Source organism: Pseudorasbora parva, chromosome 21 (assembly GCF_024679245.1).
Source record: "Pseudorasbora parva isolate DD20220531a chromosome 21, ASM2467924v1, whole genome shotgun sequence".
Taxonomy (NCBI): domain Eukaryota; kingdom Metazoa; phylum Chordata; class Actinopteri; order Cypriniformes; family Gobionidae; genus Pseudorasbora; species Pseudorasbora parva.
This window is the reverse complement of record NC_090192.1, coordinates 5,735,318-5,807,406: the sequence shown is the minus strand read 5'-3', so window position 1 is coordinate 5,807,406 and position 72,089 is coordinate 5,735,318. Positions and strand designations below refer to the sequence as shown.

At 39.7% G+C, this 72,089-nt stretch overlaps 3 protein-coding genes across 3 annotated transcripts; 2 read left to right on the top strand and 1 right to left on the bottom strand.

Annotated features, from left to right (window-relative positions):
• The first annotated feature begins 938 nt into the window (after nucleotides 1-938).
• LOC137056039 (carbonic anhydrase 4-like) lies at nucleotides 939-7,568 on the top strand. The gene is made up of 9 exons (XM_067429988.1): nucleotides 939-992; nucleotides 1,123-1,195; nucleotides 1,339-1,365; nucleotides 1,469-1,639; nucleotides 2,246-2,397; nucleotides 2,471-2,572; nucleotides 2,673-2,745; nucleotides 6,673-6,839; nucleotides 6,958-7,568. The coding sequence occupies exons 2-9, from the start codon at nucleotides 1,123-1,125 to the stop codon at nucleotides 7,147-7,149; spliced, it is 957 nt and encodes a 318-aa protein (XP_067286089.1). The 5' UTR covers nucleotides 939-992; the 3' UTR covers nucleotides 7,150-7,568.
• Nucleotides 7,569-21,752: 14,184 nt separating this feature from the next.
• On the top strand, nucleotides 21,753-26,196 carry LOC137056037 (carbonic anhydrase 4-like). Its single transcript, XM_067429987.1, has 9 exons — nucleotides 21,753-21,888; nucleotides 22,052-22,121; nucleotides 22,229-22,255; nucleotides 22,376-22,546; nucleotides 23,394-23,545; nucleotides 23,615-23,695; nucleotides 23,764-23,836; nucleotides 23,916-24,079; nucleotides 25,038-26,196. Exons 1-9 carry the CDS (start codon nucleotides 21,886-21,888, stop codon nucleotides 25,437-25,439), a joined length of 1,143 nt encoding a protein of 380 aa, XP_067286088.1. The 5' UTR covers nucleotides 21,753-21,885; the 3' UTR covers nucleotides 25,440-26,196.
• An 18,328-nt stretch (nucleotides 26,197-44,524) lies between these two features.
• Nucleotides 44,525-67,278, bottom strand: mmp25b (matrix metallopeptidase 25b). Its single transcript, XM_067429842.1, has 10 exons — nucleotides 66,971-67,278; nucleotides 65,898-66,030; nucleotides 65,228-65,372; nucleotides 64,156-64,445; nucleotides 55,659-55,838; nucleotides 54,076-54,169; nucleotides 53,756-53,838; nucleotides 53,444-53,596; nucleotides 48,422-48,709; nucleotides 44,525-46,146 (listed from the first exon to the last, which is right to left on the bottom strand). The coding sequence occupies exons 1-10, from the start codon at nucleotides 67,076-67,078 to the stop codon at nucleotides 45,896-45,898; spliced, it is 1,725 nt and encodes a 574-aa protein (XP_067285943.1). The 5' UTR covers nucleotides 67,079-67,278; the 3' UTR covers nucleotides 44,525-45,895.
• Between the last annotated feature and the right edge of the window lie 4,811 nt (nucleotides 67,279-72,089).

The window sequence follows — 72,089 nt, the reverse complement described above, 5'->3', positions numbered from 1 at the left end:
CCTCTAAAAAATTTCTGGTTTGCATTCTGGTCCTATAACTCCGGAGAACTCCCATATCTTTCACCATTGACATCTATTTAAAAGTGTAGGCTATTGTGATGATGTAGGCTATGTATTTATTTATTCATTTATTTACAATTGGCTAAACATAGAAATATGACAGGAAAGCAAATATTTCATTTTTTATACATATATTTTTTAATGTGATCTTTAATCTCTAAAATGCGAAATCGCATTTTAAAATAATGATGTTGGTTTTCGGGATGGATATTGATTGCTATGGTCAAAAACGAATGTCAATTATGTGTTGAAAGGAGAAGCATAATATAAACATTTAAAAGAGTTTAAATGAAAATTAAACCGACAAGGATATAAATCAACCATGTCGTTCAACTGACAAGTCGTGAGACGCCCTTTACGATAATGAAGAATGATGACAGCTTTAGGTAAAAAAAGTTTGGAATGATATGAAGTAAGTATTTTGCGCAAACTCAATTCCATATAGCCTATGAATATATAAAGACGACGTTTAAATGTAGTATAATTATAAATACATTAGTCGTTACACAAGTAGCCTATGAAGGGGTTACCTGGTGATTTAAATAGCTTAAATAAACTTAAGCTGGGTTTTTGTCCAACCATGTATTTGAGTCGACGGTTAACAAACTCATTTTTATTCAGTCTGGAAAGGAAAGGCGCACGAGAGAACTGCTTCCCCCTCCATCACGAGAGGGTTAGAGAATGTGACTGAAGTGATGCCGAGAGAGAAGAACTCGATAAGATAACTCAAGTAGCCTCCAAAGTAATCTCCAAAGATAGATGATAATGGAATCACATGCGTTTGATCGGAATGTAGTTTTTTTTTTTCCAGACAAACAGACGAACGGATGAAAGTGACACACCCCCCACTGCAGGTGAGCTGAGGAGAGTATTAAAGGCGGGAATGAAGCCGTTCGTTTTCCACATACCGACAGGTGAATCAAGTCGAAGAGGTACTATAACACCTAAACTAACTTTCCTTGATCTATTTCATTCCTCATATCAAATTCTGTTCACTTATAATAAGGTTCGATTCTGTTAGCAGCATTGATGTCTATTGCAATAATTTATTATTTGATTTAGATGATTGTCTTGCTGGTAACTTGCCTTGCTGCCCTTCTTTGGCCATCCGTCCACAGCGCGGACTCTACAGTGGGTGAGTGTGACTCAATTTCAACTTCATTTACTCAAAGAATATACAGTTTTATTTTTTATGACTTGTCTTAAAGGTTCTGGAATTTTTTTGGATGGAAATTTAATTGGTTATATTTATTAATGCTTTCATGTACTCCTAAACAGCATGGTGTTATCACAAGCCAACATGCAGTAAGTGTGATTTATTTGTTATATTATAAAATATTCCACTGCATAAAAGTTAATAGAAATGTTATAAGATTTTCAATATTTAAAACTTGTTTTGTGACCCCAGATTTTACCACCTGGCCCCAACTTACTCCAACATTCTGCAATGGATCCAGGCAATCTCCAATTAATATTGTGACTGCAAGTGTTCAGGAAAATCCAAACCTGACCTCATTTAACTTCACTGGTTTTGATGACAACTCCACCTTCATGTCAATCTCTAACTCGGGCGACTCTGGTAAGGAGCACTGCACACTGAGAACCTTCATTGTTTTAATATAGGATTTGTTTGTCTTTACAAAATATAGTTGCTAAATTTATTTAGAAGATTTATGCAAAGTGGCTTACAGATGAGGAATTGGCTACCTACTAACAAAAGCGATCAATCCTTAAGAGATGGTAACATGAGGAGTTTTAAATTTTAAAGCTAAAGAAAGGTGTACAAAACAGAGATATAAGTGACATCAGACAACAGAAGGATACCTTTGTGTTCATGAAATTCACTTACTATAGAGGCACCTTAAATTTGCAAAAAGGTATCAACCTACTGAAGTGTTTTCTGTCAATGTGGGAGACTTCCGATTCTGAGAAGGACATATCAAAGTGCAGTAAACTGTAGTGCGTACTACAAACCAGCATGTTTATAATTAAGACCGTAAAATGGTAAAAAATACCAGTTTGCATAGTTAACATAATTAACTCTAAATTATACTAAAATTACAAATGGCCATGCCTGCTATTTCCAGACAAATAAGGTGGATAGGGTGCAGATCAAGCATCAGTGATGCAAACTGTCAATGTATTGCATGTCCTAGACCCTATCTAATATCCACTGTCTTTACAGTTGTGGTCAACCTGAATGATGATAAAATGGCAGTGCAAGGAGGTGATCTTCCAGGTCTGTACAACACTACACAATTCCATCTCCACTGGGGTAACGGCAGCTCCTCACCTGGCTCCGAACACACTGTGGATGGCAAACAATACCCAATTGAGGTATGAGTTAATGGATTTTCCCTGCAAATGTACTGAATTATGTACTGAATTAACGTCTAGTTCTGTCTCTCAGCTGCACATTGTGAATGTCCATTCAAAATACAACGGGAGTGTGGGAGCTGCTCTAGCTGCTAATGACAGCACAGGATTGGCTGTTCTTGGTTTCTTTATTGAGGTGAGCAAGACCTCATTTATTAAACCCAGAGAGAAGTGCAAACCTAAATGTATATTTGTGGATTGGTTGTGTGCTCATATACATTTTATTTCACCAACAGGCAACCAGTGAACCAAACAAGACAAAAAGTTGGGATATCCTAACATCCTTTTTGACACTCATCTCTAAATCAGGTAAAGAAATTAATTTACTCATCAACTTCATGTCATTCCATCCCCATTGGAACACAATATAAGATATTTTGAAGAATGTTTTGTCCATATTGACAGTCACTGGGGTCCAACATTGACATTTAAACACAAATCACAGAGAAATATCTTCTTTTGTTTTCCACAGTAGAGGTTTTAAAGGGCTTAAAGGTTTTGGAAAAACAATGGTGACACAATTTTTTCATTTTTGAGTAGTAAGCCCGATCTACGTCAGACGTCACTCAATTCTGTGACAGTGTTGAATGTCTCTTAATGTGTTTTCCAAGTGATCTTAGACTTTTATTAACGATATGTACTGCACTATTCACTCCATTTGATAGTGTATAATAAAGTGAAAATCAGACAATATCAGAGCCCAGATTCTGTAATAACACCGAAGGTGCAGAGCCCCATTTGGAAATCGTTTGCGTTCTTACTATATTCTTCTTCTTCTTCTTCTTCTTCTTCTTCTTCTTCTTCTTCTTCTTCTTCTTCTTCTTCTTCTTCTTCTTCCGCTCTTGAGTCTAAGGCAGCCCATAGAACCGCTTGCGGGAAAGTTATGAAATTTGGTACACTGATAGAGGTCAGTAACCATAGTAACCACACCAAATTTGGAGTCTCTAAACCATTCCCTCTAGCACCACCAACTGTCCAAAATTTCACTAATGTTTATGCTAATAACTTTTGAACCTTAAGGGCTAGAAACTAATTTTTTCTTTGCTCTGACTCCTTGGTGATTGCACCCTATGACGTCATTTTCTCTTATGTAAATTTTCCCGACATTTTTAATTAACCGAAAACCAACTTTTTCAAACTCCCCCTACGCCGTTGCTCCGATTTTCACGAAAATTGAACTAGATCATCTTCAGAAAGTTATGGAATTCAAGTTGATTTGTCAAATCATTTTCGATAAACGTGCAAACTAATTTTACGTAGCGCTTGCAAAAACACACTAAAGGCAATATCTCCGCAACACTTTATCACTTTATCACTTTGAATTGAATATCACTTTATTCAAACCAAACTTAGTATGCATCATCACAAGCATGACTTGAGGCAACATGCAGCGTTTCGGCGCAGCGCCACCTACTGGTCCTGAGATGCAAAATAATTGCTATTTTGGCTTAGAACTTCTGAACCGTTTATCCAAAAATCATGGTCTCATTAGATTCAGAGCGTCATGCTGAGTCGACTGATATCCAATTTTACCATGTCGGCCATTTTGTCTGTCGGCCATTTTGAATGCGCTAAAATGGTGTATTTTACAAATGCATGAACGGATCGTTACGAAACTTGGTATGGGTCATCACCGCGATGCCCTGAAGTAGCCTGCGAAGTTGCGAAACAGAGCATCAGCAAAAAAAAATTCTACAGACGCTTATAACTTTGGGTGTGGTTGACATATTTTGATGGGAGTAACTTTTTTGACTCCTGAATCCTTGCAGAGTCCAACGATATCAGATTTGCCAGGTTTCGATGTATGGTTTGTGCAGCGCGTTAAGCGCTTTTAAAACATTAGCTGATATCTTTGAAACTGCTAGTCCGATCGAGACGAAACCAGCGTCAGAAAAACGGAAACATAGGTTGATAGCTATATGTTAAAGCCCACATCTCAAAATATTGATAGTAAAGGGTAGTAAAATCCAATCAAAGTCATGTGTCAGTCATTTTTTATGTGTTTTTTCACATAAATGTCTATAACTCCAAAACGAAATAAGATATTTTCACCAAAATTGATACACACATCTATGGGATCACTCCAAGGACACACAAAAAATGTTGTATGATTGTGCCTCTTGGTGGTGGTATAATTATACAAAATATGTAATTGAGTCAATACAACTCAATGTATTAATGTGGGGTTTCAACATTTTTGCTTAAAAATGGTCTTTAAATGTCTTTACTCATTTGTGCAGTTGTTCTGCTGTTAGCTTCTTTGTTTGCTTCTGTTGCGCTTGGCCCCTATAATGGCTGCTTGCAGCTATTTTTTACTATTTGTTGCCGCTTTGTACCACTTTCCAATTTCTTTTGATTGGTGTTCTTAATGCAATTTTCTAACACGAGCAGATAGTATCTTCATTGTTAGTTGGGTTAGGAGTGCTGTCAATCGATTAAACAAATTAACTAATAATTGCAACAACAAAAAAATCTGTAATTAATCGCGCTTAAAAAACATAATTTTTTTATATTGTAATAACTTTAAAAAAAACTCTCTAGAAATGAATGTGGAACAACTTAAAGACAATATATTTTAAATATAATATGTTTTAAAAAATGAATTTTATTGAATTGTAGTTTTTGTTTTAGTTAGTTAGTGCATATCATATCTATAAACTATTGTATTACATTGCTTTGTAACTTGGTTAGACTGCGTTTTTCTTCTTCTTCTAAAAAATTGTACTCATTGGTGCACATGCTGTAAAAGTTATATCTTACTTAAAGATACAGTATGTAAGTTCTGCCGCTAAAGGTTGCTTATTCAAAACAAAGGCATAGCGTGTTGGTGGCACGAATGAGAGCACATTCATGGGAATTGTAGTCTTCAACTCGTCACCTTCACAGCCGATGGAAATGAAGCCGTTGGTATGAAGCAGGACACGCCGAGAGCCCTTGTGAGTGAATGCTATGAGAGAGTCCTGCTTGAAACCCCAGACTCTGAGCTTTTATTCTGCTGATGCTGCAGTTGCAGCTTCCGCTCGTCGTTGTGTTTGTGGGGTAACACGGTGCTGTTTTACATGCTTAAAAAATACATTTGAGTGTGTTGAAAGTTGTAATACCGTTACTCTGTGCGTTCGGTCGATGAGAGATGTGCTGCACTTTGCAGTACTCTAGAGTAATATTAGAATATCATATTAATAAAAACAGGAGGTAACACCCACAAGTTATGAGTCATCCAAAAATATTTTTAATGATATTTGGTTCGCAGTTGGTCAGGTTGTTTGAAAAAAAGATGCCAATTAAACCTGATGCGTGGGTCAATGAATAAACAACCTGCTACCAACCGTTGTTTTCAACTAACCCGCCCGCAACCCGGACCGCAAAAAAAGAAGAAAATATTGTACCTGACCCGCTTCCTGACCCGCATTTTTTTAAGAGTAGTAAATGCCCGTCAATTTAGTCAATTTATTCATTTGATTTTGTTTCATTTTTTTAACAATTAATGTTTATCCAGTATAATCGAAGTGTGTGTCTCTCCCCCAACTTTCCCAACAAAAATCCCGTCCCCTCTCAGAAAATATAAAGCTGACATTACTGAGCTCTATGCGTTTAAAAGTAGCCTAATAAAATGATACAATGACATTGCTCAGTTCAACGTGTTGGGAAATCGCCAATCTGGCATTTTGTCCTGTGTCAGAAAAGGGGTTAAAAGGGCTGTAAGGTGCCGTTGGTGATCTAAAACAAGATTAGCCTACTTATTTCCAGCACAAGTGGGCACTTCTCTTTTTTTGCAATCCGAGTTGCGGGCTGGTTAGTCGAAACCGTCGGTCAGGTGCGGGTTGTTTATACATTGACCCATGCATCACTGGTTTCTATGGAAATCTAGAGAGATTACATCACTGATAGGCGGCGCAAAGACGGTAACGCTGGAAAAATAGCTGATTTCGTTGAAAAAATGTTTGGGATAATATTGTGCCCAGGTAAACAAAATAAATAACATTGTTCTAGTGTTTTATGGATATTTTAATCTAAAAATCGTACATTTTGTGCCTTAAAATGTTATGAAATCTTCCTTCTATAACATCAACGTGACAGAATATTTAAACATGAATGCTTTTGCAGTTCATTCCAATAAAAAATGGTCTATTTTGTCTCTCTTAATCAATTTGATTTAACAACAAATTAGCACATAACTGAAGACAGGTAGTTGCCAAGTAGTTTCCTCACACCCTCTTGTCTTTTTTATATATTTAGGGGATACAACCACAGACATCATGAATCAAATCACACTGGACAGTCTGCTTGAAGGGGTGGACAGGACTAAATATTATCGTTACCAAGGCTCCCTAACCACACCCACCTGCAATGAAGCTGTGATTTGGACTGTGTTCAAAGATCCTATCAAAGTCAGCCAGGAATTTGTAAGTCAAGGCAACTTTATAGTAGAGTAATTAATTCGTTTATCACATGATGATAACATTTTTCATGTTCTGAGTTTAAACCTACAAGTCACTCAGTTGAATTTATCCTTCCGAACAGATCAACCGCTTCAGCACAACTACCTATTTCAAAGCTAGCGCTTCAGTTCCGGTGACCAACAACTTCAGAGGAGTTCAGCCCTTGAATGGCAGAGTTGTGACATCACAGGTGAAAAATTCCTCAGCCACTTCATCTGCAGCCACATCCACTTTATCCATCATCGTAATTTTTCTCTTATCAACTTTGTTTTAGCTGTAAAAAAAAAGAAGAAGTTCTTTTTGCACATATAAAAGCAATATAAGTTTGATTTAATTGATTTCTCTTGCACATTGTGTGTCAGCGTTACTGATTGTTTAATCATTGTTGACTTATGTTAATTTTGTCACATGTATCATCTTATCTTGATGATACTTGGCTGTTTTTAATTCTACCCATTGTATTTTTGAACGCACAATTTGCTATCTATGACAATGTCATGAAGCATAGAGTTGGAATATCTATTTTTTATTATATTCAAAACACAGTTGAAATCATATAGATTGCTAATGATTTATATGAAGCTTATGTTATCTGTGATGATGATTCTTTACTATTTAAGATTTTAAAATGTATGTTTTAAATCATTTAAAGTTATATGACAGACCTCAGTTATTAAAATGAAAACAATAAATGTTTGCTGTTTCATAACAAAATTTCTCCCAGTCAAAATTATTTTGTGTGTGTGGGTGTGTGGGTGTGTGTGTGTACACATCCCATTAGCGGGGTTAGTATATCCAAAAATAAAAATTCTGTCATTCACCCACCCTCATGTCGTTCCAACCCCATACGACTTTCGTTCATCCGCGGAACACAAATTAAGATATTCATGATATCTGAGCAATTTCTGTCCCTCCATTGACAGATACACCATGCCACTTTAATGTTTCAAAAAGTTAACAAAAAGATTGTAAAACTAATCAATATGAGTGGTGTTGTCCAAAGATTCGGAAGAGACAGAATTGCTTTATATGATAAACAGATTTAATTTAGGCTTTTATGTTGTTTTTTTTTACCTCATATCCCGACGAGTCTCATCAAGTTTTCCCATCAGCTGTAACTTCCGTCTGATGAGGTCAAACGGACGCGATCATAAATATATACCATGTAGATTCCTCATTCGACCGATCTGCGCAGGCACTAACGAGGATTCTAAATAATATCTATGATTACGCCAGCTTGACCTCACAGGCGGACGTTACAGCCGATGGGAAAACTTGATGAGACTCGTCGGGATATGAGGTAAAAAAAATAACATAAATACTGTTGTGTTTCTCACAGAAACCGATCGGTGTGTGTCTTAAGAAATCAATGTGTCTTGAGGAGCAGCAGAGTTTTTGTGCGCGTTGTCTAAGCATGTATTTTTATTATTTTTTATTTTTTTGCTCTCATAGACTTGTTACTCATTCACATGATTATATGACTGGCACACAGCAGAAGAAACAAACACACCTACATGTTGAATGCACTGGGGTCAAGCAGATGAACATCTAATTTTCATTTTTGAGTGAAATAACCCTTTAAACCTTTTTTGTGAAACCGTTTATGTGAGTTCAATTATCCTTTAAATTCAATTTAAAGACTCAATTGTATCAAGTTAGGCAATGTATTTTTTTATTATGAATGCTTTATTAATTTTAGAACATTTCGGATGTATAATAAAGTTTTTTTAATAACAAAGTTCGAGAGGAGCACATCAGTTAATCAACTCAATAAGAGGTAGAGTATATTTACATCAGACTTACCTATTTATGTTCATATAGTTATCACCATAACTCTACACTGTAAAAAAATATTGTTGTTTTTTGTTGGTTTAACTTAAAAAAGTAAGTAACCTGGTTGCCTTAAAATTTTGAGTTTATTGAAATTAAAAATTTGAGTTGATACAATGAAGGAACTTAGTTTAATAAACAGAAACTCAAAATATTTTTGTATCCGAACCACATAAAACATTTGATAAATCATGAAAATAGCACTATTTGGCATGTTTCACTGCGTCATCAGAAATAAAACACACACAATTACCCAATATGCCTACAAAATCTTTTAATAATATTTTAATAAAGGTTGTCGAATCTCAAAAAATGTTCATTGTATTAACTCAAAATTTTAATTTCAATGAACTCAAAATTTTAAGGCAACCAGGTAACTTTTTTTCTAAATAATTTTTTACAGTGTACTACCCCATATCCTCACTTCTAGTCCTAACTATAGATTCTAGTTCTAAGTCTATTTAAATATCAACCGGGGAGAGTACTCTGAGTTCGGGCAAAAATACTGAGCTCGGAGCTCTACCTCCTTTAATTATATGTAAGTGAAAAAGTGAAGTATTAATCTTATAAAAGTTCAAGAAAGAAGATATCCAAGCCAAGACAATATTGATATTATTATGGTGAGAATTTGAAGTTGAGCCAAAAGGAAAGGGAGGGTAACACCCGTAAATGAGATCATTGGTTAAGAACTGATGTTCAGCTGGCACATCGGCTTTGTTAACTGAAACAAAAACATACCTAACCTGCATATGCTATTTTTTTTTTCAAAAGGGCAGTTACATAAAATGGTATTTCAGTTAGAAAAGTAAGACTGATTATATCTTGTCTAACTGCTTTAGTCTAATTACCGTGAAAACTAATTAAAAAAATAGGACATGAACATCCTCACAAGTCAGGATGAGTGCATTGAATGCACGAAGTGTCTCAATCAGATCTCAAGTTCAGTAGTCAGGGCACTGATCAGGGACTCTCATTCCTGTGTAATAATCTAGGAACTTTGCTGCCGTACCATGGGTGCAGGCGCAATGATATTACTCAGTCCCGGAAAATAGTCCCCAACGCTCTCTGTGCAAGTAGGTTGGCACGTTGGTTATGATGGCTGAAGTTATTTGCAGGAATGAGAGAATAGTTCCAAGGCATTTCAGTCTAGAAAAGCAACTTTTCATTTTTCGTCGGTCTTAGTACATGATGTAACTTTATGCATTATAATACACATCAGCTGTGGATTAACCAGCTTTTACCATTGTCAGTTGCCAGCAGTGACAGCTTAAAGCTGTTATTGATGTCTTCAGCACAGTTGAATCAGACAGAAATAAAGTAGTGCATAACTTACATTTATTAATTAATTATAGCATTTATTTGTGTAGTGTAGCAAGTATAAAACTGACTACGCTACCCCATTTGAGGCAGGAGGAGCCTCCATAAATAATTTGATCATAAACAGCTAAATGTAGTTTGTCAATAAATCACAGTTTTATTGTTACAACACAGCCATATCAAAAGGTTAAAACCCATTAAAATGAGTCTAATAAAATCCATAGAATCAGGATAATATCTCTCCTCAAGAAAGCAAGAAAGGTCGGGCCTGCTCTTACCTTTAAAAATCACCATTACTGTGCCAACACACACCACACAGAAGTGCTACACACACAACCCAGATCAGCCACATCAAGGGAGGTTAGGTGTCAATACACACCACACAGCAGTGCCACACACACCACCCAGATCAGCCACATCAAGGGAGGTTAGGTGTCAAAGCAGGCCCGGCTCTGCACAAAGCCACTAGCACTGTAACACCGAAGAAAAGAAGAGCAATACCACACAAACAAAAGCAAATAACAAAAACAATCAATATAATCATTTTACACATCTATTGAATCAAGATCAAATATAACCCCGCCCAAAAAGAAAAAGAAAACTTAAATACAGTGGCTGGTCTGCCCCTTTTAATAGAAAAGAATACATGGTAATATAAATGAATACAAAGCCATAATAATGATAATAATAATAATAATAATAATAAAATAAAATAAAAACATACTTTAGTGAAATTACAACTGCAGCTGAGGTATCCTAGCCTGGCATGTTCTTACTCAATTCTAGTTAGAATATGAGTCTGAAACTGCTCCATTGGGCTGTGATTATGGGGTGTCTTTCAACCGAACTAGGAAAGACATCAATTGGATAGACCTACAACCAATCAGAGCAACGAAGCAACGCATAACGTTAGTTATCAAATATCAACAGACTCAACTGCACTGTTTCCAAGTCCGCATTTTTCCCCCGCGGGTTGTTTTCTATGTCCGCGGGTTGAAGCGACTATTATGTGATATATAGACCCATGAGTGCGAATTTTAGCAGGCAACCTTGCCAAAATAACACACATTTACCCCCCAAATGCCATTTTTTTTCCGGAGAGCCCCCCAAGAAGCTATTGTTTAGGGCTAGTAGTTGGCTGGTTTTATTGTATAAACTTGGCAACCCTGTCTGCACGCGCGGTGGAATAAACGATCTTTGCCGGTGTTGTAAAAAAATAAAAGAATTTATTGATACACAGAGTACTTACCCAACTTAGATACTTTTTTGTATTTATTGTATTTGATTGTATAAAGGCCCTTCTAGGGACAAGTGTTGCAAATTAGCCTTTGGCTATATACACTGTGATACAGACATCAGATTGTTTAGTGTAAATGATCTATGTTGGTGGTATCTGTCCCTATCAAATAAATTATTAAATAAATAAATAAATAAATAAACATGATCATCATTTTTGAGAGAAATTGTGAAAGTGAATGCAGATACAAACAAGCTCTCCGTTTAGGATTCGAACAAATATAATCCAAGCCCCTTTGATGACGTGCATGATTGCGTTACTGTTGATCATCTGTCCGTCATCGTCTAAAGCCCGCCCTGATGATTTCATTGGTCCGAACAGTTTCTGTTCGGGCATAATTACTCCTCTATGGAACGAGGCAAGACCGAACCGCCCGACCTAAAAATGTTGTGGGCGGGGCTAAGTTCGGCTGGCATCCAGGCTAGAGGTATCCAGCCTCAGCGATCTATCACTAAACATGGTACCATAAACAAGGAGCACATATTAAGAAACTCTTGTATTAATTGCATCAACTCATAACTGATCAGCTTCAATAAACATACTGCATTTACCAGTTATTCAATGTTCCAAAACAGCAATTAGCCTATTGAAAGTACTGCAGCAATAAATGTTTGACCCGCTTCCCAGACAGAGTGCAACATTTCGCAAGTCAGCCTAAAAGAAGAAGGGGATCATTTAATAATGAAAGAGCGCAACCAAAATGCAAGCATTCAACACAAACTAGTAAAAAAAATAAATAATACAAAATAGCGGTGTAACTCCCCCGTTGCAAAGAAATACAATTAACCGATTTAGTAGCAAATCAATTTTATAGCAAAAAGTCACGGGGCAGCATTGATACATCTCTGTGCTCATAAATGTGTTTTGTGTTCGCAACACAACCTCTGCTCTCTGTGTGCGAAAATCACACAATTTGTAGGTCTTGTTCAATTCAAATTCAAAAAGTGTTAAATTAGCTCTAACAAGCTCAAAAACAACTGTCTGGAAGTTTCTGGTAATGCTAAAGACCTTGATCAGCTGGTTCAGGTGTGCTTTACTAGGGTTGGGAGTTGAACTCGGCAGGAATTTCACACCTCTGACCTAAAGGGCAACACCTGTCAATATCTGGTGTTGGAGGTCACCGTAAGCTTTTGAGGGCTTTACATTTTTAAAACACTTTTGTCTGTTTTTAGCAATTAAAATAGTTCCCAACAAAGCCGCTGGGCATCTCTGCGCGACAGTGGGGTTTTCTTTCGTGAATAAATCAGCATAATATAGGCAAACCATATCGGCTGACCTGACTTGCACAGAGATTCTGAAGTGCATGTGAGATGGACACTTCTTTTTTTTGTATTTATGAAAGGCAGTAGCCGCGTTTCCATTCCAGATTTCAGTGTTTCCATAGCCATAGTTATGCGACTAAAACCTATTATTTTCCTCTCGCGATAAATCATTTCAAAATGATGACACTTGGTAGGTTTGTATATCCCATCCACCGCACTAGCCATTATTTTTATTGGAAGGAGATGTCCGTGTTATCCAAGCATTAATGGCAAGGAAAGCCCATTAGGTTACTTAAGCTGCACGGATATTAGGTGTGTGTGTGTGTGTGTGTGTGTGTGTGTGTGTGTGTGTGTGTGTGTGTGTGTGTGTGTGTGTGTGTGTGTGTGTGTGTGTGTGTGTGTGTGTGTGTGTGTGTGTGTGTCAGATCTGCTTCAAGGTCTTCATGATAATATGGCATTTCTGTGTTTAGTATTCAATATTCCTGTAATTCTATTGTCTTTTATGAGTTTAATAAAGAACTCTGTCTCGTCTTCTCTCCAAACAAACCGTCATCTGAATGATCGACTTTTACGCACGGCAGGTTGATACATAGCTACAGAGAAGAGTGAAATCTTTGAGTTTGCATGGTGGAAAGTTTTTTTTTTTAACACCACTTCGTTATTTTGGCTAGAAATTTTGTTTGTTAGAAATATGAACTGAATTTAGAAATGCGTTTGAAATGAAAAATTTGCCGTTTAATAAACAAAATACATTTTTTAAATGAAGACAGCATTTGAAGTGAGAGCATGCAAAATAATCCATTCCCTGAGTCCACAAATAAAAGTAGACATTTTTTAGTTTATAATTATGTCTTGAACTTATATGTATAGCTAAAAATGAAGAAGTATTGCAAGTGGTTTCCTCTGCCTTAAAGGAAGAAATAAAGAAGAAAAAACGCTGCCGTATTCATTTGCCGTGGGATAAAGTAAATATTATTAAGTAAATATTATTATTTTAATTTATACATTAATTATGAAAAGTGAGCAGCATGAGTAAGATATAAGACTCACAATATGTTTGAGACTTGGGGTCACACATGATTCTGACCACTTTGAGTTTTATTTTATAGAAAGTCTTTCATAAAAATGTATTTAGTTTTTTATAAATTGTATTTGTAATTTTGTTTGACGTTTCATTAATTAATTGCCTGTATATTAAAAAAGAAGCAAACCAAGATCGTCAGGAATGGATTGACGTGCGTAACTGGCCTCGTTTCCTCTGCCTTTGAGTAAGGCTATAGCTCTTTCTGTTTTAATACATTTCTGTAATATATCTCGATTACAATAGTAATTGATGTCTTAATTACAGTAGGCCTATATAGTTATGATATTACTTGTGGCTGCATCGGGGTCCATAGGTTAAAGTACTGCCACTGTCCTTATTAGGAGAAAATATTTGTCATTTTAATGACAAGATCTCGTTACTACGAGTAAAAAATGTTGTTAAAAGACATGATTGAGTGGAAAAATAATATATAGGCCTTATGTGGCAGCAATGCATCACCCCACCAGGTGAGGAGTAAATGCGAAAAAAATCGTTTTGAGAGAGGCATGGTTTTTGCTGCCAGGCAGGCTAGTCTGAGTATTTCACAATCTGCTCAGTTACTGGGATTTTCACGCACAACCATTTCTAGGGTTTACAAAGAATGGCGTGAAAAGGGAAAAACATCCAGTATGCAGCAGTCCTGTGGGCAAACATGCCTTGTTGATGCTAGAGGTCAGAGGAGAATGGGCCGACTGATTCAAGCTGATAGAAGAGCAACTTTGACTGAAATAACCACTCGTTACAACCAAACCGAGGTATGCAGCAAAGCATTTATGAAGCCACAACACGCAGAACCTTGAGGCGGATGGGCTACAGCAGCAGAAGACCCCGCGGGTACCACTCATCTCCACTACAAATAGGAAAAAGAGGCTACAATTTGCACGAGCTCACCAAAATTGGTCAGTTGAAAACTGGAAAAATGTTGCCTGGTCTGATGAGTCTCGATTTCTGTTGAGACATTCAGTTTGATCTGTTCAGTTGATCTGTTTTCCTGTTTTATCTATTGTTTTGCTGTTGTTATTTAGCTGTTAAATGTATATATTTTTTAATATTTTTATTGTGTCATTGTTTTATTTTAAGTAGATAGTCTTACAGATAAGGATAAACCCTTGTTTGTCATGAAAATAAAATTCTATCACATTCTTTTGGCACATGCATGTTATGGGCTGGTTTTGGAGATATTTTGGGTTGGAAATCCTCAACCCAATCAAGGCTGTGAGGAATAGACATACAGCTTTTCAGTGGGCTGCACTGTTGTTCAGTGTGTTTTTGGATTGTTCTGCTGAAGATGAAGAAAGCAAATATATTTCCAAGACATTTCATGTCTCACATTTCATCTCTTGAAATCACTGTGTTGTGAATAACAATTTAGTCAATTTCATTACACCTGCAGAATAAGCAACTTAAATGAAAAGTTTGCTTGCTTGATGCGTGGAGATTCTCAAAAAAAAAAAAAAAAAAAAAAAAAATACAAACACCTAAAACTTATGATTTACAGTTCAATTTGGATATGTGCTTTAAAGTGACCCAATCAAGGTAAGATAACGGCTATTTTATTATCATATGGTCGAATGATGTCTAAGTTGATATGTGCACATAGGCTACTGTAAACCAAAACCGATAGTTGTTTGTAGGCCATCAAAACGCGAGCTGTGACATTAAGGTCATGCAGCTTTGGGGTGTCTTTTAAGAGCTTTCCCCCAAGGTCCCCACCCCACATTTATGCCATTGAATTATAATTTAAGATATCATGTGCAATAAATAATTTAGTGTTAAATGTCCAGATGTACAGAAGCTATAGGCTAATTTACCAGATGCTTTTCATTATCAAGTTGCCAAGTTAAGTTCCGCCATACAGGGAAAACGAGCTGAGCAGCATTCACTGCTTGTTTTTCACTGCTGTTAAATTAACCACAATTAAAATATCTGTATAAAGCCAGCCCTTTAGAGTAACAACAAGCAAGAAAGAAAGAAAGAAAGAAAGAAAGAAAGAAAGAAAGAAAGAAAGAAAGAAAGAAACCCGTTGTTATAGCCAAAGTTAATACAAATTCCCACAAATGTCACGATATGAATGGTCCCTATGAGATTGTGTTTTTTATCTTTATAGATAAACTGTAGGCCATCACACGAGCAAAAGTGCTATTTCCCCCATTATCAACTTGATTGCAACCTAATAGTCTGGTTATTAATTGTAATACAACCGTTTAATTAACAATAAATGTATTAAATATAATATTTAAACAGAATGCCACCGAAAATAGTTTGTTCATGAAAGAATCAGCTGGTTTGAATGAATCACTGAATAAATTATTATTTTGCTCTCTTATTAAGATTTGCCGCCACCTAATGGAGGTTTTAATTCATCTCTCTCTCTCTCTCTCTCTCTCTCTCTCTCTCTCTCTCTCTCTCTCTCTCTCTCCAATGTTGACTGCATCATCCACAGACCTGTTTGCTCTGTAGGCAAATTGAAGAGGATCCAGCAAGTGTCCAGTGATGTCCTTTAGGTGGGCCAACAGCAGTCTTTCAAATGACTTCATGACAACAGACGTGAGAGCGTCAGGTCTGTAGTCATTTAGTCCAGTGATTTTAATTTTTTGGGGGGACAGGAATGATAGAGGAGCGTTTGAAGCAGCTGGGAACTTCACACTGCTCCAATGATCTGTTGAAGATCTGCGTGAAGACTGGGGCCAGTTGGTCACCGCAGGCTTTCAAACAAGCAGATGAGATGCCGTCTGGGCCTGAAGCTTTCTTGGCCTTCTGTTTTTTGAAGACTCGGCTCACGTCCTCCACACAGACCTTAAGCTCAGGTTGGATGGCAGGAGGGGGGAGGAGAGGGGGTGATGGTGAGAGTGTGAAGTGCGGATCCGTGCGGGTGTGAGGTGTGAGACTGGGCTTTTCAAACCTGCAGTAGAATGCATTCAGATCGTCAGCCGGTTGTGGATTCTCTACAGATCGGGGGGCTGGTGATTTGTAGTTGGTGATGTTCCTCAGGCCTAGATATCCCTACTTCTGTAAGCATCCTCTTTGGCATGATGAATCTGTTTGAGTTTCCCAGTAAACCATGGTTTATCATTTGTGAATGATAAGAATGACCGGGCAGGAATGCATGTCTCCTCACAGAAACTGATGTATGATGTTACAGTATATGTGAGCTCACCCAGATCGGTGGTAGCAGCTTCACAAACAGTCCAATCAGTGCAATCGAAGCTGGCTTAAGTCCTGCTCTGCTTCATTAGTCCATCTTTTTACAGTCCTTATTACAGGTTTAGCTGATTTCAGTTTCTGCCTGTAGGTTGGTATAAGATTAACCACACACTGTCAAAAAAAAAAAAAAAAGAGTACAAAATTGTACCTTTTAAGGCACAAGCTGCCGTCACTGGGGTGGTACATTAAGGGTACATTTTTGTAACTCTGAGTAAGGGGATAGGCAAGTTCAGTCCTAGATTGGATGTCCTCCAGAGTTTATCTCCAACTCTTCTAAGCCACCACAGTATAAAACTTGTGACTCCCAGCATGCATTGCAGCATTAAGTATGTCACCATTGTTGAGATACATGAGATACAGAAGGTTTTTAAAAATCAATATTTAAAACGTCTGATCTGTGACAAACAAGTATTGTTGGTGAATATTATTTAGTGATGAGTTTAGTCAAACGTTATTCTTCCTGACAGTGTTTGTTTTGCTTCTTTTGTCTTGATTACACTTTAACAAAAAACACAAACTTACTTAAAATTCAAGGTCAAACTCCCCATACTGATCACCATAATGGTGACCAAACTTTTTCAACAAAATATTAAAATCTAAACCTGTTAATTCTCAATAAGAACTTCTATAGATGTCTTTCAGGGTTGGAACCAAACTCTGCTGGACAGCGGCTCACTAGGACCGAACTGAGGAAAACAATGTTATAATTGTAGCCTGACGTGGTCAAACTCAATTCTAGTCAGAATATGAGTCTGAAACTGCTCCATTGGGCTGTGATTATGGGTGTTTCAACCGAACCAGGAAAGACCTCAATTGGATAGACCTACAACCAATCAGAGCAACGAAGCGACGCATTGTCAAATGTCAACAGAGTTCAATTGCACTGTGTTGCCAAGTCCACGTTTTTTCCGCTTTTTAAGCGACTGTTATGTGATAATTAGACCCATAAGTGCGAATTTTAGCAGGCAACCATGCCAAAATAGCACACATTTTACCCACAAACACCATTTTTACCGGATAATTCATTGGTCCGAACAGTTTCTGTTCGGAGATAATTACTAGACCGAACCGCCCGACCTAAAAAATTTGTGGGCGGGGCTAAGTTCGGCTGGCATCCAGGCTAGTATAATTGTACCCTAAGGACCAATTGTGTACCTTTAAAGGTACAGTTATATGTTTTGTTCCCTAAGGAACAAAATTGTACCTCCACTGTACACTGTAAAAAAAAAGTCCGTAAAAATAGGGCACAATTTACTGTATAAATATGAAGGAACTTTCCATATTGGTTTTTTACAGGTGCTTTACCTGTATTTTGAATTACACATTGCATTGCAGTTTGTGTTTTAAGGGTTAACGGAAATTTCTGTAAAATTACTGGATAATGTACTGGCAGATAATCACCAGTACATTTTCCGTTTTTATTTTTTACAGTGTACCTTTTTTTTTCTGAGTGCACAGTGATCAGACAGCCCCAAAGCTGCCAGTGGGACGGAGTGATATGCATCTTTTATTGTTGTATAACAGTAGTCCAGTATATAACTGATGTTTGGTGGGACATGTAACGTGCTGTCTGTATTTTGGCAGTTCACAGGAGAGATTTGCTTTGTTAAAATCTTCAAGAATGATTAAAAGAGAGCCTGGGTACCTTTGTTTCTGTTATATATATATATATATATATATATATATATATATATATATATATATATATATATATATATATATATATATATATATATATATATTATACGAGATACAACAAGATATATATTTATATATATATATATATATATATATATATATATATATATATATATATATAAATATATATATATATATATATATATATATATATATATATATATATATATATATATATATATATATATATATATATATATATAAATCCGTTAATTCATACTGTAATTGTAGAGTAAATGCAGCTAAATGATAATAATAAATGTAGTAATTTCTATCAAAACTTATTTTTACAATACCAAATCTGTTGAGTCTTAAACATCTGCATGAGTATATATGGTAAACAAATAAATAAATATGTAAGTAATTTAAAGATATTCTATCAACATGTTACTAACTTTGCCTTGCTTTTGTGTTACAGTGCAGCACCAAACTATACAGGCAAAATAAACACAAGCCCACAAGTTCATCTGATCTAAATAAGTGACAAGGCACTGCAAAGGCTAAACTGGTCAGGCTGAAAGGGACTGGGTTGGGATCTAATAATGGAATTACAAGACGAGTTGGGGTAAAGTGAGCCGTTTACCTTAACTTTGTGATTCTCTGTCTGACCTTCCTTGCACAAAAGCATAAGATAAGATGGTGTTACAAATTGCATTCAATATTTATTTATTTTCATAACAGATCACACGATAAGCTTAATTTGACAGCTTTATCTTGCTATATTGGTGACAGTGTCAGTCCAAGACCACTGTCCTGCATATGGTGCAGACCTGTGTCGATTTAAGTATTTAAGAATATGACGATTGATGAAGAAGGTGAACTCTTTTGACATGTGGTATCACACATTAAATAATGCACAAAAAAGAGAAGATTTCAAAACCCTGAAATTACACTTTGAAAATTAAAGCCAGAGATCCAGAGTATTAATTGCCATCTGCCATTGCCAAAGATGAATTTGATTTTCAGCGGTATATTTTGGGATATATTTTATAAACTTTTTAAATATGTATGTCATCTTTAATGTTAAATTCTTAAATTTAGTCAGCTAAATTAAAATCATATGCCACTGTAGGCTGTTACTTAGTTAATCAGTATCAACGAAAGTCATCTTTATACAGAAGTGGCACAGAAGCTGCATCTGAAGATGTTGCTCAGAGAGCAGTAAATGCATTAACACTGCAATATTGCATTATATAATGAGATTCATGTTTTAAAGGTGCACTATGCAACTTTCCATCCACTAGAGGGCGCCTATTCAAAACAAATGCGTAGTTTGATGACGCAAAGTTTGAGCGCAGCATCTTCGTCTTCACCTCACAGCTGGTGGAAAATAGGACTCGGGCAGAAATCATGTTCATGGATATGGTTATTAATGTTACTGTAGTGTGAAGCAGAGCAGGACAGAGTGATGTGGAGCTGAGCGCGGCCACTGGAGAGAGTGTTACACAAATACCCGCCTCGCGAGCACTGGGGCTTTTATTATGACGGGACGGGACTCATTCGCTGGGCGCCTGCAGTATTTACGTTCTTCCGGTCATGATTATGAGGTAATGCAGCTCTGATTATCATATTAGATACATTTAAGTGTGTTGAAAAGGATTTAATGACGTTACTCCGTGCGTTCACTTGTTCACACTGCTAAGAGTAAAGCGCTTCTGCTAAATAAAACCTGAAACCGAGGGTAGAGCAGATATGACGCAATTGACAGGCGACTTCCTCAGACGCTATGCTGAAACGTTCCGGTTCTTAGTTAAAATAGCAATTTTCCCACAATTTACAAATTGTTGGAAACATTTGGGATATTGTAGGTACTCAACTGAACAAAATATGTAACACTGGCCTAGTGGTTTTTGGATATTTTACTGCAAAAATACTACATAGTGCACCTTTAAACAACAAATTGACTACAGAAATATGAAATTAATGACAATAAGAAACAATACTTTGATTATGAAAGAAACCAGTAGGAGGCAGCAAGTCATTAACAGTGTACTTTGTTTGGGCCTGGCCCGCTTGGACGAGGTGGGCCAGCTGTGTGCAACTGTCATCATTATGGCAGCAAACACCAAATGATTACTACTTGGATACATTTTTCAATTAAATCAAGTATATTTATGTTTATGACAGTCCTGGTACTCACCATCAAAGTCAGCTACATTTAGTGCAATGTGAGTGCAGGCCAGCGGGGGAGAGGGGAAATTAGAACAGCCTTATCTGTACCACTTTGACTTTGCTCACTGTTTCAGACGTGGAAAATATTGGTAAAAAAACATACATTTACATACAAACTGACCAGCAAACGCAACTTTCAGATGCCATCTTTTCCCCCTAGCTCAACTGTCACTGAATGGAAAGCACAGGATTGTGGGATACCAAAGGCAACGAAGGATACATTTATGCTGCCTTCAAAACTCGATAAGATAAAGGAATCTCAGGAGACAGGAAGTGAAGCAAACATTAGATTGGGACGTTGCCTGATGCCTTCCTGCCTTCAAACGTGTCCTCCGAAGGAAGCATTTTCCAGGTTTTGGATGCAGCCTCAGACTCGTTTGCTAACCTGAAGAGCCAATCAGGGTTCTTTCTCTCACCCGACGTCCGGACGCTTATTCTACATGTTGAATCGGCCCAAAGGTGTCCAACTAAAGCCAACGCTGCTGAACACCAGAAAAACTAAGTTGGCCAATGCTCAAAACCAGCCAGACATTGCCTGAGGGTCGATCATCAGCTTGGTGTGTCCCTGGCTTTACATGTTTGGATTTATAATTTTTATTTTATTTTTTTAATCCATGTGAATTTGACTTTATTTGAGTCCGTATCCATAAAAGTACATTTACTTATGCTTAAATATGAAGATTGAATAAATAATACAGCATACATCTCTTTAATATTTCTTTCCCTAATAAAATTAATACTTAGTGTGTTTTATCTGATGTGTAAAAGAAACCCAAACTACCTTCTTCTTTTGTTTTTATTGGTAGTTGGCAAACAACTTTCGGGTGCATTACCGCCACCCACTGATCTGGAGTGTGAACTAATGCTGTCTGGGGGTGGAGTATAATGGCTGCCGTCATCAGACACCTGAACCAAATGGGCCTTAATCTCACCTGGTACCACTTGTCTCAATTAAATCATTGCCGCCTGTCCATATCACATTTCAGGACTTTAAAAGCATTTGAGAATAAAGCTTTCATACACAGTGGTGTTCCAACAGGGTTCTGCAGATTTAATACAGGCACCAAGTTTGGGCTTTTGATCAGACGACGCAGCCAAGTGAAATATTTAAGGATTGGTCAAGTGTCATTATTTAAATTGACTAAAATGGTAAGCTAGTCCATTCACAAAAATGTTGTCTATAAACACCATCATGTCTGTGTAATGCTTACGTTATTGTTTTATCCTGGCAAATAATTTATGGTTGCTTAATCTGTTAAACTGAAAATAACGTACTAGAACTGAGTGTTTGCACTTCTTGTATTGTGTTTAGATGAATGCTTTCGTGGCCTGCCTTACAGCTTGCCTGTGGCTGGGGGTGAGCACTGACCCAACCTCTGAGCGTAAGTGCTTGTTTGTCATTTGGTTGCATTGTCTCTTCTCTGATTACTGTCACTGTGTTTGTTTCAATCATTTAATGTCCATTTTCATGTGCCCTTTTTTTTGTTAGCGTGGTGCTATAACAGGCCATCCTGTAGTAAGTCCCCCCCCCCCCATACTTTAACCTTTATGAAACCATAACAGATGTAGTGTAAAATGTAAGTTACAACAAAGATAGTCAATGCAGTCCTTTTAATGTGTGACTTTCTCATCTCAGGTGATGTCACTTGGCCCACAATTGCAAGTAAAGACTGTAATGGCACTCAACAGTCTCCAATAGACATTGTAATCGCCAATGTCCAACCTGACGCTAATCTGACCTCTTTCAAATTCACTGGCTACGATGACCAAACTGTCTTGACTGAGATTAAAAACACTGGCACGACAAGTGAGTAGATCTTGTAATTCTGTGCAAGATGCACTTTTTTTTTTTTAAATGTGAGAACCAACTTTCCCAGTGTTTGTTACCAACACAATTGAATGGAACTTGAAGGCCATACTTGGCTAATGATGCTTTTAAGAAATTCGCCCCAGAGTAGTGGAAAAACTACTAAAGCTGTTAAGTTGACTTTTTTTTTTTTTTTTCTTTTTTTTTTTTTTTTTAAAGAACGTGTCCTGCATTAGATGTGAGCACAATGGTCAAGCAAGCCCTGTAGAGCTTATTACAAATGAAACCCAATTGAATAGCTGCACTGTGGAATGGTGTCTTGTTCTGTGAACTATTCACACTGTGCATTTTAGCAGGAAAACACTATAGGTGTGGTTCAGTGTAGTGAAATGCCTACAGACTTCTAAAAAGTAAATGAAAAGACGCTTAATGCATGCTACAAATCAGACGATGCACTGTTCAAATGTGTCCGTCTAGGTTTTTTTTTTTTTGTTGTTTTTTTTTAAAGTAGAGCAGTAAAATGGAAAACCGTATTAAATGGGCCCCTTAGTTCACAATGTTTTGTTTGTTATTCCTGTTAAAAAAAATGAGTTACTGGACCAAGGAACGCACAAGTTCTAGAGAAGCATTTGACTTGAGTGCCTTTTTCTACAACATGGTGCAAGGCTCTGCAAAAGATGTGAGCTGCAAGCACAGTGGTTAAACGTTTGTGTTGAAAAACAATGGAAAAGTAGAACAGTGGAATTGAGAACTCGTTCTGTGTTCATGGCCACTTACTGAATGTTTTAATGGGAAACGTCTCAAAAGAATCTTGCCATGTTCTTTTTGTCTTGGTTGTACTCTTCAGTTGACATTCGTCTTGATCACACGAGAGTGAATGTGGAAGGAGGTGATCTGCCAGGCTTGTTTGTCAGTAGACAGATTCATTTCCACTGGGGTAACAGCAGTGCCTTCCCTGGATCTGAGCACACGGTGGATGGCAAACGATACCCAATGGAGGTATGAGGATTGTAATTTAATGAGTCTTATATTTTTATTACTTGTCTTCTATAAGGTCTTGTGTTTCAGTTGCATGTCGTAAATGAGGCTGTGCGTGATGGCAGTATGTCTGGTAATCCAGCGTTGGCGGTTCTTGGTGTCTTCATTGAGGTACGTTGCCTTTTTTCTCATATTTAGAGAAACTCTTAATTTAACTATTTTAATTATGCCACCCGCAGGCCTCTAATGACACTGGGAAACCAACTAGCTGGAAGCGCTTAACGTCTTATCTTAAGAAAATCACCAATGCAGGTTTGGTCATGATCTTTGAGTATGAGGAAAGGGCTTGTGTAAAATGTTAATGTTCATAAAGGTTTAATTTTTATCTAAGGTGATAAAGCGCTCATTTCCCACAATATCTCCATGGACGATCTGCTTTCTGGAGTGGACAGGACAAAATATTACCGTTATCTCGGCTCTTTGACCACACCAAACTGCACCGAAGGGGTGTTGTGGACTATCTTTAAAGAGCCTGTCAAAGTCAGCCAGGATTTGGTAAGTCTTGACTAAATTTAAGTCTTGTCTTGATTTGCACTGTTTCCATCCCTTTAACTAATTTTCTCCTCCATTTCACATCACCTCATATCTCAGTCTGAACGCTGTTCAAAGATTCAGGCTGTTTCTCAATATGCATTCTTGTCTGTACTTGTATTCTTGAGGACTTGTGAAATGACGTCATTCATCGCTGCCCAAGTACTGTCCCAATTCAAAGTTCACATCTAGCCAAGCAGGCTACAGTTCAAATCCCTGGATATTTCCTTGAGCCGCCCCTTTTATCGCTGATGCATCGAGAGGAGACTTGTGGCCTTTAGACAGACTTGTATCCAAGACTGCATCTTGCACTGACCAGCAAAGCGTCCATACAGATAAACCCAGTGTCATTTAAAAATACCACTGTCAATGTGTCACAATGTAGTTAAGACTTAAATCGTGATTAATTACAAGGCTTTTTGTTTTTCTTAGTTAGTTGCAATAAAAGTGGATGTTAGCTAATTGTTCAGATGACATTCATAGTTTCAAACCATAGCATCCGACTCCAAATGACACTCCACACCAGCGCGACTGACTGGCGAACATTCTCAAAACCTTGGGTTCCTCTGCGCTGTGGCGAGGCACAATGTGTTTGCATAAAGTTGATAATTCTGGGAATAACTGCAACTACAGATTTTGAACGGATGGTGAAAGAGGGAAAAACTACAGACTGCAGCTTTAAGGAGATCACTTTGTCATGCACGCACCTCTTCAAGTCTTTGTAGAGCTTCTTTATTCAGAAATTTATAACTACATGGAAGCGAGTACTGTGAAAAAGCAGTAACCAGGTTTTTCTTCCTTCTTTTTTTCCCCTCTCGGGTGGAAGTGCAGCTTATGTTGGAAATCTCATGGGTTTAAACTTTTTAATCCTTAATTTGAGTTTCAATTATTGCTTGTAATTTCTCATCCTTTGCTTCTCTAGCTTGACCTCTTCACTACAACTGTGTACATCAACCAGACCAACTCTCCTCTAATGACCAACACTTTCCGAGGTGTTCAGCCCATCAATGGCAGGGTTGTGAGGTCCCAGGTAGCAGGTACCAGTAGATCTACTGGCCCTCTCACACTGACATCAACTGCTAAACCGACTACACTGACAGCGACTGCAAAGTTAACTACACCAAAATCAGCCGTGAAACCAACTACATTGACCTCAAAACCAACTACAACGACATCAACTGCAAAACCTACAACACCAACTTCCCCAAAATCAAATGCAGCAAAACCAACTACACCACATTCAAATGCTACAAACCTATCACAGGCTCTCATGTGCCCACTTCTAAGTCTCGCCCTCCTGTTCTGCATCCTACCTTTCTTCTAAAACTGGTCCGCAAAATAAATGAGGCTTTGAACTGATGGCTTTAGTCCTGATTGTATAATCTATTTAAAAAATGTTTACAGATGTAAAAAAAATTGCACATTTGTTAGCCATATCAAGTAATGTACAGTTTTATCCGGTTAAGTGTGTAGTTATTGTCAATGTTTAAAAGCTGTGGAAAGCTTTCAGTGTATCAGTTAACTTCCTTGCTCTCCCCTTTTTCTTGCACCGGTTTCATTTGGAAGTGGCGGTCTCTGAGCTCTAAGGGTCTTAAACCTTTTGGTTGCAGTGACGTTTTCTAGGTGTTTTGATTTGGTGCACAGTTCTGAAAAACATTTGCTCTACATGTTTGGACTTTTAGTATAAATGCACTTATTTTAATATTTGACTTCAGTGTCTGCTTTGCCATTTGAAACTGAACAGTACATGTAGACAACAAGCTGAGAGTGAAGAACACTGATTTAAACATTTAGCTTTGGGGGGAAAAACAATCCTTTTTTTCCTCCCTAGTAAATGTGTAACTGTATCTGATTTGTTTTGCCTTCCCCACACCTGGTTTTGTATGTTTTCACTGTAAAGATTGTCTTTGTTTGTAGAACACACCAGCTGTTTTTGTTCCCCACTCCCTCATACAAGGGTGTCATTGTCTAATGTGACTCAATGCTTCAGTGCATTTTTTTTTTTTTCCATGTTGATTTAATGCTTGCTGTTTTTAATTCAACTTATCATGAAAATAATTAAAGTTACTAAATCTATCAAATTAAGTTTCAGTCATTTAATTTTACCTTCAGCTATATGTTTGGCTAAATTCTACATCAGTATTGCAATTTTTGCATTTACAAGATGTCTGTCCAGACAACCTGATCTCTAGACTAAAACGAGGCCATTTGGGCAGCCAGAAAACATTTAAGATGTTTTGCCATAGTCCGGGATTTTGCTTGCAAGATGGAACAATCTTGCATTTTGGCTAGAAGTGCGTTACTCATACCCAGGCTCTATCGGGTCTATGGTTAACTGAGACATGATTGCTGGAATCCTAGCATAGCAGGACCCCCCCCCCCCCCCCCCTTTCTGCTTCGACTCTCATCTACCTTATTTTACTTTGTCTCAGTTTTTAAATGTAAATTGAGCCGGTGGTTAAGATGAGGTGTATGCTGTCCTTGCAACTGCGTCACTTTGAAGAAGCTAGACAGCTAGCTAACAAATACACATGAAGCAGTTTATCCTTTTCAGAATGTTTACTTATGTGATCCTTTTTCTTTTGTAAAACTGAAATACAATAAACAAGAAATTAAATTACAACGTGTACATTAATGAGTTGGATATAATATAAACATGTGCGCTACAATCTGCACGTGAGTACCGTTATACATATGCGTACATGTAATAGAAAACTTCCCGACACAAACTTATTTTCAATAGGAAATATTAGCTATGTACCTACATAACACTTTAAAAGATCTTAACAAATAGCAAATAAACTTACAGGCATATCTTTCTCCAAGGTGAAGACTGTTATGCTGTATTGAAATCGCTGCTGCAAGTTGAACCGCTGCCGAACCACTAAATCAACACTGCGACTGCGTATGTGCAGAAAATAACAAACTGCAACATCGAAAATGTCCACTAGGTGGAGCTCATACACCATGACCAGATAATAGGCAGAACACTCCTCGCCTGGTATACATTGTTATACCATTAATAGTTTTGCCCAATCACATTTTGTATGTTTACCAATTTATCAAGTTATTTCTCACACGACAGAAGAACAATTACACTTGAGATTGGTCTAAGATATACTTTAGCAGTCCCCTGTTTAATTATTTTCACTTCGACTTTGCGAATTTTCCCATCAGCACTTGGAATTGCCTTTGTAACAAGTCCCATTGGCCATTCGTTGCGTTTTACTTGAGAGTCCTTCAACAACACAACATCTCCTTCTTGTACATTTGGTTTCTCGTCCATCCATTTCCTTCGAGTCTGAAGTGTGGGCAAGTATTCTTGTTTCCAAAATGTATCTGCAAGATTCTGAACTTGCTTCCATTGACTCTTGTACATATCCTTTATGCTGAACTCTCCAGGAGGTGCTGATACTGTGCAAGCCTTTTGAGTTAACAACATCGCTGGAGTAAGAATCTCTGTTTTTTCACAGTCTGTTGAAATAGGAACCAAGGGTCGTGCATTCATTATAGCTGCTACTTCCGCCATCAATGTGGTAAGAACCTCATTTGTAAGTCGAGTGTTTGTTAACAGCATTGCGTCTAGAATGCGCCTGGCTATTCCTATCATTCGTTCCCACACTCCTCCCATATGAGATGAATGGGGTGCATTGAATGCCCAGGTACATCCATTATCCAGAAGGTAATTCTGGATCTCAGGATCATCTGAGTTGATTCTGAGTTCCTTACAAGCTCCTATGAAGTTTGTGCCTCTGTCTGACCTGAATTGCTTGACAGGGCCACGCAGACACAGAAACCTTCTCAAAGCATTTATGAAGCTTGAAGAGGACATGGATTCAAGTATCTCCAGGTGGACTGCCCTTGTACATAAACAAGTGAACATGACTGCCCACCTCTTACTTTCGGCACTGCCTCCCCGAGTGCGTCGTGACACCACATTCCAGGGTCCGAAAACATCAAGTCCCACGTATGTGAATGGAGGGGCTACGATTAGTCTGTCTTTGGGAAGATCTGACATTTTCTGCACTTGTAGCAGTCCTCTGAGTTTTTTACAGATGATACACTCGTTGATGATATTAGAGACAAGTTTTTTAGCTCTGATGATCCATAAGCCAGCTGTACGCAGTGCGCCTTCCGTAAAGTGACGACCTTGGTGGACTACCTTTTGATGGTAGTGTTTGACCAAGAGAGTGCTTATGTGATGATTAGCTGGAATGATCAGAGGGTGTTTCTCACCTTTTGTAATGTTTGCATTTGACAAGCGTCCACCCACTCTAATCAGTCCTTCTTCATCAAGAATGGGACTCAGATTCTTAATAGTACTTTGATTAGAGATCTTTTCGCCATTGTTCAAAGACTTCAACTCTTCCTGGAAGATCTCCTGTTGGACACATTTGATTATAGTTGTTTCTGCGCGTGCAAAATTCACTGTACGATCCATTTTGCAGCAATGCCAGCCTGTACATGAATCTTTTTGTGTGCTACTGGAGTATGTTTTAGCAATGTGAGTAAGAATAGCCACTCCTCTCACAAGAGATTTCCAACTGGAAAATCTACTGAATCTGTGGGACCCCAGCTGACATTTATTCACCTTCGTGGCCAAGGTGGTTATTTCAGGCCTGATTTCACTGTCAGATTCTGGATCAATTAGACTGAAATGTTCAGCTTGTTCACTTACATGAGTTTGCCGCAGAAACGCTGGACCTGAGAGCCAGTTTGTGTTTTGTAGTTCAGCCACTGAAACTGGTCTTGTAGCATTGTCTGCTGGATTCTGACTAGTAGCAATGTGATGCCACTGCTCTGGGTTGGTCGATTTTCGGATTCGTACAACCCTGTTAGCCACATAAACATAGAATCTTCTAGAAGCATTGTTAATGTATCCCAGTACAATTTTGCTATCAGTGTAGTATTTCACTGAATGTAGACCAATGTCCATTTCACTTGTTATCAATTCTGCAAGTTCAACTGCTAAAACGGCTGCACATAACTCCAGGCGTGGCACTGTATGGGCAGGTTTTGGAGCCAGCTTTGATTTGCCCATAATAAAGCCTACATGACACTGGCCATTATCCTCTACAATCTTGAGGTATGCTACAGCAGCTATTGCCATAGTAGAAGCATCAGAAAACACACATACCTCTTTCTGGACAGTAGAAGTCAGTGACACTGGTACGTAAGGTCTGCGAACACTAAGTGTTTCAAGGTGAAGTAAATCATCAGTCCACACTCTCCACTGAACTTCTCTGTCTTCTGAGAGTGGCATGTCCCAATCACATTGGTCCACCGAAAGTTCTCGCACTAATGCCTTTCCTTGTATGGTTATAGGGGCTGCAAATCCTAGAGGATCATACAGACTGTTCACAGTTGCTAAGATACCTCTTCGTGTGAACGGCTTCACTTCTTTTGACACTTGAAATGTGAAACTGTCTGACTGTAAATTCCAACTTACTCCTAGACTGCGCTGGAGAGGTAAAGGGTCAACACCTAGTACTAGATCCTTCAGGTCGTTAGCTCTGTCATTTGCAGGAAATGCCTCCATAACTGAACTTCTGTTAGATGCTAATTTATGCAGTCTGAGGTTTGATTCTGCTAACATCTCTCTAGTTCTCTGCAAGAGACTGACTGCTTCATCTTCAGAAGCCACTGAGGCGAGTCCATCATCCACATAGAAGTTTCTCACGACAAACTGTTTTGAATCTTCTCCATACTCTTTCTCACCTTGATCAGCTGTTCGTTTTAGACCGTAGATAGCAATTGCTGGAGATGGACTGTTTCCGAAAACGTGCACTTTCATTCTGAACTCCACAATTTCCTTGCTGGTGTCATTATCTTTGTACCATAAAAATCTTAAGTAGTTTCGGTGGTCCTCTCTAACTACAAAAGAATAAAACATCTGTTGTATATCAACTGTAATCGCCACTTGTTCTTTGCGAAAACGCAGTAACACACCCAAAAGTGTGTTATTCAGATCAGGGCCACTAAGCAGTACATCATTCAATGAGACGCCTTGATACTGGGCACTTGAATCAAAGACCACTCTGATTTGCCCTGGCTTTTGGGGATGGTAAACACCAAAGGTTGGTAGATACCAACACTCCTCACCTTGGTTTAATGGAGGTGCTGGTTCTGCTTGATCATTGTCGAAAATCTTTTGCATGAAATTAACAAAGTGATTTTTCATCTCGGCATTCTTCAGAAAGGAGCGTTGTAAAGAAAGGAGACGTTTTCGTGCCAGCTCTCTGTTATTTGGTAATCTACGATGGGGTGAACGAAATGGCAGTGGTGCAACCCAGTGGTTTGTATCATCAACATACATTTCCTTTTCCATTATTTGAAGGAATTCACCATCTTCGATAGACAGAGCAGGTTTGTCATCATTAGGAGTTCTGGCGAACACATTATCATCTAAACTCTCAGTTTTACGCGTGGGAGTGCCTAGATAACACAGTGAATGCGTATAATCTTCTTGCTTAGGAGTACTGAAAGTCTCTTTTACCTTCATGTAGTTTGTGCAAGGGTTGAACAGGGATGGTCGTCCATTTGGTAGCACATTTGTTTTGAAAGTGTTCACATTAGTCGGCTTATGAGCTCCCCCTAAGCAGACTTCTCCGACGATAACCCAACCTAAATCTAATCTCTGGGCATAAGGCATGTTAAGAGGTCCATTGATTTGCTCACGTGCTTTATGGACACTCAAGATATCTCTTCCCAACAGCAGAAGGATAGGTGCATTAGGATCATGTTCTGGAATCTTATCGGCTACCGATTTCAGATGAGGGAAGTACTGTGTGACATCAGGTGTTGGAATTTCAGATCGGTCATCAGGCATCATATCACATTCAATGAGTGACGGAAGTTCTACCTGAGTTTTCCCATCGATGGATTGAATTGTAAAGCCAGATGCTCTGCGTCCTTTTTTCTCCATAGTTCCTGAGCATGTTTTTAGGGTATATGAAAATGATTCCCCTGTGATGCCGAAAACATCAAAAAACTTTGATTTGGCTAATGATCGATTGCTTTGATCATCCAGTACTGCATACATCCTCACAACATTTTCAGGTTTGTTACAAGGATATACTGTCACCAAGCAGATTTTCGAACATGACCTGGGCTTTGTCATGGTGCCACAGATTTCTGTACACTTGGACACAATTTCTGTTGAAGTAAACTCTTCTTTCTCCCCGCCATGCTGGCTCTCTCCCCCATGCTGTTCTGTAAGCCAGGGAGATGGACCTGGATGTAGTGCTGTGGTGTGCGTCTCACTGTTGCATTCTTTGCACTTTATGTTGACTTTACAATCTTTGGCAAAATGCTGCGTAGATAAACAACATCTAAAACAAACGTTGTTTTCTTTCAGGTACTTTTTGCGCTCATCTATGTGTCTACTTCTAAACTCACGACACTTTGTTAATGGATGAGGTTTATTGTGGATTGGACACTGACTGTCTGGTTCAATCAATTTCCTTTCAGGGTTTTTCCTTTGAAAGGGTGTATGCACAGTTGACACGTCAGTCTTTCTGACTGATACAGATGATCGGTTACCGTACTTTGCTGCAGACGGCTCTGTTTTTGCTGAAATTTGGTTACTGCTCGTTGAGAATGAAAAACTTGGATCGTTCTTGATCTTTGCTTGATTAACAATGAATCTGGTGAAGAAACTGAATGGTGGAAAGGAAACACTGTAATCTTCTTTGTACTTGGAGCCTTGTGCAATCCATTTATCTTGCAAACTGTACGGCAGCTTTTCGATGATTGATTTAACTCCACGAGCAGTGTCTAGATAAGCCAGTCCTGGTAAATGTCCTCCTGACTTTGCTGCATCCATTTCTAACAAAAGGTCTCCAAGTTCTCTCAACTTGACATTGTCTTTAATAGAGATTTTAGGAAAATTCTCCAGTCTCCTTAGCAGAGCATCCTCAATAACTTCAGTGCTACCATAGCATTCCTCTATTCTCTGCCATGCCATCTTAACACCTTGTGCTGCATTATGGACATGTACTGACCTGATTCTTTTGACCTGTTGTGATGATTCTGGCCCGAGCCACTTTACGAGCAGGTCTAACTCCTCTCTGTCGGTTACATTGAGGTCTCTTATCACACTCCGGAATGATGTCTTCCATGCCCAATAATTTTCTGGGCAGTCATCGAATGTCACCAACCCCGTACTCACTAACTCTCGTCGTATCAGATGTTTCGTTAGGTCAGTGGTCTCCAAAGGTCTCATTGGATAGTCTCTGCAAGAGGATTCACGAGAGTTTGCATAGCATGTGGGATGCTGTGGAGCAATGTAGCCTCCACGGTCTCTTATGCTTACTTTTGGTGTTGAGACATCGACTGTGGTACTCTGGGGGAGAGGAACAAACCTAGGAGCTGTTGTAGTGAACTGTGGATGTGTAGAATCTGGAAACTGTTGTGATGCATGAGACATAGATTGCATGTGAACCTGTTCCAACTTGTCTTCAGTCAGAGAATGATTTGCCACATAGTCACTGGTTCTTTGTGCTGAATCTTGAATAGCTAATTCTGAGAAATCCTGCAGCGGATCCTCCGGTTCGACTGCAGCTTCATAAACTGCTGCTTCGGCTGAGGCTGCAACTGCTGCCCTTTGTTTTTGTAGCACATGCAAATTAGCTTCTAATTCTGCTTTGCGTCTTGCTGCTTCCGCTTCCAATTCTGCTTTCTCTTTCATCATTTTTGCCTCTTTTTCAGCATAAGACACCTCTGCGCGTGCCGCTTCGGCTTTTGCTCTAGCACGAATAGCTGCTGAACTGGCAGATGATCTACTCGAGCGTGAGGAATATCTGGAGCCGGATACTTGAGATTGCCTCTCTGAAGCTTGCTGGGCCTTTTCTGCACTCTTATCCATCTTGCTTCTATGCAATGTGCAATTCTTCACTTTTGATCACAGGATTGTGCAGCGTATGACTGTAAATACAGCTCTTGTTAATCTTTCCTGATGCGTCGATGCCTTTTTACTATGCTGTCCTTGCAACTGCGTCACTTTGAAGAAGCTAGACAGCTAGCTAACAAATACACATGAAGCAGTTTATCCTTTTCAGAATGTTTACTTATGTGATCCTTTTTCTTTTGTAAAACTGAAATACAATAAACAAGAAATTAAATTACAACGTGTACATTAATAAGTTGGATATAATATAAACATGTGCGCTACAATCTGCACGTGAGTACCGTTATACATATGCGTACATGTAATAGAAAACTTCCCGACACAAACTTATTTTCAATAGGAAATATTAGCTATGTACCTACATAACACTTTAAAAGATCTTAACAAATAGCAAATAAACTTACAGGCATATCTTTCTCCAAGGTGAAGACTGTTATGCTGTATTGAAATCGCTGCTGCAAGTTGAACCGCTGCCGAACCACTAAATCAACACTGCGACTGCGTATGTGCAGAAAATAACAAACTGCAACATCGAAAATGTCCACTAGGTGGAGCTCATACACCATGACCAGATAATAGGCAGAACAAGGTGAGTGGTAAAATGTGTATAAAAATTGTCATAAGGTATGACCTAATCACGAGCAGTTCATCTTTGTTAACATTAGTTAAAGGTGAAATGCTGTTTCATGCATACTGAGCTTTTAATACTGTAAAAGACTTCGATTCCCATCCTAAACATAGACAAAGTTTCAAAAACTAATGTTGGACGTTTGGAGTATTTGTGTTAAAAATCCCCCCCGAGTATGGCTCGGCTTGACATTAATAGATCGGAAGGTCCTTGTATGGGCTCTACTCCCGGTAGGGTGCACGTGACTAGAGCAAGAGAGGAAATGCACGCCCATAAACACTGCTTTCAAGCTGCAAATCCAGTCATCCGTAAACATATGTGTTATAGTCCACGCCGCGCTCCACTTCATTCCTCCACTTTGACATTAAGCGACTTCAACGCTTCAGCACAGCATTCCGGGAAGGCAGCGCTGCATTTGAACGCAGAAATGACTGGAAGCTTCTCAACATCGCTTCAGTTGCACCGCAAAGTGGATCTCCACACTCCAAGAAGTGTTTTTGATGGAGCGGTCCCAGCGATAAAAGGTTCGGTCCTGCTTTGGAAGCAGGCGGTGAGTAAAACTGCTTCAAATGTCTGTGCTGTTGGTTATCGTCGCGTGAGTAAACATCAGTAAACGACACGATCGCGTGCTTCGTCATTCAAATGCGGTAACGGTTACTCTGTTCTATATATAACGTTACACTAGTCTGATGTGCAAAACCGCTTTGCTTGCTAATGTTTAGTCCCATACAATAGACACGAATCATGTCCTCATAAACTGCGAGTAAACACACAAAAATGTTGACAGGCCTCTAAATACAGTACATACCACAGAGACGGACGTCTTGCTGTTGCTGTTTCTATTTCAGCCTCCGAATTAGATTCTGGATCATATCTATTAGCTGAGATAGCCATGGGTATCTCCACGCTTGAGGATGTCACCGCTTTGCGCATTTGTCATTCTTTAGCTCCGCCCACACGATACGCCTCCAGGCGCTCGTTTTTTTCCGGAAAGACTCGGTACAGCCCATATTTCTTTTATAAATATAATAAAACTAAAGACTTTTCGGAGATATGAAGGATGCAATACTACTCTATAGGTACTCAAGATTGACATGAGATTGACTGAAACTGAGTGTTTCACCCCCCCCCCCCCCCTTTAATAAAAATACAGCTCTTCACATTAGTTCACAGTGCATTAACGAGTTTTTAATCTATTAGCAATTGTTGAAATTAACATTAATGAAGATAAATGCTTTAAGCACAGTTCATTATTAGTTCATGTTAACTAATGTAGTTAATGACCATTATTCTAGTTGTCAAATATTAGTCATAAATTAACTGCAACCAGTTTAGAACAAATGTTAAATCTGCAGTAGGTAACTTTTGTAAAAATGTATATTTTACATGTTTGTTAAACCTGTCATTGTCCTGACTGTAGAATATGAGACCGATAATCTGTGGAAAAATCAGGGTCCTCTGACTCCTCCCAGTGGTCATATTGCCATTTGCAGAAATACACTGCTCCCGGTAAGAAACAACCAATCAGAGCCAGGAGGTGCCGCTGTGCCGCAGCTTTGCTTACGGTGGAGGAAACAATCCAAACTGCCAATTCCTCAAGTGGCACCTGCTCATAAAGACGGGTAAACGGAAAAAGAAAGATGTCGATGAGACATTTAGACAGAGCCCCAAATAAAACAAGGGTAAATATCGGAGGGCCTTAACGTTACGTGTCCAGAAAGGATTAAAAACCGATGCAGAGTTAGCCACATTTTTGCTTGACGAGTAATTATCCCTGCTTGATTTGTTTCATTCCGCAAAGCCGCTGTGGGTGTGAATTCCTCGTCGGAGCCCATTGACTCAACTATTGAAACCTACTAATTCACTGGCTTTTCATGTTGCTGAAATAATGTAGGCCTACTAGTAAACCTTATTTAGCATTACATATCAATAGAATAATTACTTGCTGTAACGTTAGTTACTGTTATATTATCCTACTAGCTATTTGTTATATCGACATGAAATTTCAATTCAAAATCACCTAAAGGCATTATAGCTGCATATTTATACTTGAAAACGCTTTTACACGCTGCCTTTGCTTGATGCCCAAGGGAATGTCTGCCAATTCAACCATGCAGTTTGAAACGTAATTTGTATGAATTAAAATTACTTTTAACATTTAAAAACAAACATGTTAAAAACCCACAGCTTTTTTTTGTATTCCTAAAAAACTGACTCAATGCATAACATTGGAATCTGAACATTTAAACAAAACAAAAAAGTAATTTTAATTAATTATACGTTTCAACCACTTGGTAGAATTGGCAGACGTTCCCTTGGGCATCAAGCGCTGTGATCGCGAGTAAAAACGTTTTTGAGTATAAATATGCAGCTATAATGCATGTAGGTGATTTTGAGATGATATTTCATGTCGATATACAATGGTTACACACTTAAAACTGATCGTAGCTTTTATATCTTTGTAAGACTCATAGACAGTAAAAGAAATGGACACAGCGACCCCATTGACGTCAACGGCGAAATAATGAAGTCAACCTAGGGGCACTCACTTCCTGATGGCTGAGCGAACTGCGCAGGCTCAGACTGGAGCTTGACGACGTAGATGTGACGTGAGCCTCCTGTCGGACAGCTGTAGGTCTTCTAGTAGTTTGTGGAAAGTGAAATCTGAATCACGTTGTTTAAATATTTTCTCCATTGCTTTTGGCTCACTATGGGCTTCTCCCCATTCTTCCCCCTTGACTTTATCAGACTTATGTCTCCACGTCCCCCCGACTGTTTCATAGACAGTAAAAGATTGCCTGCGAGCGTCTCCTCAGGTCTATACGGTAATTTCTAACCTGTGCGACAGAGTCGCGTTGGTTATGACGCAATTGTTAGCCTATTTTTACAAAAACAGCTTCTGCGGGGCGATAGTGTAAGATACAAGGTAACGGAGCCTTTTATGCATTGTCTTGTTTCTTTAGAAATAAACAATGGACAAATGGAGTCTTTAAACGTCTCAGATGTAAAGTTATTCACTGTCAAAGTGACTCAAAAATGAATGGGAGTCAATGGGATGCTAACAGCAGGTGATGGCTTGGTTAGCAATGGCAGCCCCTAGGGGTGGAACGCTTTCCGAGCGCTAGATTACCCCCTTGGTAAGACTGGCCATCTATAGAGCAATTGCAAGGAATACTAACTTTATTGCACTCCGAGAGCCCCCTCGTGGTCGGGAGCATTTCCATCGTGCAGTGGTGATTTCGTTGTGTTGTGGCTCGTTTCCGTTGTGTTGTGGTGATTTTGTTGTGTTGTGTTGTGCCTTGTTTCCATTGTGTTTTGGCAAATTCATTGTGTTGTGGTTTCATTTAATACAGCTGCACTACTAGGCCACTGTAGATCCAAGATGTAGGTGTTTGTTTCTTCAGTAGAACACAAATTAAGATTTTAACTCCAACGGATGCTCATATAAAGACACATTAATGCCTTAAGACCCGAAACGATTGGTTTCTGTGAGAAACCGAATAGTATTTGTGTTATTTTTTTACCTCACATCAGACGAATCTCATCCAGTATTACCAATGCCATTACATCCACTGAAGATGGTCAAAATAACGGCATAATCATAGATGACTCATTTGACTTATCCGCACAGGCACTTAAGGAATATCTCTCTCTCTCTCTCTCTCTCTCTCTCTCTCTCTCTCTCTCTCTCTCTCTCTCTCTCTCTCTCTCTCTCTCTCTCTCTCTCTCTCTCTCTCTCTCTCTCTCTCTCTCTCTCTCTCTCTCTCTCTCTCTCTCTCTATATATATATATATATATATATATAGGTCCTTCTAAAAAAATATGCTTTCATATATTTTAGATTCATTGCACACCAACTGAAATATTTCAGGTCTTTTATTTTATCTAAAAAAAAAATGCATATTTCATCCGACCAATAAAAGAAAAGTGTTTCTAATACAAAACAAGTCAACCTTCACGTTTTGGCACTCTGAGCAGGTGCCAGGTCGTGCTGAAAAACCAAATCTTCATCTCCATTAAGCTTTTCAGCAGATGGAAGCATGAAGTGCTCCAAAATCTCCTGATAGCGAGCTGCATTGACCTTGTCCTTGATAAAACACAGTGGACCAACACCAGCAGCTGACATGGCACCCCAGACAATCACTGACTGTGGGTACTTGACACTGGACTTCAGGCATTTTGGCATTTCCTTCTCCCCAGTCTTCCTCCAGACTCTGGCACCTTGATTTTCGAATGACATGCAAAATTTGCTTTCATCCGAAAAAAGTACTTTGGACCACTGAGCAACAGTCCAGTGCTGCTTCTCTGTAGCCCAAAAGTGTCTTGACCTGGGGAATGCGGCACCTGTAGCCCATTTCCTGCTCACGCCTGTGCACGGTGGCTCTGGATGTTTCTACTCCAGACTCAGTCCACTGCTTCCGCAGGTCCCCCAAGGTCTGGAATCGGTCCTTCTCCACAATCTTCCTCAGGGTCCAGTCACCTCTTCTCGTTGTGCAGCGTTTTTTTTCCACACTTTTTCCCTCCCACAGACTTCCCACTGAGGTGCCTTGATACAGCACTCTGGGAACAGCCTATTCGTTCAGAAATTTCTTTCTGTGTCTTACCCTCTCGCTTGAGGGTGTCAATGATGGTCTTCTGGACAGCAGTCAGGTCGGCAGTCTTACCCATGATTGCGGTTTTGAGTAATGAACCAGGCTGGGAGTTTTTAAAAGCCTCAGGAATCTTTTGCAGGTGTTTAGAGTTAATTAGTTGATTCAGATGATTAGGTTAATAGCTCGTTTAGAGAACCTTTTCATGATATGTTAATTTTTTGAGATAGGAATTTTGGGTTTTCATGAGCTGTATGCCAAAATCATCAGTATTAAAACAATAAAAAGACCTGAAATATTTCAGTTGGAGTGCAATGAATCTAAAATATATGAAAGTTAAATTTGTATCATTACATTATGGAAAATAATGAACTTTATCACAATATGCTAATTTTTTGAGAAGGAACTGTATATGATCGTGCCGGGTTTTTGGCCTTCTTTTGCGGAAGTATGGTGTTGGGAATATTAGATGAGATTAATCTGTTATGAGGTAAAAAACAACAACAACAACAACATAAAGACTGTTGGGTTTCTTGCAGAAATTGTTTGTTTCGTGTCTTAAGCGACAATGTGTCTCATAGTGACTCTCATAGAAAAACACCCCATTCACAAGCATTATACAGGCAACGGTTGGAGTTAAAAATCTTCATTTGTGTTCTACTGAAAAAAAACCACACCTACATCTTGGATGACCTGGGGGTCAGCAGACATACATTTTTTACTTTTAGGTGAACTATCCCTTTAAGGCTGAAAATGGTTTTACAGGTGCAGTATACAACACTGCTGCATTACAAAACAGCTTGTTATACAATTTTCACAATGGATTTCTTTGTGTGAAGTTTCATCCAAATACATCCTTATTTGAATCATGTAAAATTTAAGCTAATTTCCACAACCGTGGCCCATTAATTAAACTGTAAAGGTGTCAATTTAAGAACAAATATGGGATTTACTGCAAGTATTTATTAGTCGTTCAAACGTTTAATTAAGAAGTGAGTGTTTTCAAAGTTAAATCAAGTGTATTGTAGTCCATTCTTTATCTTAAACATATCTGAAATGTATTCCGGGAGGTGTGAATTTCAGGTTTGCTGATTGTTGAACCTAGACCACTAAAGGATTCCATTACAAAGTGGGAGAAAAGGACAAAATGTTCTGTTACGCTTTTGGGTGGCATAAATGTGGGTGTTAACTTCTGTCACACCTGACCTTTTGTAGCAAGTTCTTTGTTCAGTAGATCGTGTTCAATGTAAAAAACAAACAAAAGTCTTAATCTGCTTAATCAAACCGCTCTTTTATTTTGAGCAGAGGGGTATGTGATTATGTGAAAGCCTTTGGAATGTGCTAGAGAAGGGGTCTTCAACTAAAATAGCTTGGGGTCCAGAAAAAAACCTTCCTCACCGGCCGAGGTCCGGACAATTATATACCTAAAAACATGAATTGATGTCTTTTTGCCAGACTAAAGAAATTATTATTGAAGAAAATATAATATGTTCTCATATAAATACATATGTCTTTTCATATTTTTAAAGCAAACATAGGTAATCCTTCACAAAATGTATTTCATTTCATAAGTTGCTTTGGTACAAATATCTAATTCAACCAGTAGCCTGTCTGACAAAAATATGACGAATGAAAAAATGCCTTCATCTCTAAATCTGCACTGAAAATACATTATTTTCAACATTACTAGCAACTAAAGTGCTTTTTCTGCTGAACTGAGATAAACAGTAATGTATATTTAATGTATATTTATAACCTATTTAGTCAGAAACAACGTAATTCATTTGATGAATCCTCAAGTCCGATTTTATATATCCTTGAGACTCGAGTCCAAGTACGAGTCATCAGTCCGCAAGTCCAAATAAGGACTCGAGTTGGACTCGAGTCCGAGTCCAGGACTCGAGTACTCCATCACTGGCTAGAATCCATGATGCCATGTATCTGAACTAGATGTCCAGGACCTCCAGTAAAAAAATAGACCTACAACATTAAAGATCCAGCTGTATTTTTAATCATGGACATGGGGTACTTTTTATCCATGTTTTCACACCCATCTGGTGGGTTTGCTGTCAAAAAGCTCTTTTTTTAGTTTTATCTGACCACAGAACCAGACCCGTCTGTAGTTCCAGTCGTGTCTGTCAACTAAATATGTTGGAGTTTGTTTTTGGATGAGAAAGGAAGATTTTTCTTGAAATCCTCCCAAACAGCATGTGGGAAGGAAGATTTTTCTTGAAATCCTCCCAAACAGCATGTGGTGATGTAGTTTTTTTTTTTTTTTTTAAGGCTTTCTGAGCCCAAGACTCAACTAATCTCTGTGATTCTCCATCTGTGATCCTTGGAGAGTCTTTGTCCACTCAAACTCTCCTCCTCACAGTCCTTTTTCAGGCAGATTTGTAACATCTTTAGTTAATTGGAACTTCGTAAGTATTGCCCTGATGGTGAAAATTAGTATTTTCATTGCTTTAGCTATTTCTATTATTATCTTACAGCCACTTTCTATTTTGTGAAGCTCAACAATCTTTTGCTGCACATCAGAAATATATTCTGTGGTTTGAATCATTGTGATGAATGATGGTGTTTGGGGGAATTTGGCCTTTGTGATTCCTCATATTTACACTCCTGTAAAATAGACGTCCTAGTTAGACAATTTCATGCTCAGTCATCCTGGTGTGCTACTTTTTTAATATTAGTAGGAATATACTTCTGAGATATTTTACTTATAAAATATTGGGGTGCCAGTAATTGTGGTCAACATTTTTTTGGAGAAAAACATTTATTTAATGTGTGTCTCCCCACCCCCCACAACTTTCCATTCTTTTACTTCAATGAAAGGTTTGATTTCTGGGAATTTTTAGTAGTATTTTTTTTTTTAGTATCTATACTTCTACCTGAGTAATGAATGTGAATACTTTTGACACCTCAGTCATTTGAATACTGGCTGGTTATGTACTTTAATTTGTCCATGCTATTTTAACAGCTACGGAATGCAGATTTAATGATACTAAACATTGGGTCTGAGGTCATGTGGAATGAAAAATGCTTACATAAATGAAAAAGTATACATTTAAGTTACAGAATACCAGACCCAAAATATAAGAAGAATGGATCTCGCATCAATCCACATTGCCCCGATGAGAGGCAACCAACTTTTGAAGGGAGTGACAGCATTTGTGTTTTAGCGTGGCAGAGACCTGGAATGCTACATGGAGGAGTTCCTCGACCTCTGCCATCAAGCCATTCAAGCAGAGGGTGACAACACCCTTGTTCAGCCAGACCCCACCAATACCCTGCACCACAATGCTTGAGCCTCCCACAGACTAAGAGCATCCGCCCGCCACTGACATGGAGCCTGTGACGACAGCACCCACTGCAGCCCCGGAGCTGAAGATCCCAAGTGAGTCTGACCAGGGGTGTGAGCCGGCAACAGCCGTCGTGGAGGGAATTTTGGTGGAGCTTGACATTGGGGAAGATTGGCTGATTGACTGGGACACTGAAATACTGCCTCCCACCCTGACCCACCCTGATTTATGTGAACTAACTCCTGTGATCCCTCTTCCTTCTATGCCATTTGAAAGTGCTGGTCCTCCAGCCCTGTATCCGCTGTCTTCGTGTTGTCCTTCACCTTCCCCTGTGTCTCCTGACAGCGCAGTCAAGCCTCAGGTCCAACTCTCATCAGCCTCATCCAGTCGAGGGGATCCGTGGGCTCTGCCTCCGGTCCTCGGATCCTCACGTGTCACCTCGGCCCTGGGATCTTTTAGCTACACTGTGGCTCCTCCCATCCTCAGAACCACCAAAATGCCTCACCCCTGCAAGTTCACCAGGTTCCCTTATACCTCCGACTCCCCCTTGGTCAATCGGCACCCCATTTCCGCTTCAGACCTATGATCCTCCCGCTGCACCCCTAGGGCTGCAGTAGGATCCTCCCTTCCCTCGGACTCACACCGGTTCTGACTCTGGCCTCAGCAGTTCTGGTGTCCCCTCGGAGGCTAGTCGCTATGGCTCCGCACAGGTCTCCAGTGCCAGCAGCACCACTCTGAACCTGAGGCTTGCCGTCTTCGTCTAAGGATTCCCAAACATCGGTCTCGTCTTCGTCAGTCGTCCCACAGGGGGTTGTCGGCCACGCCCACTCCATGGCTCCTCCCTCTGTCGACACCACCGTGGGCTGTGGTCAATCCTGTGCTCTGGGTCCAATATATCTGGCCACTCCAGCCATCAGTGCTTCCAAGGACACTCCCTCCAGTTCCTCCATGAAAGCTCTGCCCGCCTGCGAAATTTGCCTACCTGGCCTCTGCCTGCTTCTCCTCTCCAACCCTTCTTGGGAGACGAACAAGACAGACGTCAGTGACGCAGGCCCAGATGAAAGCAAAACGCCATCGTGAGCCCCTGGCTAGTAAATACTTTGGCTATAGAAAAAAATATCATGGTTGTCCTGGAGGATATCAAATTTGCACAAAATGTGGATGCAAATGAAGAAACACATAGAACATGTTCGGGAACACAGCCCTTTGTGCAGATAAAGGTATGTTTATAACTTAAGCCGAATGATTTCTGTGACGCAGAGGGAATCCCGGGATCCAGTCATGAACGTTAACTTTACATTATAACGTAGAATTCACGTAAAACACACAACTGATGGATAAACGAATAACTCGAAAGTAGAGCTGTAGGCCTAGAATAAATCAAATCGCGACATGGTCTGTGAATATTAAAGCACAAAACATTGCTATATGAATATATGATCTGCTTGTTCTGTCTCTGTGAATGAGCGGCTCCGACTACTACATACAGGACTTTATTATTTTTAAACATTTTAATGAATTAATGAGACAAATAAGTTAATCTAATTCATAATCATTTATTGAATTTAGTTTATTAGACATGTTTTATTGAAATTTTAATAGACAAAACAAACAAATGGTTTTAAGTTTGTTATAATAAAGCCTTTGTTAAACCAAAAAAAAAAAAGACCAATCATCTTCATTCATTTAACATCATTTTAAGTAAGGGATAATGTACACCCAGCCGGTTGTTATCGACGTGAAGCGGAGGGGTCTTGCATCACTCTGAAGAGGTTTATCCCGCTTATTACACAGCTACTAGTCTCAAATAAATAATCATTAGACACCAAATATTGTCTCGAGATTAAATATTGTATTAGCTCTTTACGCAAAGCTTCCGTGAAGGAAAACAGTTCCAACCTGCTTTAAGCCTTTATCTATTGCTGAAGATTTGCCATATGCCCTTGCTAAATGTTAAAATGAATGCTGAAAGGGTTAGTTCACCCAAAAATGAAACCAAGCCTATGATTTACTCACCCTCAAGTTATCATAGGTGTATATGACATTCTTCTTTCAGACAAATACAATCGGAGTTATATTTAAAAAGTCCAGGCTAACGTTAATCCAAGCAGTTGTTGTAGTTGTGTTTGAAGTCCATAAAAAATGCAGCTGTCCGTCAAATAACGTGCTCCACACGACTCCGATGGGTTAATAGAGCCTTCTGATTCGAATTGATGCGTTAGTGTAAGAAAAATATCTATATTAAAAACTTTATAAAGGAAACCTGCCTTGAAGTCTTCCATTGTAACCCACGGCTGCTTAAGCCACAAGATGGCGCCAGCGTTAAGCAAAGAAGAAGTACCGGTCAAGATAACTCGTAGTACCCGTATGAGCGGCTGTTATCTGGAAATAACATACCGCTGGAATGCGCGATTGACCAATCAGAATCAAGTATTTCACAGAGCCGTGTAATAACTAGTGATAATAACCATATTTTAATAATAGGTACAGTTTATTTATTAAATAACTGTTTAATACTGTGATGTTTTCTGAGATAGTTGTGAAAATCTCATTCTATCACAACCCTACATCATGGGAGAGTCCCCCCCCCCCATGTTAAAAAAAGTAACTAAGTAACTTTTACTCTGAGTACATTTTAAATAAGCTACTTTTTACTTTTACTTGAGTACATTTTTAGACCAGTAATTTTACTTGTACTTAAGTAAAATTTCATTGAAGTAACAGTGTAGAATATTTTGTTACTCTTTCCACCTCTGGTGTATTTAGTTCATGTCCGTCTTTGTTCATTGTCTGCTGCCTGTGCAACAGGGCACACTCTTTCGCACCCTGCCTTCTTCGTGTTAAATAAACGTAGTATTTACTTACCAGCTCTTCATCATCTTCCTCAGCCTTGGACCGAGCGTTACACTGATAATTTAAGAAATGTAACTGTCCATGACACATTTTATTGTTTTTCAAATAAGCAGTGAATAAATTTCGCTGTTCATAAAAAAAATACAATATTGCTTTATTTTCATGACTTTTATTCTTAATTTATGAGACTTTTCTTCTTCAGTGTAATATCGGGACAGTTGCATTGCTTTTATGAATTGCATTTGTAGGAATGTTTTAATAAAAATTTATATTCAGTCAAAGCGTCATGCCTCCGACCCATATACCTTTATAAAAATGTCCCAGCAAACTAGGTTCCAGGCCCTAAATGAGGGGCCTCATTTATAAAATGTTGCTTAGAAACAAATCATCTTACTATCATTTCTCAAATGTGCACACATGTAATTCAGAGAACGAACATTCCAGATGTGAAATATGTATATCGCAATGATCCTGAAATTGTCCTTAGCCAAATGGTTCTCCACCTAATTAATGTCATTAACATGTAAAATAGCACCAGTCAACGTCCAAATCCTTTACTTGAGAACTCCGTGTGGCAGGAATTGCTTAGATTTCTAAATACCTGCAGTACAAATCTGCTTACAGACAATGACATGGTGCTAAGCATTTTCCAATTCAGAGAACTTATAAAAATATGAACATTGGCGTGTTCGACTTGTTTTATAAATGAGGCCTCACATGTGTCAAACTCTGCTGGAGGGCCCCTGTCCTGAAGAGTTTAGCTCCAGAACATCTACAGAAGTGTCTGGTAATCCTCAAGACCTTCATTAGCTGGTTCAGGTGTGTTGATCTGGGGTCGGAGCTGAACTCTGCAGGACAGCGGCCCTCCAGGAACTCAATTTGACATCCTGAATGTATTGAACCTCTGCCATGCTGTGTGTTAATGCCCCCAAGTGGATCCTACTTGTCATTGCAGCTAGAGATCATATGGACTACATACAGAATATCTCAAGCTGCCTTCTTTATATGAATTAATTAATTTAAATACATCTTCCTAATGTATATGTTTACCCTGTAGTCACAGATGAAATATAGTCACAAAGTCAAATGGATTACAATTCAATATTTTGAACAATGCAGTAGGTTGACAGTAACAGCTATAAATAATGAATTCATATAGTTACATTTATTTCATTACATTCTTGAACTTAATTTAAAAAAGCTTAAAAATAAAAATTTGTAATATATTTGTATGTTAAACCTGCATAGATCATGTCTTTTAGCATGTGAAGCTGCACTAAAGGGTTAGTTCACTCAAAAATGACTCACACTCATATTGTTCCAAACCTGTAAGACCTTCGTCTATCTTTGAAACACAAATTAAGATATATATATATTTTTAATTCAGATTTTTCATTATTGGATGAACTAACCCTTTAAGTAATATTTGAATATTTGATAAGTGCTTTGAGAGATTCCATGTAAAATAAGGCCACTGACACAACAGTTATTGCCAGTCGAGCCCTAAATGAAGACACCTGAATAAAGCAGTACTATGATTGACAGTAACCACGATGAAGCACTCATCTGTAAGGCTCCGTTGAGGCCACAGTAACAGTCTCCTCTTTGACCTGGATTGTCTGGAAGTTTGGTTGGAGTTGGTTCTGGACACATCATCCAATCAACTGCAGTCGATTTGTGACTGACACTGTCTTGGTCCAGTCCTCCGCTCTTCAGCACCCAATATGAGTTGTTCTTGAAGAAATAGGCATCTCCTGAGAGGTAAAGAAAGAATAGGGATCACAGGCATGATGGGAAAAAGGTGATATGTTTCTATGAAACCCGCAGGGAGAGGACAATCCTAAGATAAATTGCAGCAAACTCAGTGAATAAAATTGTGGACTTTGACTAAATCCGAAATTAGCCCTCTAAACCCTCAATCACTATTCCCTGTTAGTCCACTAATGCAGTTCACTTGAGAAGTGAATGAAGACAAGTAAGCGAATTGAGTATACATCGGCTGTAGACTCGTTATTGTGGTGCAATGTGGGACTGAATGAGTGCACTCGATAACGTCCACTATAGTTTCAGACACCACTACAAATGTCGGTCACTTCAAAAAATGCCATATTTCAGGTTATGGGTGCAATTTAATTTTCAGAAAGAGTTTTGTTGTTGTTGTTGTTTTTTTGGTAACAACACTTTAGAATAAGGTTCATTAGTTTACATTAGTTTATGTATTCACTAACATGAACTAACCATGAGCAATACACTTGTTACTTGTTCATCTTTGTTCATGTTAGTGTGGCGAGATAGACGAGCGAGAGACGTGGCAAGAGTGAGTCTCGAGTTCTCTCATCATGAGGGAAACAGTGTTGCCCAGTCCACGGTTTTCCCGCTGAATTGGGCAACTTTAACACTGTTGCCATGGGCTGTTAGTCATGTCCGCGGGTTGAAGTGACCCCTTATGTTATATTTAGCCACGGAAATACTCATTTTAGCAGGGAACCTTGGCCAAAAACATGTATTTGGGTAAAATATATTTTTTTGGCCAAGGTTCTCTGGGAGGTTAGTTCACAGTGCATGAATAATAATAATAATAGATTTACTAATGTTAACAAGATTTTAATAAAGTATTGCATTCCACATTCCAGGGGGGTATAAAATATATCTATTTTTTGGACAGGGTACCCTGCTAAAATTAGCATTTCTGGGGCTAAATATTCCATAAGTTGGGTCATTTTAACCAATGGACATTAAAAACAGCCCTCGGCAACAGTGTTAAAGTAGCCCAATTCCGCGGGAAAAAGGCAGACTTGGCAACACGGCCTGCTTATTGTGTACATGTTTTTACGATGTACTTACATTTTTAAAAATACCTGCATGTAGTTACATCTGTAATTTCTGTAGTTTTAATATACTCCACCATAACTCCACCGTTTTTAGAAATAGGGCTTAATCAACTTCTTTCCTACATTTAGATATGTGGGCAAATGCATTTTTGTCTCAGTGCATGCATTGTTTTAGTTTGGCTGGGTCGGCGCTAACTTAGCTTAGCATAATGAATGGAATCCTATGTTGCCAGCTAGCATGTCCCGAGTAAAAGCGATCCAAAAACAAAACAAAAACCCACTCACCTAATTACTTCTTGTGGCCTGCGTATTCACAACTTGGGAGTATATTATGGGGAAGCACAGGCGAAGCACTGCTATTTGGGCACAGAGATATCACGGCTCTCATCCTCACATCTTTCGGCTGTTGAGCGATCACAATGTGTTGTGTGATATCTCTGCGCCCAAGTAGCAGTGCTTCGCCTGTGCTTCCCCAGAATATAGTCCCAAATCAATATCTGCCTAGGAAATCCCCTAGTCTTAAACTGCAGCACTATTCGTACTTGTTGTGAATACGCAGGCCACAATAAGTAATTAGGTGAGGTTTTTTTGGGGGGGGAGATCACTTTTACTCGGGACATGCTAGCTGGCAACATAGGATTACATTCATTATGCTAAGCTAAGCTAGCGGCGACCCTGCCAAACTAAAACAATGCATGCACTGAGACAAAAATGCATTTGCCCACATATCTAAATGAAGGAAAGAAGTTAAATAAGCCCTATTTCTAAAAACGGTGGAGTGTTCCTTTAAACCATACCACCACACCTGTCCCTAACTTTACCTGTATCCCACCTCAATATCAGCAAAAGTGTTTTGATGAACACACGTTGTACATTACATTTGATAAGGCCACATATAGTGAGGCCAATGATTCTAACTCAAACTTTCAGGGATCTTGATGTATTAACTTCACATATTTAGACGACCAACCCCCCCACCCCACCCCCCCAAGGGACATCAGATTATCATAATGAACAAAATGTGTAAGAATCATAAACTTTCGTTGGTCTGGGTTGACCAACAAAAATAACCACTGCAGCGCTTCATTGCAAACCTGGTCTCACTGACTGCTACAGATTGATATGAATGATAACAAAAACTGCTTTTGTATACTAAGCTGAAAATGCACTTGAGGTAAACAAGCTTTCTAAATATTACCCTCTCCCCAGGTGATGATGTCATCAGGGTTACTGGGCGCGCCCTTCCAGAGGGACGATTGTCTGGGATAATCTGCGTCTGGATGATGCTTCTCAATCTCTGTGCCTTCAGAGAACCTCCAGAACTCTCCACCGCTGAAGATGTAGGTTTTTCCATTATGGGCCCAAATGAAGGCTGCCTCCACCCTCTTCACCTTCTTCCCCTCTTTAGAGATCAGCCCCCAGTCGGACAACGGACGTGGATAACCAGGAATCGCCACAGTGTCTTTAAATACCCAGTACTGTGAGCCTATGTGAAAAAAAGTTTACATGCACTCACTTACAGAAAAAAATCATTTTCATTATTTATTATTATTATTATTAGTGGTAGTGGTATAAAATATTTTTTTACTATAAAACAAACATACAAGCATTACAGCCCGTCATGGAAATCAAATACTCCAGCTTTTACAGATGTTTTGTATTTTCTTCGTTTTGATAGCAACTATGTACAAGAAAAAGGTGAGTTATTACTTAAATTTTTTAAAAACATTACCTTACAGACCATTTATGTTTCAAGAAAAGTCCAGATAAATTGGTTTTATATAAATCAGTACATTTTTCTAAAAAACAAATCTTCTCTCTTGGTTCTTAAAGCTGCAGTCCGTAACTTTTTGCACTCTAGTGGTTAATAAACAGAACTGCATGCATCTTGCAGAAGAACATTGCAGCCGGAGCTACTTCTCTCTGTTTATGTCTATGGCAGATCACGCAGGGGCTGTGCTCCTCCGCAGCGGTACCTACCAGTCTGGCCTGAAATAGTCCCAATATAACACTTATTATAAGTGTACCATAATGATTCAGGGTAAGACAAAAACACGGTTTGGAAAATGGATTCATGCTGTACATTCTCATTATATCATTTTTGTAAATCTTGAACACAGAAAAAAGGACAGCAGCTTTAAGGAAAAGGAAAGCCATTTTAGCCATTTCTTTGTAATATTTCTTTACTGGCTTCAAGAAGAATAACATCAGATTCTTATCTTTAATATTCCACCCATCAAAATAAATTTTAGCCAGATATAAAGATTAAAAATAAAACGGAATCGTCACCTCAAAAACAGCTTCCAAATTAATTTTAATCTCTTTCCAAAAATTTATTATTTCTTACACTCCAAAATAAAAAGCTAATGATTAGCTTCCCTTTCCCCACATAATCTCCAACAACTAGCACCTTGTATCATTTCTATGTTGGCATAATAAAAAAACCTATAACAGTCTTTCAAAAATATTCTCTCCACATGGCTGAGATAAGATTTCGGTTGTATCATAAAAATTTTCCACAAATCTTTATCTGAGATCGTCAAATTTCCCTTCCTCCTTCATTTGTCTTTAACGTACTGCTTGGAGAAATGCTTCATATCATTTTAAAATCTTATAACATGATTCAGCCTTAATAACTGGAACACCTTTAATGTTCCTTTCTCTGCAATTTCTAATGCTGGTCTGATATTACAATCAATAAAAATAATTTTGATTAAGCCCCTATATGTGACCTTGGACCAAGTCCAATAACCAGTCATAAGTCACACGGGTATATTTGTGGCAATATCAAACAATAAATTGTGTCATGATTCACCAGTGAGAGTGCCCCTGATTACCACCAGAGGGCACTCCACCCCGGACTGTCATCCCATCAAAGACTACCTTTCCCATAATCCTTTGCCGGACTCTGCAGCACTCATTCTGTGTCTCATTTACCTCATTACCGCAGCCTATATAAACCATGTTCACACTGTCATTCGCTGCAAAGTCTTGTTTAGTGTTTCACTGAAATGACGAGCGTCGTCCTGGTTTCATGTCTTTCGGTTTCTGGATTACTCTCTTGCCCGTGTTCCATACCTTGGTGTGTTTGTTTGTTTGGACTGCCTGCCTGTGTTTGAACCTTGCCTCTGTACTTTTGACTACTATTGTGGATTACCCTTTAATAAAGCTGAGTTTGGATCCTCAGCCTTCGTGTCTCGGAGCAGTCTGCTATGGGTCAAAATGATCGATTTTTCTTTTATTCCAAATATCATTAGAAGATTAAAGATCGTGTTCCATGAGTAAAGTTCCAACTGTAAATATATATAAAATGTATTAGTAGACTTAATTTGGACAACTTTAAAGGTGATATTCTCAATATTTAGACTTGTTTGCACCCTCAGATTATAGATTTTCAAATAGTAAATAAATTGACCCTTATGACTGGTTTTGTGATCCAAGGTCACATTTTACCTTTAATGATTTAAAATCATGTATTTTACTTTTACTAAAGAAAGTGCAATAATCAGAAATCCCTTGGTTAACCCAAATTCGGAATCTGTCATCTACTCTGTTCGGGACACAATCTGAATCAAAAGCAGACCATATATACTCTTGATGCCATTTCCTGCACATGTTTTCTTTCTCATGTCAAATTTTGAGAGATAATTTGATCTATGGGTTTGTTTCATCAATCATTTTTGTCCTAAGATTATCATCAGCAATCAGAGTAGATAATGGAAACTCTCCCATCATTTCTTTTTTTTCCCTTTTTCCATCCATCTTGTTGAGTACTGGATAACTCCAGCAAACTAATGGCCTTAATTGAGCGGCGTAATAGTATTGTCATTAGCAGGGGAGCCACCCTTTTCTTTACTTAGTTGTAATGTTTCAAATTTATCCCATTCCCTGAATTGCTAAAAAAGGAACATGTTAATTTTGGTAAAATATCTCCTCTTACTGTCCTTTCAAAATGAAAACTATACAAAGGGATAAGGTTCCATCTAAATAGACCAGCTTTTATTTTATTTTTTTGTTCGGGGGTCTGTAGTTTAAATATCTTTGAGTAGTCTCTGGGTAAATTTACTCTTAAGTATTTTATTAATTTCGTATCCAATTTCAAATTATATTTCTTTTTAATCCGCTTTGGTTAAATCCCAATTCCAAAAAAGTTGGGACAGATAAAAAATAAAAACAGAATTTGATGATGTGGAAGTTTCAAATTTCAATATATATTATTATACAACATAGATGACATCAAATGTTTAAACTGAGAGAATGTATCATATGTGAAAATAAGTTGGCATTAACTTATTAAATTTCAAGGCATTAACACATCTCAAAAAAGTTGGGACAAGGCCATGTTTACCACTGTGTGTCATCCCCTCTTCTTTTTATAACAGTCTGCAAATATCTGGGGGACTGAGGAGACAAGTTTAGAAATAGGAATGTTGTATCATTCTTGTCTTTATTGACAAGTTGCTCAGCTGTCTTAGGTCTTCTTTGTCGCACCTTCCTCTTTATGATGTGCCAAATGTTTTCTATGGGTGAAAGATCTGGACTGCAGGCTGGCCATTTCAGTACCCGGATCCTTCTTCTACGCAGCCATGATGTTGTAATTGATGCAGTATGTGGTCTGGCATTGTCATGTTGGAAAATGCAAGGTCTTCCCTGAAAGAGACAATGCCTGGATGGGAGCATATGTTGTTCTATAACTTGAATATACCTTTCAGCATTGATGGTCCCTTTCCAGATGTGTAAGCTACTCATGCCACACACACTCATGTAACCCCATACCATCAGAGGTGCAGGACGCTGAACTGAGTGCTGATATCAACTTGGGTTTTCCTTGTCCTCTTTAGTTCGGATGACATGGGGTCCCAGTTTTCCAAAAAGAACTTCAAATTTTGATTCGTCTGACCAGAGAACAGTTTTCTATTTTGCCACAGTCTATTTTAAATGAGCCTTGGCCCAGAGAAAACGCCTGCGCTTATGGATCATCTTTAGATATGGCTTCTTTTTTGACCTGTTGTGATTTTCATTACAGTAGGATTCCTGTATGTGATGCAGTGTCGTCTAAGGGCCCGAAGATCACGGGCATCCAGTATGGTTTTCCGTCTTTGACCCGTACGCACAGAGATTGTTCCAGATTCTCTGAATCTTTGGATGATGTTATGCACTATGAGTGATGATAACTTCAAATTCTTTGAATTTTTTCTCTGAGTAACTCCTTTCTGATATTGCTCAACTATTTTTTGCTGCAGCATCGGGGGAATTGGTGATTCTCTGCCCATCTTGACTTCTGAGAGACATTGCCACTCTGAGACGCTCTTTTTATACCCAATCATGTTGCCAATTGACCTAATAAGTTGAAAATTGATCCTCCAGATGTTCCTTATATGTACATTTAACTTTTCCAGCTCTTACCTCTTTCCTGTCCCAACTTTTTTGGGAATGTGTAGCTCTTTTAGGAAATCCAAAATGAGCCGATATTTGGCATGACATTTCAAAATGTCTCACTTTCAACATTTGATATGCTATCTATATTCTATTGCGAATAAAATAAAAAAGACGTGTAAATGATTGCATTCCTTTTTTATTCCAAATTTGTTCATTGTCCCAACTTTTTTGGAATCGGGTTTGTAATACTTAAGTTTTTTGAAACATTTAGCTTATAACCAGATATTGCCTCATAAGTAAACCCTCCAGAAAATCAAATAATATTGGAAGGTTGACTCAAAAAAGCTTTAGTTAGAAACAAGTTTTAGTTTTAGTTAGAAAGAAGCATTATTAAACTGATTTATGTCATGGCAACTCCTGAAGTGTTTGTGGATAATGGATATGCCAGTGTTGATATTGACAGAATATATCTTGCTACTGCTGCAGAGTAAGTACAGGGCTTGCTACTGCTAATACATACACGACACGCTGCTGTGAGCAAATAAGACATGGTGCTGCCAGGAGTACATGAATTACCCATAGCAGATCTATAAAGGTGGAGCTTAGGAAAATGGAGGGACACTGCAAACTGCTACAGCAAATGCTGACCATGTATTTAAAAGTTGAGCAGCGAGCTCATTGGCTGCTGATGAAGGAACCAATCAGCTGTGCCCTACATAGAATGGTATGATTGCTAGCACATAGAGTTAAGGACCTATCAGCCTGCGCCATCTAGAGTTTCATGACAGAGCTTTATATTTGTTCTTCCATTGCGTAACTAAATGAATAAAAAGAAACTAACCTATGAAGAAGATGATCCTGCTATCCGACTTTCTTTCATAAACTGCATCTATCTTGTTGGTGCCAGAAGGAAGACCCATCCAGAAGTTTTTTATGAGAGCAGGCTGAAGGGACACAAGAGATCCAGACCGCTGGATTCGCCAAAAATATGGACCTGCCGAATCAGAGGAAACCAAATAGAAATAAATGTCATCAATTGAGCTACAAACAAATTAAATGCAGCAGCTTTATATAAGTGTATTATAATCTTATAAACTAGTCAAAATCTGTAAATTTCTAAAAAAAATGTTATTTAAAACAGCATAGATTGTACCTTTAAAAAAGAAAACCTCTCCTCTGATGTTTGCCACCGCATCAAAACCTCCTTCGCAGCGATTCTGCTCCGATGGATCGGGTCTAGACAGACAGAGAGGTCACAAAGGGCCTTCATTTGAACATCTCCAGAGCATGGAGATGGTATTATTAGATGTTATATATGGCAGTGAATCTACTATATTGTTCAAAAGTTTGCAAATTTTGTCTGTACATTTTGCATGTGTTTTTGACACATCTTATGCTCACCAAAATTAAATAAAAAAACAAACATTCAAACTTTTGAACGATACTGCATGTGTCTTAGTAAACATGACTCACTTTAATGGTACTTTGGGGCTAGGTGGATTTGGTGGTTTGGGTAGGTGTGGTGTAGGAGTATCTGGTGATGGTGTTGATGAGCTTCTCTTTATTCCTGTCAAAAAACAAAACAAAACCACAGCCACAACTTTAGATATAATCTGCTCAGCTCAGTTTAAAGGGAAAGTTCTGTCAAAAAAGAAAAATTCTGTCATTAATTACTAATCCTCATATCATTCCAAACCTGTAAGATCTTCAGAACACAAATGAAGATCTATTTAATTAAATCTGAGAGCTTTTTGCCCCACTGACAGCAACTACCACTTTCAAGCCCCAGACATGTATAAAGACATCATTAAAGTAATACATGTGACTGGTAACCAGTTTATGAATTTATTTATTTTGACCACTTTGCAAAATATTAATCTCAAACACACAACAGCGTGCTCTCGCATCAACCGAACACGCATGCACCGTGGTGCTCTCGTGAATGCGTGTTGGGGATATTTTGTAAATGAAGTGGTAAACTGTGTTTATTTTTGGCATTATCTTGCGTTCCTTCATAAAATTGAGGTAAAACCACTGGAGTCACATGGATTACTTTAATGACATCTTCTTCTATACCTTTCTGTGGCTTGAAAGTGGTAGTTGCATAGCCTGTCAATGCAATGACAGAAAGCTCTCATATTTTTTTTAAAACACCTTTGTTTATGTTCCAAATATATATATATATTTACAGGTTTGGAACGACCTTAGGGTGAGTAATTAACAACCGAATTTTCATTTTTGGATGAACTGGTGATAAACTTTTTTTTTTTTTTTTTTTTTTTTATGATCAATTTGATGATCAATTCAAACCAGCTAACAGATTAAAGGTGTAACATTTACATTTTATTTAACTTCACATTCTTAAAACATGTTATTATTTAAAGAAATAGTTCAATAACAAAAGAAAAAAAAAAAGAAAAAAAAAGAAAATCCATTTGTTTTTCACATAAAGCTATTGTATGAGTTGTGATATGTTTTGTGATTTTGTCTTTAAGTATAAGTTCGGCTGTTGTATGGAGAAAGGGAATGTGATTTTCCTTTGTGTTCCATGAAAAGAAAATACCAGCAAACAGGTTTGAAAAGACATGAAGATGTGTGAATGACATAATTTGTTTTTTGGGTGAACAATCCCTTTAACTACCAGAGCGGGTAACTAAAGCGACCCCACTTTATATTAGTTGGCCTTAAATACTATGTGCTTACATCAAAAAAATAAGTACAATGTACTTACTGTGTTCAAATTGTATTGCCGAACACCTTTGCTGATATTGAGGTGGGATACGGGTAGAGTTAGGGAAAGGTGTGGTGGTGTGGGTCAGTTAAGGGTAGGGTTAGGTGTAAGGGAAGTGCCAACTGTGTAATTACAAATGTAACTACAGAAATTAATTACAGACGTAATTACATGCAGGTATTTTTTTTAATGTAAGTACAATGTAAAAACATGTATGTACACAATAAGTGCATTGTATCAAATGAATAATTAAAATGTTAGTACATAGTACTTAAGGCCACCTAATATAAAGTGGGTCCAATAAAGCTTATTATCGGGCTCTTACCGTAGAGGGACTGAATGGCATGGCGATCGTCCTCTGGAAGAGTGTAAGTTGCAATATCATCTCCAACGGCACCCTGGTAGTACGGCCGCATGATGGAAGGAGAAGAGGAGGAATGAGAGAGACCCAGGGCATGACCAAATTCATGCACAGCCACCGCAAACAAATCAGTGCCGCTGTTATCTGAAAACATTGAGAGAGTAAGAGGAGATTCTCATTTATGTATAATGACATTTTATGTGTGTGTGGTTCTTCAATTAAGGACACTTTTGACTACTTAAAATCATGAAAAATTTAATTTCATCTAACTGATGAAGTATCATGTCCTAAAATAAAGATGACATGATGGTAATGACAAATCGTGTTTGTTTGTTTGTTGTTGTTGTTTTTTTGTTTTTTTTTATAAGTTAGCTAGCAGTCTTACCCTTAAAAAACTGCTCTGAAATAAAGAAACGTTTCTGTGGCTGAATCTGTCACAGGTCGGAGTGGACCACCACTGTCGTGAGTCTCCCTCCTCCCTCAGTTTCCACCCCGAGGACTTCCCAAAAACACCCCAATGACCAAACAGACGAGAACAGGTAAGTTAAAAACAATATTTATTTATTTAAAAGGGTATGGGAAGGGGGGAAAGGGATACTTTAAAAAAAGGGCCTAGCTCTCCGGGACTGGAGAACTTCAAATCCGAGTCGCTTCTGACTCTCTCACGGGGATGTGCAGTTAGATCTTCCCAACTCCCTCTCTTCATCCACACGTGAAGTGCAAGTGAGTATTCTCAGCTTTCGCCCCTGGTTTCTTCCAGATGGACTTCCGGTGGACACTCCAACCTCCCTCCTTGGACGTAAGAGCAAATGTAGGCAATTACACTGTTGAGTAAGTAGGTAAGTACCTTACTGGCGGCCTTAGGCATGTAAGGTAGTACACTGGGCTCTTAGCTTTGGGCGTACAGGTGAGTACACAGGAAGGTACACCGGGCTCTTGGCTTTGGGGGTACAAGGGAGTATACAGGGCGGTACACTGGGCTCTTAGCTTTGGGCGTACAGGTGAGTATAGAGGAAGGTACACAGGGCTCTTGGCTTTGGGCGTACAAGTGAGTATGACTTCTCAGTGTAAACAATCTCTTCAAGGTAATAATAAATATCAACACAATTACTTCAAAAGGAATGGTTTAAAACACTTAACTCTGTGTTTTCTTCAGCCCAGTACTCTGTTTTGACTTCGCCCAGTCTGTAGTATCCGCATCAATATGTCCCTCCACCACACCGATTGCTCCATCTCACCCACAGCGTTTGCCGGAATAAACTTCACTTTTGCTGTTCTCCGGATGCCTTATTTATATGCCTCTTCTTCTCTGAATTGCCCAATCACTAGTCGCCAGATTCACTCGCACACCTGTTCTTAATAATCCCCAATTTTGGTTGCCCGGAGTTACCGGAACTGGTTGCATGTTTCATGGACAACAGTCTAGGTGGAACTATTTCCGTCATTTTAGGTTCCGCTGCATGAAGTCACTCCGTGACATCCTCCCCCGCCAAACCTGCCCAGTCGCCATATCATACAGGCGGTCGCCCCGCGGTTCTCCCGTAGGGACCTTCGGGGTGGCGAGGCAGGATCAACCCTAGCGGGCACATTCTCAGGGCCTCTTGGAATCACGGCCCATCCCCCAATCCACGGGGCTGCAGGCACTGGCTCCCTTGGAGCCTCTTCCATAGTTCGGACAGGGACGAATCATATTTCGATGTACCACTCGGTCCGGCCCAGCCTTTCCTTCTGGCTGGATCGTGTATACCGGTTGTCCCGGCCACTGCTGGCCCTGGATCACATACGGGGTGGTTTCCCACCGGTCGCTCAACTTTCCTTTTCCTTGCCGCCGGTTGTCCCGTGCCAACACTCGTTCTCCCGGAAGCATGGGGGCCTCTCAGGCCGTTCGATCATACAGCCTCTTATTTTTTCTCTGTGGCAACCTGTATCCTCTTGGTTACCGGTTCATAGGTGAAGTGGAGGCGTTGATGGTGGCGCCCCACCCACTCCGTCAGACTCACATCCTCCTCAGCCGCAGCCGTCCCCAACATCAAGTCTGTTGGTAGCCGTACATGCCTGCCAAACATCAGGTGCTGTGTACACTATTATTATACGCCTGGACTAAGGTTGTTAGGGTACTCACCCAGTCACCCTGATGCTCTTGGTCCAGCGTGCCCAATGAGCCCAAAAAGGTCTGATTAAATCGTTCACACCCCCTGTTCCCCTGAGGGTGAAAGGATGTGGTATGGGTTTTCGTGCAACCATACAATTGGCACAGTTCTTTGATTACTCGGGATTCTAAATTTGGCCCTTGATCAGATTGCAGAAACTCAGGGCACCCAAACGGCTGAAAGACGGCTCTCCATAAGGCAGTGGCGGTGGTGTTGGCAGTCTAGTCCAGAGTTGGAACAGCCCAGGCGTACTTGGTGAATAGATCAGTAATTACAAGGATGTTCTGATAACGATCCATTGGTCTACCTTACGTCAGGAAGTCCATGGCCACAATGTGAAGGGGGGCTTTTGCCTTTATCGGGACCATCAAGGCTCTGGGCTCCTTCCTAGATTTAAACAAGGTACAGCGAGGACATGCCTGGATCAAGGCACTTACGGATGCTTCCAGCCCTGGCTAATAGAAGTGCCTGCGTAGTAGGAATACCGTCTTCTCCTGCCCTTGATGTCCCAACTGGGCATGATATGCCGTCAGTAAAGCTTGTTCCTGACCCTCCGGTACCCCGATCTGGCAGATCTCCTCTCCCATTCCCGGGTCTCTGATGGTCCTACAAATCACCCGATCTCTTAATCAGAGCTTCATCCACTGTCCCAGCAATTTTTGTCCCATCCCAACTTGAACCTGCTTTTCCGCCTGTGTTGGTCCTCGACTCTGTTCCAGCCATTGGCTCAGTGTTCTTAACCCGCTGTCTCCTTGTTGCCACTCTCTCCAGCAGCGGAGATCCCAACCCCAGCTTATCGGCACCGCCTCTCGTTGGCCTCCCGGCGCCTCAACAATGCCCACCATATACCTCTCCTCTTGATCTGGTAGCTGCTCAGATGGACGCCCCAGACTCCCCACTTCCGGGAGTCGGGACAGAGCGACTGCGTTTGTATGCTCATACTCATAGTTGGCCAACTGTGCCACCCACCGCTGCTCCTAACTTGGCTGTCTGCAAGTGTACGAGAGGGTTGTTATCAGTGATTACCTGTACCTTAACGCCCCACAGATAGTCCTTACATTTTTCGCTGAGCGCCCATTTCAATGCCAACAACTTCAGCTTGAAGGAACTATAGTTGGCATCATTCCTTTCGGCTGGCTGAAGGCTCCGACTAGCGTAAGTGATCACAGGTTCCACTCCTTCCTGTCGTTGGGCCAACACTGCCCCCAGGCCGAGGTTACTGGCATCTGTGTACAGGACGAAAGGTTGGTCAAAATCTGCATAGGCCAAGATCGGGGCTTGCAACAGCTCTTGTTTCAGCCTTTGAAATGCTGTCCCACACTCAGAGTCCCAAGCAATCGATGGAGATCCATGGCCTCGAGGGCGTCCCGTCCCGGACAGAAGTTGGTTCAGGGGCTTCGCGATCTTGGACAAGTCTTTAATGAACCGTCGATAGTACCCCACAAAGCCCAAGAAGGATCTGACTTGCCTCACTGTCTTCGGGACACTCCACTCTCGTACCGCTGACACTTTCTGCGGGTCCACAGAGATCCCAGCAGTGCTTACACAGTGGCCCAGGAACTTTACTTCTCTCCGCAACAGGTGACATTTGTCTGGTTGAAGCTTCAGCCCGTACTTCTCCATGGCTTGAAAGACCTTCTCTAGATGTTGCAGATGGGACTCGAAGTCTGGGGAGTAGACAATAACATTGTCTAGATATACTAGTGTGGACTCCATCAATTGACCACCCAAACATCGCTGCATCAATCGCTGGAACGTAGTGGGAGCGTTGCAAAGGCCAAAGGGCATCCGGTCCCACTCGAATAGTCCAAAGGGGGTCAGGAAGGCGGTCTTCTCTCTGTCCGCCTCTTCCACCTGCACTTGCCAATAGCCGCTTGTCAGATCTAACGTGGAATACCAGGCCGACCTAGTTAAACTGGCAAGTGAATCCTCGATCCTAGGTAAGGGGAAGGCATCCTTCTTAGTCACCTGATTTATCTTCCGGTAGTCCAAGCAAAACCTCCAGGCTTCTGTCTTCTTCTGCACCAAGACTATGGGGGCTACCCAGGGGCTACTGCTTTCTCGAACAATCCCTTGGTCAAGCATCTCTTGCAACAGTGTTCGAACCTCAGAGTACAAGGTGGGTGGTATGGGACGGTATCTCTCGCAACTGGGTCCGGCTTCCCCAGTGGGAATTTGGTGCTTCACCACATTAGCACATCCATAGTCTTCATCATGTGCAGAGAATATATGTTGCCTCTTCACCAGGAGTTCTCGCAGTTTACGTGTCTGGGCCTCTTCCAACAGGGACTCACCTACCAAATGGCCGGGCATCTCTTCTCAAGCCTTCTTCAGGGGTGAGTCTGTTTGAGTTAAGGCCACCTCAACCACGGTAGGACAAACTTGTTGGAAGCTCACATCCCTTTCCCCCCTTACTTGGTGGGGATCAACCATCGTCACTCAGGCCAGTCGTTGATGTCTATGTAGGTGTATGGAATAGGGGTTCTCATTGCGTACTTTCACAGGAACTCGTCCTCGACAGACTACTGCCAATCCTTGGGCCACTTCCACATTTTGACAATCCAGATGGGACTCCACTAATACCCAGCCTTCTGGCCCATATTCCTGTTGGGGGACTCTTACCCACACAATGGCCTCACTCCTAGCTGGCACGGACAAGGCATAATGACAGGCCACTCGGCCGGTATCTTCCCGGTCCCTTTGGACTCTAGCTATCTGTATTTGGCGACAGTCAGCCACAATGCGTGCCCACTCTCGGTGCTCTGCAGGTGGTATCGTCTTTACAGGCCTCGCCCGGAATAGTTCTTCCCAGCACTCCGAGATTACGTTCATGCCCAGAAGGGCTCGATGGGTCCCCAAACAATGATCCTGAACGATGACTACCCCCTTCCCACAACCCACAGCTCCTCCAGGAGCGCCTTGGACAGCGCTGTCATTTGCTCGCGGACGTCTTTTAGGAGCTCCATCCGTAAGGTCTGTTTCCAATCCACCCCCTCAAGGGCTACTGCTGCTGCTGCCGCAGAGTTTCTCCATTGATCCAGCAGCAGAGTTTCTCCATCTCCCAACCCGTGGTCATGTCTTCCTTGCAACCGGGTGAACTGCTCTCGCAGTCGGAGTGCATAGGCTCGGATGGGCTGTCGAGGGCCTTGTTTGCAATTAAAGAACTGTGCTCAGAGGACGGATACAGGCGTGGTGTCTCCATATCGTTCTGTCAGAAAGTTAAACACAGACTGTGCGGTGGCTCGGATGCCTTCTGGGGCGGCCTGGAGTTCTTGTCGGGCTTCCCCCTCTAGGGAGTTCAACACAAACTGCTGATATTGGGACGCACTTAACCCTTGGATCCCGGCCAGATACTCTATCTGGGCTTTCCACTCAGACCATCTCACCTCTGATTCTGCTCCGCCATACTTCTGGATCCAGGGGGTGCCCATGAACACAGGCATGACTCGGAGTGGGACCTCAGGTACCTCGTCGTCGGCCATTGGGGAATTTCGGTCGCTCAACTCGAGGTGGAAAATCCTGCCGACTACGCCAAATCTGTCACAGGTTGGAGTGGACCACCACTGTCGTGAGTCTCGCTCCTCTCTCAGTTTCCACCCCGAGGAGGTCCCAAAAACACCCCAATGACCAAACAGACAAGAACAGGTAAGTTAAAAACAATATTTATTTATTTAAAAGGGTACGGAAAGGGGGGAAAGGGATACTTTAAAAAAAGGCCCTAGCTCTCTGGGACTGGAGAACTTCAAATCCGAGTCGCTTCTGACTCTCTCACGGGGATGTGCAGGTAGGTCTTCCCAATTCCCTCTCTTCATCCACACATGAAGTGCAAGTGAGTATTCACAGGTTTCACCCCTGGTTTCTTCCAGATGGACTTCCGGTGGACACTCCAACATCCCTCCTTGGATGTAAGAGCAAATGTAGGTAAGTACACTGGTGAGTAAGTAGGTAAGTACCTTACTGGCGGCCTTAGGTGTGTAAGGTAGTACACTGGGCTCTTAGCTTTGGGCGTACAGGTGAGTACACAGGAAGGTACACTGGGCTCTTGGCTTTGGGGGTACAAGGGAGTATACAGGGCGGTACACTGGGCTCTTAGCTTTGGGCGTACAGGTGAGTATACAGGAAGGTACACGGGGCTCTTGGCTTTGGGTGTACAAGTGAGTATACAAGAAAGTACACTGGGCTCTTAGCTTTGGGCGTACAGGTGAGTATACAGGGCGGTACACTGGGCTCTTAGCTTTGGGCGTACAGGTGAGTACACAGTAAGGTACACTGGGCTCTTGGCTTTGGGCGTACAGGTGAGTATACAGGGCGGTACACTGGGCTCTTAGCTTTGGGCGTACAGGTGAGTACACAGTAAGGTACACTGGGCTCTTGGCTTTGGGCGTACAGGTGAGTATACAGGGCAGTACACTGGGCTCTTAGCTTTGGGCGTACAGGTGAGTATACATGAAGGTACACTGGGCTCTTGGCTTTGGGTGTACAAGTGAGTATACAGAGCGGTATACTGGGCTCTTAGCTTTGGGCGTACAGGTGAGTATACAGGAAAATACAATGGGATAGATGCAACTCACAGCCCCGTAGATAGGCGGACGTCAGGCTTTAGCGCTTCAAGGCTCGGGTGGCATAAGCTCCTTCTATGCAGCAGCCAATTCAAACTTCCCTTCCTTCGATACTCCACACAATATTCACTGCAAGCTCTTACTTCATACAGATGCCACACCACCACCAGGTGGGGGAAAGGGGTTAATGAGTCACAGTCGGGTGTGTATATATATACAACAATTGCTCACCGTCACTAATTCACTTCCTCTAATGCAGGGCTTTCTCTTCGGCCTTGGGAGGGATCGCTGACAACATTGGCACAGCACAACAATACAATTCTTCAGGTGTACACACGTCAAAAAGACTCACCCACTGCACTCCACACACTCACGGTGAATTAGGGTCAGGATCACCACGCTGGGCCGGGAAATAGGTCCTGGATAGTGGAAAGGGTCAGTGCGGAGGATGACCATATGGAAACTTCAAGACCGCAACCTTTCAGCACACTCCTTCCTCTTCTCAATACGTTTCCCGTGACTTCTCAGTGTAAACAATCTCTTCAAGGTAATAATACATATCAGCACAATTACTTCAAAAAGAATGCTTCAAACACTTAACTCCGTGTTTTCTTCAGCCCAGTACTCTGTTTTGACTTCGCCCAGTCTTTCTGTTTTGACTTCGCCCAGTCTTTGACTTCGCCCAGTCTTCGCCCAGTATTTGCTATCCGCATCAATATGTCCCTCCAACACACCGATCGCTCCGTCTCACCCACAGCGTTTGCCGAAGTGACGGGAGCATAAAAGGAGGAGCGAAGGCAGCGAATGACGAGAGAGGACCAGGCCTGGATTTTATGTTGTGTTTTGTTTACGTTTTATTATGTGTGTGTGGGCAGTCGTCCGAGAGGGGCTGTCCGCGTTTTTTTATGTGTGTGTGTGTGTGTGGGGGGGCAGTTGTCCGTGAGGGGCTGCCCGCGGTTTTACTTTAGTTTTGTTTATTTATTTTTACATTAAAAAGTTTGTTAAACGTTCGCCGGGACGCCGGGGTTCCTTCCTTCCATTCACGAACCCCGTTACAGTCTTGTATGTTGTTACATGAATGTTAGCCTGTTTTCCTTTGTCTTGGTTTGGTGATTCTCTGCCTGTTTTGGATTTCCTGTGACAGTGTATTTTGGTTTTGTTTCATTTTCATGTTCTCTTTTTCTTTCCTGTTGTCATATGAATCCATTGTGCCCTCATGTGATCATGCCGTGTGCTTCCCTATAGTCTCTTGTGTCATGTTGGCATTAGGCTTGTTCCGACTTGTTGCAACGATGCGCAGACCGATCGGCAGCTGACTTTAAGCAGTGCATGCCAGTTAGAAATGTCTTACTTGAGACAGTGCTGCTGACACCACGTGACAAGACTCTGGACTGTCCCAATAAAGCTGCATTTGGAGCTTCAATCCAAGTCTTAGAGCAGTTTAACAGTTTGCAATTTAAACATTATTGAATTTAAATTAATTAGCATTGAACTGACTTGAGCTGAATAGCGATACTGTTGTCTACTGTACAGCTCATTATAGCTGAATTGAACTCATTATCGATGAACTTTACACTTGAACAACACTGAACTTAACTAAGTTGAGTAATGATACATCTTCTTTAGAGCAGCTTAAACTGAAATGGTTTCATAATGGATGCATTTTACAACATTAACACTGTTAATATTCTGCTTTGGTCTAGTTATTCGTCTATCAATCAGTGAATATTTAGTAATGCTTGCATATCTTGCCTGAGTAGGTCCAGCTCTCTTCATCATCAAAATGTGTATCTCCAGCAACATCGTACTCCCCTGGGAAGAAGGCATGAGCAAGTGTCCCTCCCTTCCCATCAAATGGATACCCATCATCGTGGAGCGATCGGGCGAAAGAGATCTTGATATCGGCTCTGTTCTTCTCGCTCGAGGGAAGAGCTTGAAATTTGAGGTTGGTGACATCACTCCAGGCTTTAAAGGCATAGGTCACAATAGCTTGTACAACAGTCGGATTTAGTATTGGTAGAAGAGATGGGTAATTCTGGATGCTAGTAGGCAAAACAGAGATAAGTTAGTGACTGCATATTTAAAGGGTTATTGTAAGTTAGTCTTGGCAGCGACTACCCAGCTAACAAACATGTTCTAGGAACATTTTCTAATGCTCCCGTAAACATTCAGTTTTATTAATATTCTCTGAAAAGTTTTTTAAAAATTAAAAAGCTGTAAGAATTGTGTTTTTATGCAAACATTTTGAGAACATTGTTGAAGACCCGATAACTTTGAACCAATTTTCAAACCCATAAGACTTTTGTTCATCTTCTGAACACAGATGAAGACCTTTTTGATGAAATCTGAGAGATTTCTGTCCCTCCATAGACAGCTACACAAATGACAATTTAATGCTTTAAAAAGTTTATAAAGAGATCGTAAAACTAATCCATGTGAACTGAATGGTCTAGTCCAAATAGTCTGAAGAGACACGATTAGTTTATGAACATATTCAATTTAGGCTTTTATTCACAAGCATTGATCAGTGAACATAATCAAGCTCAACTGAACCTGCTTGACAAGCAAACACAAACTTCATTGGTTCTGCTGAAGCTCAAATGTGCTGCGTAACACGAGAACGAACCTCATTGATCTTTATTGATGAACGAAAGCCTTATGGTTCTGGAACGCCATGAAGATAAATAATTAATTAATTAATATTCGAATTTTCATTTTTGTGTGAACTCTTTAACATTACTATGAAAATATTTGTTTGTAACTTTGCCTTAATGTTCTGAAAATGTTCCCTGTCAGCTGGGCATGTGTGTCTAACAATGCACACCTCCATGTGAGGTCAGACTTTTTCCACTTGAGTCCAGTAGTGGCATATCGTCTTTTCCTCCTTCGCTTTTTCAGTAAGTCCCCGGACCCTATAATGTCTGGCAACGAACATCGTGGTGTGCTCATCAGTTTCAGGGTGTCACTGTCTAGAGAAGCACAGGACAGAAGGTCTCAGATCAATATATAGACTTCAGAGATACAGAGCCCATTACAGGACATGTAATAAAACCCCACGTGAGGAGGAGAGACAATGAAACAATAGTTTCTCTTGAGGAAATTTATTGAACCCACCATTTACAAGCCACCAACCACAGCATGAGGAAAAAGTCACTCTAAATCTCATCATTACACTAGCATTTCAAGAATTGATATGATAATTGAAGTGTTTAATGTTCGCATAAGCAATGATGAACCAAGATTTTTTTTAAACAGGATATTTTAGAACATTCAGAAATAATGTTTTTTAAAACTTAATATGAACATTATCAAAATGTTCTTCAAACATATATCTTTTGGCTGGGATAGTGTTTGGATTTAATTTTGATAGAAAAAAGCTGGGAAATCTAGAGAAAAAAAAAAAAAACACTGAGAAAGACTTGTGAAACAAGACCGTTAGACCATTTCCTGCATGTGTTGAAGTGCTTTCTGTGAAAGGCACACATGGCATTTACCGAGCTTGCCAGTGTCTTTGAGGCCAGCGAAGCGCTGCATTTCTTTGATGGCCTTCTCGATGCCCTCTTTAGTTTGCAGCTGTCCTGTGCGCGGGTCCGGAGGGGGGAGGTATCCATACCTGCTCAACCAATCCTATGAGAAACCACACACTAGAAATCTTCATTTAACTTAGGCGAATATGTAAAATAGTGTCATTTTATGATTTTAAATTTTCAAGTGTAATGGGCCGTTCAAAAAGAGAACAAATAGGCTATTAAAACTATATCTATAATGATAACTGTATCATCGTCCAGACCTATACAGTAACATTTCTGACTGAAAAATATCTTTCTGAAAAAGATTCCAACATTATCATTATTCCGTGTTATCATTTTTTTTTCGTGTTGTGGAAATCCCCATGTATAGCAACTCATAATTAATAAGTATTCTATTATATATATATATAATGGGTAACTTGATAATAACTGCATGCTATGAATGATTAGTTAAGCATTAGTAAATAGTTCATTCAACATTGTAAATAATTAATATAGACATTTTAAGCAGATTATAAAAATACAGCAATAAATGCTTTATTCTTGATTTATAAGCATATCATTGTTAATAATAGTTTAATAATTACACTTTCTAAATTGTCATATGAACCACTGACAACTCCCAAATAACTCTTTTGTTAATAATGTAATACGTAATTTAGAAATTATAAATTGATCATTAATAATGATCATGAAAATTATTAAACGCATTATAGATATGCTTATAAATCAAGAATAAAGCATGTATAGCTGTATTTAAGAACTGTTAATTATTGTCTATTATGTAAATGTTGAATTAAGTATTTGCTAATGCTTAACTGATGAATCATAGCATTAGGTTATTATGAAGTGTTACCTAATAATGTAATACTTATTAAATTCTGTGCAACTATCATATTATGAGTTGCTACACACATGCTACACTAACATATGCACATACAAAAAAAAAAAAAAAAAAAAAAAAATACAACAACCGTTTTTTCCCCTGTTTTTCAAAGTGTTTAACTTGTAGTAAAGCAGAGTAAGGCTCATCTTACCACACCCCGAGAGTACTGGTCCGGCATCGGAGCCAAATGAACCGGAGAAAAAAACACAAACACAGTGCAGGTCAGGTGAACCAACCAAAGATATCCTGAGAAAGTCATCTGCGTGGACGGAAAATAAAAACAAACAGCTGCAAACAATTAAAAGGATCTGCCTTTATTCTAAGGTTAATGTTGTCCTTTTTTCCCCCATGCCGTTATATGCTCGTTTCTCTTGCTACATCAGTTTATCTCTCTAAGGACTAGGCAGGGCAGAGACCAATCGATGAGGAGGAAGACCAATCAGCTCTCTCTCTCTCTCTCTCTCTCTCTCTCTCTCTCTCTCTCTCTCTCTCTCTCTCTCTCTCTCTCTCTCTCTCTCTCTCTCTCTGCTGATTTTTTTTTATTTCTGTAAGTATCTCTCACTCCCTGCTGAATCAAATAAGCATTAGGCTACTTAACTGCATTAAACTGCATAACTAATATTACAATTAATTCTTTAATTATCCCTTTATTTAAAACAAGTGTAGTTTTGCCATTCTCAGATTTTGCAGACCATAAATCAAACAAAAGCTGCCAAAACCACTACAAAAAGCAACTGAGGCAGTTACACCCATAACTGAAAGAAACAGGATGTTTCGAGTTACAACACTCATTTTGCTGTTTTAGTTGTCGCCCTCAGTAAAACAAAGATTTAGAATGTGTGGTGTGTAAATCACACATAGAATGCTTATTTTTTTCCTCTTTCATTTGCAATATTTTATAATTCGTCTTTTATAAGCAGATTGCTTACCAAATCTAGCGATAAAGTCGGTTATCACTAAAGGTGTGCGAGTAATAATCTTGTTATTTGCGGACATGCCTACACAAAAAATACAACTTTGAACTTTGATATTGCCTAAAATAGGATTGTGTGACAGGAAGCTGTGACAGGAAGATAGCATCACAGGGATCAGGAAATTTACACGCATGTTTAAAAAAAGTTTTTTTTTAAACTAGACATTTTCTCATGGCAGACTTTGAAGTATAAAGTCAGTGTATTTAAATTAAGTATACTAATCGGTTGAGGATGCAATACAATAGTTTTGTAACACTCTTCACAGGACACATTTCAACAGAATTGCTCAAGGTCAGACACATGAACACATGAACATGTGGACAACAATGCAAAGCATGACTTAGTGCAATATAACACTTTAGTGATATAACAAAAGTTTTGCTATCAGTACCACCGATAAGGTCCTGTCACATTTACCATTGTTCTGGGAAATGTTTCTGTTTGAAGTTTCGCGTGAGGATGAAAAAAAACCTTTTTTGTTCAGATTTTCTTCAAGGTCACGTGAATTATAACATAGAGAATGCTGCTTGGGTTTTATACAAGACTTCTGTTGTGTGAGCATGTATTGCTATGCTATTGATAATGCACAATGGAGCTTTTTTGCCTGTGAAATTTCTCACAAAGTTATGAACAAACATTCTTTTCATAATGGTAATATAATTTTTTTTTCAGTTATCTGGTCTTTCATAATCCTCTTAAAATGTCAGCACAAAAACATTATTATACATTGTTCATTGAGGGAGGGGGCTTTGGAGGAGGGGGGGAGGGGGGGAGCCGGGGATGGACAGGGACGATCTGGAGGAGCCGGAGGGAGACACCATGGTGGTTCTGACAGTGGGAGAAGCCAGGGTGGAGCTTTGACAGAAGGGCTGATCGACAGCGCCGCAATCATGGTGAGTGGAGGAGCCCTGCAAAGCAGAGAGACAGATGGGGCAGGGTGACTCCGATGGTCTGGAGGTCTGAGGCTAAGCTGCTGGCTCGTGGGACCGAGGCGGTGACAGAGAATCGGCTGCCCGGGGTGATGCTGGAGCGGGTGTGGATCACAGGGAGGACGGTGGAAGGGAGGAACCCGATTAGGGTAGGGTGAGTAGGGGCGGAGAATCGGAACACCAGAAATGAGTGGTGGAAGCTGGTCGTTGACTGCTGGAGGACGAACTGGAGTGACGAGGAAGCACAGGACAAGGGAGTCTCAGGGTAGAAGACAACCCCCGGAGGCAACGAGGGCTCACAGGGGGAGACATGGGCCTGGAGGTCTGTAATGCAGCAGGGGACTCTGCCTCATGCCGAGCTGGTGGAGAGCCTGGTGAGATAGATGAGCTAGCGGCGGGGGCAGTGGCGCCGACGGATCCAGGGGACAGGCCGTAATCAGCGGCGGAGATGGGAGCAGGAAGGTCTATTAGGTCAAAGTCTGTTACTGACCCGTAGGAACTGACCCGTATGCATCGACTTTGTTGTCATTCAGCTCTGGTTTTGGGACGACCTTGGTGAGTGCCTCAGGTTTGCTGACTGTGTCAGTTATTCTGTTATGGTGAGATAACTGTAGAAAGCGTACAATGAAGAAGATGGTTTGGTCTTTTAAATGGGTGATGAATTGAGAAATCAACTTTCCCTTGAGCTTTTGATATATAAAAGGTCATGGTAATATAAGAATATCCTGTACATTTCAGAGCTGAAAACGTCCTTGTTAGTCAACAAAAAGCTTTTTTAGACACCGGGCCCAGCAAACGATCGTGTGCACATCTTGACGTCACGGTGTGGTGAAACACGCCTCCACAGAATAATAAGCACGTCTAATTCAGTAGCCCCGGCCACCGACTCATAGAGCTGTTCGGATCGCGCTAGCCAGCAGCAATAAACATGTCGAAGAAGATAGCAAGATATTGTGGAAGAACACAGACGCTGCATAAGCTTCCTTCAGATCATAATATTAGGAATGTGTGGTACTTCATTTATTAATGACATTCCAGCTCACACGGGGAAGACATTGTAAGCGTGTTCGCAATCGCTTCATTTAACTGCAGAATTGATTGTAAACAAGTCTCAGGTTGCGCTGGATTTGCAGACACAATCTATATATTGGAGCCGACAGGAATGGTGCAGCACACAAATGTGAGTAAAATGTCTTATATGTAATAGAAGTCACGGGGCTATGTGTTTTTTCAGATGGGCTACCAAAATGGAAGCCCGTCGGCAGACTGGAGAATCTCAAATAGTGAAATAATATTCCTTTCTTGATTCGCGCTTATATCCACCGATTGTTCGGGCCAAGTAATACAAAAATAATATTCCAATCAATCGCGGGTGGATAAGAAATAAATAATTGTGCTTGTTTGATAAAGACATTTACGAGCCCTGTGATCAAGAGAGTTATTCTGGTTGCTGCTTTCAAAACAATCCCTTCCTCATGTGAACTGAACTGATAGGGGAGCTGAAGCTCATTAAATATGCAAATCTTATCCAATCCTGGCCGTGGGCGTTTACTTCCAAGTCTCCAGTGCAGTACGCCCATCAAAACCCAGCGTTCAGGACACAGCCTCAAAACCAGTGTAGAAAATAGCCCATTTATTTATTTATTTATTTTTTTAAAAAAATTTTTAGGGACAGTGTGTGTTAATGAACAGACATGATTATACATGAATGTAGACACACCGGATAGCAAAAGGCTAGTTTCCATCCGTTGTCACAGAGGGCCACTGCATCATCAAACATTATTGCATATCCTTAAAGTACACGGTCAACATTATTGCACACACCTCACATTACATACTACTCACATTGCACAATTCACAATATTACACAATCCACTCGTTACATTACACTCATAACTCATTACTTAGTAATGCCTATTATTTAGTATTAGTTATGATGTTTTAAATGTAAAAACCAGTATAAAATGTAGACAACAGTATAACATTTTTAAAAAATCCAGTTCATGACACCTTTAAGAAAACACAGGAAGAGAGTTTGTGTACAACCCAAATGTGGTGAGGTAGACGAGCGAGAGACGTTGGAGAAGCGGGCGAGACCGGGTGGGATTGAGAATGAGCATCACCTGCGAGGCACACCGGTCTCGAGTCCTCTCATGAGGGAGCTCGGAGGCAAATAAGACGAGCAACACCATTGAAGGATGAGAGAGGACCAGGCCTGGACTTTATGTTATGTTTTATTTTATGTTTTATTATATGGGCACGGCAGTTCCTTGAGGGGCTGCCCACGTTACTTTTAATTTGTTTGATTAAAAATTAGTGAACATTCGCCGGTTCCCGCCTCCTTCTTCTTCCCATATCTAAGAACTTCATTACAACAAACAATAACTGACAAAAGACTGAACAGAAAAGGTATAAATACACACAGTAAATGAGGACACTAAACAGGTGGATGAAATGTAATCATGAAACCATAGCAACTGACCAGAACTCATACAGACATGACAGAAATGACTAAACAGAACACAATTAACATAATTCATTCGAAAGCAGAAAAGTAACATTTTCGTAATGTTTGCAAAATGATTAAATTAAATGTTCTCTTAACATTCGCATAATAAATAAATAAATAAATAAATGTATGAAAAATATTACATTATACATTTCCAGTAACATTAATATAATTTTTGTTCAGTTATCTGGCCTTTAGTAATTTTCTCAAATAAAAGTATTCATATCTCATTAATGGACATTTATAATATTTTTTTTTTTGTTAATGTTACTATTGGTTTCAGAATGTTCAGTGAACTTTCAAAGATTTGTCCACAGCCTAAGCAAATGCTCCAGACTTCTCCACAATGGTAACCCACAATAATTTAAATTGTTCTAATATTTCCAACATAATTGAATATTAAACTCTATTAAACACAATCAAGTTTCCCCCTTTCTCATTTTGCTAAAAAATTATTACCCTTTCGTTTCTCTCCAAATGGCTTTAAATATCTTGGAATTCATATGACGCGCTCCTTCTCTTCTTTGTTTGAAGCCAATTGTAAAGTTCAGTTAAAAGAAGTAAAGGCAGAGTTGGAACGGTGGCGTAGTCTTCCCCTTACTTTAGATGGAAGAATAAATTCAGTGAAAATGACAATTCTTCCCAAGTTCCTTTATTTGTTTCGGTCCTTGCCGTTTTTTTTTTTTTTTTTGCGCAAATCCTTTTTTCCGTTCAATTGATCAATCTCTCTTTTCATTTGGGAAAATAAGATCCCCAGGGTTAACAAACATATTCTTCAGAGAACTTGTGATGCAGGTGGTTTAGGCCTTCCAAGTTGTACTCATTATTACTGTGCATCAAATATTCAGAAGATATTAT

Bases quoted from the DNA above. Each gene is read 5' to 3' on its own strand.
- LOC137056039 (XM_067429988.1), top strand. From the start codon at position 1,123: ATGATTGTCTTGCTGGTAACTTGCCTTGCTGCCCTTCTTTGGCCATCC. The intron at 1,366-1,468 runs GTAAGTGTGATT...TTGTGACCCCAG, and splicing joins TTATCACAAGCCAACATGCA to ATTTTACCACCTGGCCCCAA. The intron at 2,746-6,672 runs GTAAAGAAATTA...TTATATATTTAG, and splicing joins GACACTCATCTCTAAATCAG to GGGATACAACCACAGACATC.
- LOC137056037 (XM_067429987.1), top strand. The intron at 22,122-22,228 runs GTAAGTGCTTGT...TTTTTTTGTTAG, and splicing joins CACTGACCCAACCTCTGAGC to CGTGGTGCTATAACAGGCCA. The intron at 24,080-25,037 runs GTAAGTCTTGAC...TTGCTTCTCTAG, and splicing joins TCAAAGTCAGCCAGGATTTG to CTTGACCTCTTCACTACAAC.
- mmp25b (XM_067429842.1), bottom strand. From the start codon at position 67,078: ATGACTTTCTCAGGATATCTTTGGTTGGTTCACCTGACCTGCACTGTG. The intron at 55,839-64,155 runs GCAAGATATGCA...CAATGTTTTCAG, and splicing joins AGAGAGCTGGACCTACTCAG to ATAACAGCGGCACTGATTTG. The intron at 48,710-53,443 runs GTTAGTTTCTTT...TTTTTCACATAG, and splicing joins CAGGATCATCTTCTTCATAG to GCTCACAGTACTGGGTATTT.